Below are 72,089 nucleotides of genomic sequence, written 5' to 3' on the forward strand. Positions count from 1 at the left end.
GGGGCTACCCACATTTAATGCTTGCATTTTGCTTCACTTTGTTTTTGAAAATATGTATTATATCTCGCACACTTGTATGACCGCACACTTGTCAATGGACCGCACACTCCTGTGTGGGTCGCACACTAGACAAGTGGGCTGCACACTAGAAAAGCCCAAACCTCTTATAGGCCAAACACAGCTCACTGTTCCATGTCATTTCGTGTTAATTGTTTTATAAAAGGATTATTTATAGTTATACGATAACGGTTACTTGTACACTACTTGATGAATACGTGTTAGATATGTGTAGCTTATACGTGATTACTTGTTTACCGTCCTAATGAGTTGTAACCATAATAGGGTGTGGTTGACCAACTTAGGAAAGACGCTTTATTTACCGAGCAAACCAAGGTGAGTTCACACAAGCCAAGGCATGGGGTTCCCAGGGTGGGAATGGGGTTGGATGATTTATTCGTACATACTCAGATGATAGAATTTTATGATATGGTCCTCAGGGTGAGGAAGGGTAATGATGAGATACGACTAGACTGGTATACTAAATGAACTGATCTTCGCACACACGCCAGGTGTGACAACTGTGCTCTGTATTCTCTGTACGATGTAAAACAATATTGATTATTAATAAAACAATGTGTTTTGGTGTTATTATATGTGTTTTGATGTATTATGTGTATATTTGTGTTTGGTGATTTGTGCAATTCGATTCGATTCCAATTTCAAGCTCTAACTCGCTTTCTGGAAGGTTATATGCGCGATAATGCGTAAATATGACCAGTTTAATGCAACAAACACTCCGGAATAGTGAAATAGGCTTAACATACCTTAAATAACCTCCACATAACTTAGAAATAAGTTTTGGATGGTTCGGTGTGTTAAAATCAACCTTGTTCGATCGCAAGGATTGTGTCAAATTGCGAAACTATACCGAATTATATAGTAACGAACACTCCGGAACTTGATCATAAGTTAAACATACCCCAAATAACCTTTACATAGCTTAGAAACAGGCTTTGAGGGGTTCGGTATGCTAAAATAAACTTTATTGATCAATAGGGACTAAAAGCGTCAAAAAGTGCACAAGTTTGCATTTTCGCGCATATCTTACGTTCTGAATATATCCGGACATCCAAAAATTCATGTAATTATGTTTTAGTGTGTGACATGATAAAATCCCATTCGTCGCTTAATTTGGATCGTTTTTGTGTTCGTTACGACTTCCGTCGTAATTAAGCGAATAACGAAACCGTACGACCAAACGAACCGACATCCGAGATATTTTTGAGCATGTTTTGTCACACCCCCAAAATCCACGTGCGGAGTATCACCGCTAGGAGGCGTGACATGACCAGGACCAAGCCACCAATTATATCAAACATAGTATATAATAATAACCATAGACATAATTGATGTTCAAAACCAAACATTGTATATGTAGCGGAAGCATTAATGTAAAACCCATCATAAGTATTAATGTTTGTAATATCATAAGTGTTTAAAAGTAGTCACGATCCATCTGCCCACAACGACCTGCTCCTCCTTGTGCAAGCTCCATTAGTACCTAAGGTCCCGCAAGGCATGCAGCAGAGAGTCAACAACTAGTTGAGCGAGTTCACAGTATGTAAATGCGTAACAGTAAGTTCATGAGTATCAGGTGGCTCAACTGGGCCAGTATAGGTTTCTATTGGTGGGGGCTTCCCATGTTAGTAATCCACTAGACTATGCGTTACCATAAGTGTTCTACATTCCCGAGAACAGTAATACGTACAAGTTTACGCAGGATTTACGTAAGTATCCTTCACAACCGAGGATAGGGTACGTGGGGGTTTACGTAGGTTTTACGTAAGTGCCTGACACAACCGAGGCAGTAGTGAGTATCCGTTCACGCAGGTTTTACGTGAGTATCCTTCACAACCGAGGATAGCGAGTAGCATAAGTGTACGTAGGTTTTACGTACGTGTCCTGCACAACCGAGGACGATGGTGTGGTAGTCTAGTAATGGTATCCGTATGAATCTATTCAATCTTATCCTTATCAATCCCATTCCCAACACCCCGGGAATCCCATGCCTTGGTAAGTGTGACAACTCGAGTTTCTGACTTTCACTTTCGCATTAAATGCGCGTTGACTTTGACTGTTTAGTTGTCTGGATTGTGGACTTGAAATTGTACGCGTTGTGTTTTAATGAAATGTATTGTCGTGTTGCATATATGTGATTACTTGCTGTGGTAGAATATAATATTAAAAATACTATTAAAACACTTAGTCTAGATCGAAACATGATATGCAGATCGAAGGATCTCGAAACATATCCTTCGATTCGAAGGATCAACTTTCGGTTCGAAGGATCTCGAAACATATCCTTCGACCAAGGACTTTATCCTTCGACATCCTTCAGCCACGAAACATATCCTTCGACTGGAATTCAGATCTTTCGGCCCAGCCTTTCTAATGGGCTTGGCCCATTCCTGTGAAACGATTTATATACGTGATACATGTAAATCGACAGTTAGTTTCCAAAAACCCTAGTTTCCATTGTGTGTGTGTGACGGCATATAGCAGACCTACTCTCTGTTCGAAGGAATTCATTCCGTAATCCAGATTTCCGGTTAGTGTGTGATGTTGTTATGATGCTATGATTTCATGATTAACAAATTGTTTGGCAATATATTGTTAGTATGTTAATCGTTTCTGTTTTCGTGATGTTCAATGATAATGTTTTGTGATCGGCTATGATAACCGGATATGTATGATAGTATTGCTATATGTTGTATGTTAACCAGGCACGTATGTTAATTGAATATGAATGTTAATCGGATATAGGTGCTAATCGGAGGTGTGTGCTAATCGGATATATATTGTGATGATGTTGATTATGGAATCGTGCTCGTATGATACTCGTTATGTAGATGTACTGTTAAGATTTGGTACTTGTTGTTATTTGTTTGGGCATGCATGATTGATGTTGACGGCTGTAGATGATTAGGGTTTCTGTTTCTGTAACTGGCTGCGTGATAAACGTAACTGATATTCCGTAACTGATATGTATCGAAAGATACTTGCTACTCGAAACATAGTTGTTGTCGAAAGATGCTTGTTGACCGAACCATAGTAACTTTGACCGAAAGATAGTTTGGACCGAACCATAACTTTGACCGAAAGATAGCTTTGACCGAAAGATGACAGTGGTCCGAAACATAACATTCGGTCCGAAGGATAATTGTGTTAACTGATGTCGAAAGATAACAGAGGACCGAAAGATATTAGGGGTTATAAACATCCTTCGAAGGATGGGGGTGTATGTTTGACTTATTTGGCATGCCATGCTTGGTGATGAATGTTTTTGTGTACACTAGCTGATGAGTTAATGTGAAACAATACGTGTTGTGCCGTTATGCAAACTGACTGTTATGTGAACATTAAATTGCATGCGTATCAATGTGAACATGAACTGATTTGTTATACGTGCATACGATAGGACGTGATTAATTACTAGTGAGCGCATAACCTAGCATACCGAGCAAACCAAGGTGAGTTCACACAGCCAAGGCATGGGTTCCCAGGGTGGGAATGGGTTGGATGATTACTTGTGCATACTTGATATTACAACGAACGATTAAACTGTTGATGCTTACGAACTGCCTTCGCACACACCCTGGTCGGTAAAGACTATGGTCGCGAACGAACTACTCAACTGCCTTCGCACACACCCTGGTCGGTAAAGACTATGGTCGCGAACGAACTGATTAACCTGATTAACCGTCTTCGCACACACCCTGGTCGGTAAAGACTATGGTCGCGAACTATTCGAAACTAATCTTCGCACACCTGCCTGGGAGGCCGCGATGGAACTAATCATATGGAACGTAACGATTAAACCATTACTCACACTATACGATTTTGAACTTTAAACTGTGAACTCGCTCAACTAGTTTGTTGATTATCTGCTGCATGCCTTGCAGGACCTTAGGTACTTATGGAGCTTGCACTGGAGGAGCGGGACGTTGTGGGCAGTGGATTATGAACGCTATGTTTAAACATTTCGAATAATTGAACTTATGGTTTACTTGGGTTATTTACTTATGCTTCCGCTACTGATACTATGTTTGTTTTGAAACATCAATTGTATTGAATGAGGTTTTACGAACTACTTTATTTATGTTATGCTATGTTCAATATGATTGATGGCTTGATCCTGGTCAGTCACGCTCCCAAGCGGTGATACTCCGCAGGTGGATTTTGGGGGTGTGACAGATTGGTATCAGAGCCATTGGTTATAGAGAACTTGGTTTTAATATGGAAAAACGTTTTTATTAAAACCAGACTATAACCAGAACAGTGCTCTCAACGATCCACAACGACGCTTCGCTCCACGTGCAAGACTCGACATCCTAGGTAATAAGGTTTATGTTTATTACCTGCTTGCTAGAATTTGCATAGAACTTTGCTCGTAGTATGCTTACATTACCTTGCTCACAACTTGTCATTGCATGAGAATACTTATGTGCTTACACTCTTCTGTCATCGCACTATTCGCGAACCTTTCTCACTTATGTTGCCTTTGATGTGAAGATCAATGGCCGCACGAATTACCATGACTCAAGCCCAGCTAGAGGCTCTCGTTGCTGCGGCAGTTGCAGCCGCCCAAGCAGGTCAACCCGCTCAGCAACAACCTGGGTGCACCTTCAAGAATTTCATGGATTGTCGTCCTAGTTCGTTCAGTGGCACGGAGGGAGCAGTTGGACTCCTCCACTGGTTTGAAAAGCTCGAGTCGGTTTTCGAAATGTGTGAATGCCCTGAAGCTCGCAGGGTGAAGTTCGCCACTGGCACACTTGAAGGGATTGCGCTCACTTGGTGGAACGCACAAGTGCAGATCTTAGGGTTGGCAGCTGCTAACGCCACCCCATGGAACGACTTTAAGGAACTCATCAAGCGTGAGTACTGCACGCGTGAAGATATTCATAAGTTGGAGGATGAGCTCTATAATCTGAAGATGGTCGGATCGGAAATTGAAGCGTATACTAAACGGTCGAATGAGTTGGCTGTGTTATGTCCAACTATGGTGGACCCTCCTTACAAGCGTATTGAGTTGTATCTCAAAGGTTTGGTGCCAGAAATACAGAGCCACGTTACCTCGGCTAACCTCAACAATATCCAGGAAATACAGCGTCTCGCTCACCGCATCACCGATCAGGCAGTGGATCAGAATAAACTGCCGAAGCGTGTCGGCGCTACTGCTACAGCTGTTACTTCAGTCACCCCCACTGCTGCTACTTCTGCCACACCCAGCGAGAATAAAAGAAAGTGGGACGGGGATTCCAGCAGGGGATCAGCGTCTGTTCAGTCCCAAACTCAGCAACGTCGCACCAACGATTACCAGAGTCCGAGTCAGCAATCATCGGGCAGTCAGGGACATAGTGGTTATAAGGGAAATCACCCGTGGTGTAACAGGTGCAACAAACACCACAGTGGAAGATGTCGCAGGAGTCAATGTCAAAGATGTCACAAGCCGGGTCATGAGGCTAAAGATTGTAGAAGCTCGCGTCCAGCAAACCAGCACCAGCAACTTCCACCGCCAGCTCCACAGAATCAGCAGCAGCAGCCACAGCGTGGAAACCGGGGGTGTTTCCAGTGTGGGGCTGAAGGTCACTACAAACGCGATTGTCCTCAGTTGAACCAGAATCGCAATAACAACAACAACCAGGGCAACGGGAATAACAACAATCAGGGTAATGGTAACAACAACAACGGGGGAAACAACAACAACAACGGCAATGAAGCTCGAGGTCGTGCTTTTGTGTTGGGTCGAGGAGATGCAGTGAATGATCCCAATGTGGTTATGGGTAAGTTTCTTCTCGACGATATTTATGTTACTGTCTTATTTGATACGGGTGCTGATACAAGTTATATGTCACTGAAAATGGGTAAATTATTAAAACGTACACCAACACCCCTAGACACCAAACACATCGTAGAACTAGCAAATGGTAAAAGTGTAGAAGCCACACAGGTAGTCAAGGGTTGTAGTATTGTTCTAGCGGGTCAGACTTTCTCGATTGATCTCATACCCATAGTTTTGGGTAGTTTCGACGTCGTCATTGGTATGGATTGGTTATCCCAACATCACGCGGAGATCTTATGCAAAGAAAAAGTTATACGTATTCCTTGCTCCAGTCAAGAACCTCTCGAAGTACAAGGTGACAAGAGTGGTGCTGTGGTTGGCATCATCTCTTACTTAAAGGCGCAGAAATGTTTACGAAAGGGACATACTGCCATTCTGGCACTTGTCACTGACGCATCAGCAAAGGAAAAGAAGCTGGAGGATATACCAGTTGTGCGTAATTTTCCTCAAGTGTTTCCTGAAGATTTACCTGGTTTACCTCCTCATCGTCAAGTTGAGTTTCAGATTGAGTTAGCTCCTGGAGCAGCACCAATAGCCCGCGCACCGTATCGTTTAGCTCCAACCGAACTGGAAGAACTGTCGAAGCAGCTACAAGAGCTCTTGGAAAAGGGCTTTATTCGTCCAAGCTCTTCGCCTTGGGGAGCACCAGTGTTATTTGTGAAGAAGAAAGACGGTACGTTCAGAATGTGTATAGACTACCGTGAACTCAACAAGGTGACGGTGAAGAACCGTTATCCTCTTCCGCGCATCGACGACTTATTCGACCAGTTGCAAGGGTCGTGTTACTATTCCAAGATTGATTTAAGGTCAGGGTATCATCAGCTGAGAGTCCGGGATGAGGACGTCTCCAAAACCGCTTTCAGAACTCGCTACGGTCATTACGAGTTTCTTGTCATGCCATTCGGGCTTACAAACGCGCCTGCAGTCTTCATGGATCTTATGAACAGAGTGTGCAAACCCTATCTCGACAAGTTTGTTATCGTTTTCATCGACGACATTTTGATTTACTCCAAGAGTCAGGAGGAGCACGAGCAGCACTTACGCCTTATCTTGGAACTTCTTCGAAAGGAGCAACTGTACGCAAAGTTTTCAAAATGCGACTTCTGGCTTCGTGAAGTCCACTTCTTAGGCCATGTGGTGAACAAGGATGGGATTCATGTTGATCCATCCAAGGTTGATTCGATCAGAAACTGGCCAGCACCGAGTACACCGACAGAAATACGCCAATTCTTGGGTTTGGCGGGTTACTACAGGCGATTTATTAAAGACTTCTCAAAGATCGCGCAACCACTTACTATGCTAACACAGAAAGGTGTCGTTTACAGATGGGGTAATACGCAAGAGACCGCTTTTCAGTACTTAAAGGATAGGCTTTGCAGCGCACCTATTCTTTCATTGCCCGAGGGCACGGATGACTTCGTGGTTTATTGTGACGCATCAATACAGGGTCTGGGTTGCGTATTGATGCAGCGGGATAAAGTGATAGCCTACGCTTCTCGGCAACTCAAGGTTCATGAACGGAACTACACGACGCACGATTTAGAGCTGGGAGCTGTTGTTTTCGCGCTTAAGATATGGCGACACTACCTGTACGGTACCAGGTGCACGATTTACACCGATCACAGGAGTCTCGAGCATATCCTTAAGCAAAAGGATTTGAATATGCGTCAACGGAGATGGGTTGAACTTCTAAACGATTATGAATGCGCCATCAAGTATCATCCAGGCAAGGCCAATGTTGTGGCTGATGCCCTCAGTCGGAAAGACACTCTACCTAAGCGCGTACGAGCGCTACAGCTTACTATTCAGTCTAGTCTTCCTGCACAGATACGAGCTGCTCAGATAGAAGCACTAAAACACGAAAACGTCAAGGCTGAAGCCTTGCGCGGTTCAAGGCAACAAATGGAACAAAAGGAAGACGGCGCTTACTATGTAACGGGGCGTATTTGGGTCCCACTTTATGGCGGCTTACGCGAACTTGTGATGGATGAAGCGCACAAGTCTCGCTACTCGGTACATCCAGGGTCGGATAAGATGTACCACGATATCAGAACAACTTATTGGTGGCCAAACATGAAAGCTCTTATCGCAACTTACGTCGGCAAGTGTTTAACTTGTGCAAGGGTTAAAATCGAGTACCAGAAACCATCAGGCCTACTTCAGCAGCCTAAGATACCGCAATGGAAATGGGAAGAAATTTCCATGGATTTTGTTACGGGCTTACCTAGATCCCAGCGTGGGAATGACACTATTTGGGTGATCGTTGATCGACTCACAAAGTCTGCTCACTTCTTGGCTATCAAAGAAACGGATAAGTTTTCTACCCTAGCAGACATCTACTTAAAAGAAGTTGTTTCGAGGCACGGAGTGCCCACCTCTATTATTTCGGATCGCGATGCACGATTCACGTCAGAGCTTTGGCAAGCGATGCACAAATCTTTCGGCTCACGATTAGACATGAGCACAGCATATCATCCTCAGACGGATGGGCAGTCTGAGCGAACTATCCAAACTCTAGAAGACATGCTTCGAGCGTGCGTTATCGATTTCGGCAACGGCTGGGAAAAGCACCTCCCCTTAGTGGAGTTTTCGTACAATAACAGTTACCATACCAGCATTCAAGCCGCTCCATTCGAGGCATTGTACGGACGTAAATGCCGGTCACCTCTCTGTTGGGCAGAGGTGGGGGATAGTCAGATTACGGGTCCAGACATTGTAGTGGACGCCACAGAAAAGATTGCACAGATACGACAACGCATGGCGGCAGCACGCGACCGTCAGAAAGCCTACGCGGACAAGCGTAGAAAGCCATTGGAATTTGAGGTCGGGGACCGGGTTTTATTGAAAGTTTCACCCTGGAAGGGTGTGGTTCGATTTGGTAAACGAGGCAAACTGAATCCGCGGTACGTCGGACCATTCGAAATCTTAGAAAAGATTGGCAAAGTAGCCTACAGATTAAACCTACCAGCTGAACTCGGTGCAGTTCACAATGTGTTTCACGTGTCGAATCTGAAGAAATGTCTATCAGATGAAACCCTTATAGTTCCTTTTAAGGAACTCACTATCGACGAGCGGTTGCAGTTCGTCGAGGAACCAGTTGAAATCACGGACCGGGATGTTAAGGTCCTCAAACACAAGAGAATCCCTCTTGTTCGAGTTCGTTGGAACTCCCAGCGTGGCCCAGAGTATACCTGGGAACGCGAAGACCAGATGAAAGAAAAGTACCCCCAGCTATTCGAAACCAATGCATCCACTTCTGAGGCTGAAGCTACTACTACTGAATTTCGGGACGAAATTCCAAATCAACGGGGGGATGATGTGACACCCCAGGAAAACCGGTGAACGATGTAACTTACCTAGCTTCCTCAGTGAGTGCGTACCAAATTTCGGGACGAAATTTCTTTCAAGTTGGGGATAATGTGACAACTCGAGTTTCTGACTTTCACTTTCGCATTAAATGCGCGTTGACTTTGACTGTTTAGTTGTCTGGATTGTGGACTTGAAATTGTACGCGTTGTGTTTTAATGAAATGTATTGTCGTGTTGCATATATGTGATTACTTGCTGTGGTAGAATATAATATTAAAAATACTATTAAAACACTTAGTCTAGATCGAAACATGATATGCAGATCGAAGGATCTCGAAACATATCCTTCGATTCGAAGGATCAACTTTCGGTTCGAAGGATCTCGAAACATATCCTTCGACCAAGGACTTTATCCTTCGACATCCTTCAGCCACGAAACATATCCTTCGACTGGAATTCAGATCTTTCGGCCCAGCCTTTCTAATGGGCTTGGCCCATTCCTGTGAAACGATTTATATACGTGATACATGTAAATCGACAGTTAGTTTCCAAAAACCCTAGTTTCCATTGTGTGTGTGTGACGGCATATAGCAGACCTACTCTCTGTTCGAAGGAATTCATTCCGTAATCCAGATTTCCGGTTAGTGTGTGATGTTGTTATGATGCTATGATTTCATGATTAACAAATTGTTTGGCAATATATTGTTAGTATGTTAATCGTTTCTGTTTTCGTGATGTTCAATGATAATGTTTTGTGATCGGCTATGATAACCGGATATGTATGATAGTATTGCTATATGTTGTATGTTAACCAGGCACGTATGTTAATTGAATATGAATGTTAATCGGATATAGGTGCTAATCGGAGGTGTGTGCTAATCGGATATATATTGTGATGATGTTGATTATGGAATCGTGCTCGTATGATACTCGTTATGTAGATGTACTGTTAAGATTTGGTACTTGTTGTTATTTGTTTGGGCATGCATGATTGATGTTGACGGCTGTAGATGATTAGGGTTTCTGTTTCTGTAACTGGCTGCGTGATAAACGTAACTGATATTCCGTAACTGATATGTATCGAAAGATACTTGCTACTCGAAACATAGTTGTTGTCGAAAGATGCTTGTTGACCGAACCATAGTAACTTTGACCGAAAGATAGTTTGGACCGAACCATAACTTTGACCGAAAGATAGCTTTGACCGAAAGATGACAGTGGTCCGAAACATAACATTCGGTCCGAAGGATAATTGTGTTAACTGATGTCGAAAGATAACAGAGGACCGAAAGATATTAGGGGTTATAAACATCCTTCGAAGGATGGGGGTGTATGTTTGACTTATTTGGCATGCCATGCTTGGTGATGAATGTTTTTGTGTACACTAGCTGATGAGTTAATGTGAAACAATACGTGTTGTGCCGTTATGCAAACTGACTGTTATGTGAACATTAAATTGCATGCGTATCAATGTGAACATGAACTGATTTGTTATACGTGCATACGATAGGACGTGATTAATTACTAGTGAGCGCATAACCTAGCATACCGAGCAAACCAAGGTGAGTTCACACAGCCAAGGCATGGGTTCCCAGGGTGGGAATGGGTTGGATGATTACTTGTGCATACTTGATATTACAACGAACGATTAAACTGTTGATGCTTACGAACTGCCTTCGCACACACCCTGGTCGGTAAAGACTATGGTCGCGAACGAACTACTCAACTGCCTTCGCACACACCCTGGTCGGTAAAGACTATGGTCGCGAACGAACTGATTAACCTGATTAACCGTCTTCGCACACACCCTGGTCGGTAAAGACTATGGTCGCGAACTATTCGAAACTAATCTTCGCACACCTGCCTGGGAGGCCGCGATGGAACTAATCATATGGAACGTAACGATTAAACCATTACTCACACTATACGATTTTGAACTTTAAACTGTGAACTCGCTCAACTAGTTTGTTGATTATCTGCTGCATGCCTTGCAGGACCTTAGGTACTTATGGAGCTTGCACTGGAGGAGCGGGACGTTGTGGGCAGTGGATTATGAACGCTATGTTTAAACATTTCGAATAATTGAACTTATGGTTTACTTGGGTTATTTACTTATGCTTCCGCTACTGATACTATGTTTGTTTTGAAACATCAATTGTATTGAATGAGGTTTTACGAACTACTTTATTTATGTTATGCTATGTTCAATATGATTGATGGCTTGATCCTGGTCAGTCACGCTCCCAAGCGGTGATACTCCGCAGGTGGATTTTGGGGGTGTGACAGTAAGAGTGTGAACTCACCTTGGATTGCTCGGCAGATACACAAAGAGGGTTCTTGAACTAAAGTGGTCAACCACGTCCTAATAAGGTTACCACACAAGTCAGGTTTTGACTTCACGTAATGCACGTATAAAACATACAAGTTAACACGTAGCATGTAAACAGTTAAGAGTATAATGGAATCATACATGTGCGATTAAATCATTAGCCCAATGTAATCGGCCCAACATATAAGCAAACAGTTCAACATATATGGCCCAAATAAAAAGTCAAACATAAAGGTCTCGGCCCAAACTAAAACCTTGTGCGATCCGAATTGAACTTGTGCGATCAAGTCCAGCCCAAAAACCTTCCGGCCCAGACAACATAACCCGGCCTTGTGCGACTCGTATTGGGCTTAGAGGCCCAATCGTTAAACATGTGCGATCCAGCCAGTGTTGTGCGACTGGACAGGTTTTGTGCGATCAGCCAGACTTGTGCGATGGATGGTTTTGAGTCATTCGGCCCATCAGCTTAATAACCCAACCCTTGTGCGGTCCAGCTAGCTTGTGCGACCAGGTCAGTTGTGCGACTGGTCTGCTTGTTCGTGTGGGCATCTTGTGCGAACAAGATGCCTTGTGCGATTGGTAACCAAATTCCGTGATTTAAACAATCAGTTACAAAGATCAATAGTTTCCAAACTTAACATTCTATCAATTAACACAATTCCAATACTCTAACTAGCAAACTATCGATCAAACAGGAAAACAAACATCGAATCTTATGAACCCTAATCTAATCAAAAAAATCACAAGAATAACATTATAACTTTCATACGGATCAACCTTATCATCAAGCATATCATTCAAGTTCACACCAGCCGATTACATGCACACATATATCATCAATTAGCAACATCCAATCTATCATTATCATACCATAATCCGAATCATATCACAGCCGAACATATACTCATACCTCCGGTTCTAGTTAAGATTTATAACATCTTCACATACAATCAAAATAATCCGAACAACATGAAATCGCGCATAAATAAAATATCATCAATCAATACAACAATCATACTAACCGGATTGTGAGTAGAACAAGGTGATTCGAGTATGGAATGATCTTGCCGTCGGGTTCCAAGCAAACGAGAGAGAGATAGAGAGGAAGTCGCCTAGGGTTTGTGTGATAGTGTTTTGTATAACCAACTAACAATACCAATCCCCAACTATGGGATTTACACGGTTAAGGGAAGTGGGCCGAACCCTCAATGGGCTGCCCTAATGGTCCGTGTACAAGAATGAGGCCCAAACGGCCTTGTGCGGGTGATGTGAGCTTGTGCGGTTCAAGTGGTCTAGTATTGTGCGGTTCAGTACATACATGTACACATAATACACATAAACACAACATTCATTCAATTGTATAATCAAGTTCACATAAGCACGTAACATCATAACATTTATTAACTCAAAGTGTCATATAGGTACGTAACGTTACATCAAAGTAAGTCTAAAGTTCGAGTTGTCACATTATCCCCAACTAATTGGAAATTTCGTCCCGAAATTTGGTATGCACTCACTGAGGAAGCTAGGTAAGTTCAATCGTTCACTGATTTTCCTGGGGTGTCACATGTTTTAAGTTCCCTATACCTTAACTTCATTTTGGAGCCTTGAAATGGGGTTAACGGGGCTTAAACGTGCCAAAAATGAGCCAAAATGCAAGTTTCTAAGCTGCAGGGACTAAAACTGACAATCTGTCAAACATCCTCAGGCGGGGCGCGTGAGACTAAGCAAAATCTCACGCGGGCCGCGTGGCCTTGCCAGACAGAAAGTTCAGAATTAGCAATCTGGGCTGAATTCAGGGGTTTTAATGTAATATTTGCAATACCTGGAGCTGGTTTTTGACTCCCATTGTATTCTAATACCATTAACCCACATGTATGGCCAAGATTAATCCCTCAAAACACTTGGAATCATCCTATTGATCTCCATTTCCTATAAATAGCAAGCTTCCTCATTTCGGTTTCTCACACTTGATCTAAGTTCAGCTCTAAGTTGGGGTGTTTACACTTCATACCTGAGCTATTTTAGATCAAACACCCTTCTTGGACCCTTGGTAAGTCCTCTTCTTGCTTGTTCTTGTATTTCTAGCATGAAGGTCAAACAAGTTTGACTTTCAGCTTTGACCAAGTCAATGGTCAAAAGTTCCGTTTAACTTTGTAACGTGAGCGTAATCACGATGGTTATAGTCCCTAGTGACTATACCTACTGATTACCACGTTATCTAGGCTCAGTGACGAGTCGTAGTTTCGGCCAAAATGCGTTTTCTCACGTATTTTGTAACCAAACTACTCTAGGATATCAAAACCGTTTGTTTTGATATCCAAACCTGTTTTCTAACTTAACTAAACATGTTTCGACATGTTTAGCTCATCACTTGTTAGTTTAGTGCTTGTGTGGAGTCGTAAGTCAAGCGGACTAAACACCCGCTTAGACTTTCGAACACGACCCGTTTGGTCGGTCGTTAGGATCCGACCAAACATGTTTAGTGACCATAGTAGCATAGGGAATAACCTTTCGAGGTTATACCTTATGGTCACTTAGGTTTAATTAGTCGCATGATATGTAGTTATATGCCTTTAGTAAATTACCAAAATACCCTTTTCATACATAATTGGTAATTAAGCATGTGTAACCTAAACCTTTTACACATAACTAATTATGTAACATAATTAAACATGTGTGGGCATATAATACTTGTCATAGGACTAGTTAGACGTCTCGAATGCGCTGTTGCGTGCACGACACGTTAAAGTAGCGTAAGCTACCTTAATGGGTTGCGTTGGGTCGAAAGCACTTAGGTTAGGTTCCGATCTAGGATGTAGGCTTTATTAAACCATATCACATGAGTTCCAATACTCATTTGGTTTACAAGACCTCATTCCGTCCAATCTTCCGATTTAGGCGTCTATTGTTTAACTAGTGGTTCGATTACTAGGTGCCACTTGATTCCTTTGGTTTGCTTGAGCTTGCTTGAGTTCTATTGATCAAGGATACTTTGCACTACATGTGAGTACATAGTCCCCTCTTTTATTGTTTTCAATTGTTTTGGGGTGATTCATATGTACAAAATGAATTTCAAGGTTTAAACGGTGATTTCAAAAACGATTAAGGTGGTTTATACAAAACTAATAACGATTTCGATAAGGTGTACACGACTTGTTGGTTGTAATTACATAACGAATGACATTTATTAGCATTGATCAAGCCGACCAGTATTAGGTTATGGTACCATATGTGACAACTGGCACCAAACCGGTAATTTCCGTACACTTTAATTATTATTTAATAACTACAATTATGTGCTTAATTGTCAGCAATGTCTGAACACATGTTAAACAAGTGAATTCATGCACGTTGTATACTACAAAATATTGCTTTATGCATAAACGAGAGCGTTGCGTCAAAAATACTAAGTAAACTCACCGGTAAGACACAATGTGTCAACAGAACTGCAGAAAGCAGTCAGACATTAGAATGGAGGCCTAGGTGTAGGTCCTACGACAAGAATACATTAAAACCCAAGAATACATATAAGGGTTTAATTTATAGACATTGCGAAAGCAAAAATAAGCACTAAAAGCACCCGAAACACACTTTAATTGGAAATTTCGTCCCGAAATTTGGTATGCACTCACTGAGGAAGCTAGGTAAGTTCAATCGTTCACTGATTTTCCTGGGGTGTCACATCCTCCCCCCGTTGATCTGATTCCGAAGTAGTAGCTTCAGCCTCAGTAGTGGTTGCATTGGTTTCGAATAACTGGGGGTACTTTTCTGTCATCCTGTCTTCGCGTTCCCAGGTGTACTCTGGGCCACGTTTGGAGTTCCAACGTACTCGAACAAGAGGGATTCTCTTGTTTTTGAGGACCTTCACATCCCGGTCTGTGATTTCAACTGGTTCCTCGACGAACTGCAACCGCTCGTCGATAGTGAGTTCCTTAAAAGGAATGATAAGGGTCTCATCTGACAGGCACTTCTTCATATTCGACACATGAAAGATATTGTGAACTGTACCGAGTTCAGCTGGTAGGCTCAACTTGTAGGCTACCTTGCCAATCTTTTCTATGATTTCGAATGGTCCGACGTATCGCGGATTCAGTTTGCCCCGTTTGCCAAAACGTACCACACCCTTCCAGGGTGAGACTTTTAATAAAACCCGGTCCCCGACCTGAAATTCCAATGGCTTTCTACGCTTGTCCGCGTAGGCTTTCTGACGGTCGCGTGCTGCCGCCATGCGTTGTCGTATCTGTGCAATCTTTTCTGTGGCGTCCACTACAATCTCTGGACCCGTGATCTGACTATCCCCCACCTCTGCCCAACAGAGAGGTGACCGGCATTTACGCCCGTACAATGCCTCGAATGGAGCGGCTTGAATGCTGGTGTGATAACTATTATTATACGAGAACTCCACCAAAGGGAGATGCTTTTCCCAGCCGTTGCCGAAATCGATGACGCATGCCCGAAGCATGTCTTCTAGAGTTTGGATCGTTCGCTCAGACTGCCCATCCGTCTGAGGATGATATGCTGTGCTCATGTCTAATCGTGAGCCGAAAGATTTGTGCATCGCTTGCCATAGCTCTGACGTGAATCGTGCATCGCGAACCGAAATGATGGATGTGGGCACCCCGTGCCTCGAAACAACTTCTTTAAGATAGACGTCTGCGAGAGTGGAGAACTTATCCGTTTCCTTTATAGGTAGGAAGTGTGCAGACTTGGTGAGTCGATCCACGATCACCCATATGGTATCATTCCCACGCTGGGATCTGGGTAAGCCTGTGACGAAGTCCATGGAAATTTCTTCCCATTTCCATTGCGGTATCTTGGGCTGCTGAAGTAGGCCCGCTGGTTTCTGGTATTCCACCTTGACTCTCGCACAGGTCAAACATTTTCCAACGTATGTAGCGATGTGGGCCTTCATACTAGGCCACCAGTATGTAGTACTGATGTCGTGGTACATTTTATCCGACCCTGGATGTACCGAGTAGCGAGACTTGTGAGCTTCATCCATTACAAGTTCGCGTAGACCGCCATAAAGTGGGACCCAAATACGCCCCGTTACATAGTAGGCGCCGTCTGCCTTCTGTTCTAATCGTTGTCATGAGCCGCGTAAGGCTTCAGCCTTGACGTTTTCGGGCTTCAATGCTTCTGCCTGAGCATCTCGTATCTGTGCAGGAAGGCTAGACTGAATCGTAAGTTGTAGCGCTCGCACGCGCCGAGGTAAGGTGTCTTTCCGACTCAGGGCGTCAGCCACAACATTGGCTTTGCCTGGATGGTACTTGATGGCGCATTCGTAATCGTTCAGTAGTTCAACCCATCTTCGTTGACGCATGTTCAAATCCTTCTGCTTAAGGATATGCTCGAGACTCCTGTGATCGGTGTAAATCGTGCACCTGGTACCGTACAGGTAGTGTCGCCATATCTTAAGCGCGAAAACAACAGCTCCCAGCTCTAAATCGTGCATCGTGTAGTTCCGTTCGTGAACCTTGAGTTGGCGTGAAGCGTAAGCAATAACCTTGTCGCGCTGCATTAACACACATCCAAGTCCCCGAATGGATGCATCACAATAAACCACGAAGTCGTCTGTGCCCTCTGGCAAGGAGAGGATAGGTGCACTGCAAAGCCTATCCTTTAGGTGCTGAAAAGCAGTCTCCTGGGGATCTCCCCAGCGATAGGTGACACCCTTCTATGTCAGTAGTGTAAGCGGCTAAGCAATCTTTGAAAAGTCTTTAATAAACCGTCTGTAGTAACCCGCCAAACCCAAGAATTGGCGTATTCCCGTTGGCGTACGTGGTGCAGGCCAGTTTCTGATCGAGTCTACCTTGGATGGATCGACATGGATCCCATCCTTGTTCACTAAGTGGCCTAAGAAGTGGACTTCACGAAGCCATAAGTCGCATTTGAAAACTTAGCGTACAGCTGTTCCTTCCGCAGGAGTTCCAAAATAATGCGTAGATGCTGCTCGTGCTCCTCCTGACTCTTGGAGTAGATTAGGATGTCGTCGATGAAGACAATGACGAACTTGTCAAGATAGGGTTTGCACACCCTGTTCATAAGGTCCATAAATACGGCAGGTGCGTTCGTTAACCCGAACGGCATGACAAGAAACTCGTAGTGACCGTAACGAGTTCTGAATGCGGTTTTGGAGACGTCCTCCTCTCGGACCCTCAGCTGATGGTAACCAGACCTCAAGTCTATCTTGGAGTAATAACACGACTCTTGCAACTGGTCGAATAAGTCGTCTATGCGTGGTAGAGGATAACGGTTCTTCACCGTTACCTTGTTCAGTTCACGGTAGTCGATGCACATTCTGAACGTACCGTCTTTCTTTCACACGAATAACACTGGAGCTCCCCAAGGCGAAGAGCTTGGACGAATGAAGCCCTTTTCCAAGAGCTCTTGTAGCTGCTTTGACAGTTCCTCCAATTCTGATGGAGCTAGACGATATGGTGCGCGAGCTATGGGTGCTGCTCCTAGAGCGAGCTCGATTTGAAATTCGACCTGACGATGAGGCGGTAAGCCAGGTAAGTCTTCAGGAAACACCTTAGGGTAATCGCGTACAATTGGAATATCCTCCAATTTCTTTTCTTTTGCCGATGCGTCTGTAACGAGTGCCAAGATTGCGGTGTGACCCTTCCGCAGGCACTTCTGAGCCTTCAAGAAAGAGATGATGCCAACCACAGCACCACTCTTGTCGCCTTGGACTTCGAGAGGTTCTTGACCAGAACGTGGAATGCGAATAATCTTCTCGCTGCATAAGATTTCTACCTGGTGCTGGGATAACCAATCCATCCCAATCACGACGTCGAAGCTACCCAAAACTATGGGAATGAGATCGATAGAGAAAGCTTGACCAGCTAGGATAAGATTACAACCCTGAACTACGTGCGTGGCTTCTAGACTTTTACCGTTAGCTAACTCTACTACATGCTTGGTGGGTAAAAGTGTTGGTGCACGTTTTAGCAGTTGACACATTTTCACAGACATATAGCTTGTATCCGCACCCGAATCAAACAAAACAGTAACGTAAATATTGTCGAGGAGAAACTTACCCATAACTACGTTGGGATCGTTCACTGCGTCGCCTCGACCTAGTACGAATGCACGTCCCCTTGCCTCGTTGCCGTTGTTGTTTCCCCCGTTGTTGTTGCCATTGCCCTGATTGTTGTTATTGTTGTTGTTATTGCTCTGGTTCCTGTTTAATTGAGGACAGTGCCTTTTGAAGTGCCCCTCTGCCCCACACTGGAAACATACTTTGTTGCCCTGTTGCTGATTCTGGTTCGCAGGACGAGGGCTTCTACAATCCTTAGCCTCATGACCCATCTTGAGGCATCTTTGACAGCGACCCTTGGTACACTGGCCACCGTGGTGTCTACCGCAGTTGTTGCACTTTGGAAGGTTCCCCCGATATCCGCCCTGCCTGTGACTACCTGAAGAGTGCTGGCTGGGACTCTGATGACTGTCAGTCTTTCGCTGCTGGGCCTGAGACTGAACTGAAGCTGATCCCCTGCTGGAATCCCCATCCCATTTTCTCTTACTGTCACTGGAAGTAGCAGGAGTAGCTGAAGTAGTAGCGGTAGCAGTAGCGCTGATGCGTTTAGGCAGTTTGTTCGGATCTACTGCCTGGTCTGCGATGCGGTGAGCGAGGCGTTGAATCTCCTGGATGTTATCAAGATTAGCCGAAGTAACGTGGCTCTGGATCTCTGGCGCCAACCCCTTGAGATACATCTCGATGCGCTTGTATGGAGGGTCTACCATAGTTGGGCACAGCACGGCTAGCTCATTAGACCGTTTAGTATACGCTTCAATCTCTGACCCAACCATTTTCAGGTTATACAGCTCGTCTTCCAGCTTGTGAATATCTTCACGAGTACAATATTCCCTCTTGATAAGTTCCTTAAAATCGTTCCAGGGTGTGGCGTTAGCAGCTGCCAACCCTAAGATCTGAACTTGGGCGTTCCACCAAGTTAATGCTATCCCTTCCAAGGTGCCAGTTGCATACTTGACCTTGCGAGCCTCAGGGCACTCGCACATTTCGAATACTGACTCTAGCTTCTCAAACCAGTGGAGGAGTCCAACTACTCCTTCAGTGCCACGAAAGGTACTTGGACGGCAGTCCATGAAGTTCTTAAAGGTGCAAACTTGCTGCGCTGGTTGACCTATTGTGTACGAATAGGGCAAAGTTTAAATACAAGGGCTAGTTTAGGAGTGTAGGATCTAAAGATCCTAGCGTAAGTTATGACTATAGGATACACTACCTGCTTGTGCAGCTGCAAGTGCCGCAGCAACTTGAGCTTGAATGAGAGCCTCTAGCTGGGCTTGAGTCATGTTGATTCATCCAGACATGATTCTTCATAATAAAAGTAACGTGAGTGAGAGTGGTTCGCGAGTAGGGCGATGACAGAAAAGCGTAAGCACGTAGGGATTCTCATGCTATAGTATCATGTGTATCTAAACGTAATGCGAGCAAAGTTCTAAGCAGTTCTAGCAAACAGGCAATAAACATAAACCTTATTACCTAGGATGTCGAGTCTTGCACGTGGAGCGAAGCGTCGTTGTGGATCGTTGAGAGCACTGTTCTGGTTATAGTCTGGTTTTAATAAAAACGTTTTCCCATATTAAAACCAAGTTCTCTATAACCAATGGCTCTGATACCAATCTGTCACACCCCCAAAATCCACGTGCGGAGTATCACCGCTAGGAGGCGTGACATGACGAGGACCAAGCCACCAATTATATCAAACATAGTATATAATAATAACCATAGACATAATTGATGTTCAAAACCAAACATTGTATATGTAGCGGAAGCATTAATGTAAAACCCATCATAAGTATTAATGTTTGTAATATCATAAGTGTTTAAAAGTAGTCACGATCCATCTGCCCACAACGACCTGCTCCTCCTTGTGCAAGCTCCATTAGTACCTAAGGTCCTGCAAGGCATGCAGCAGAGAGTCAACAACTAGTTGAGCGAGTTCACAGTATGTAAATGCGTAACAGTAAGTTCATGAGTATCAGGTGGCTCTACTGGGCCAGTATAGGTTTCTATTGGTGGGGGCTTCCCATGTAAGTAATCCACTAGACTATGCGTTACCATAAGTGTTCTACATTCCCGAGAACAGTAATACGTACAAGTTTACGCAGGATTTACGTAAGTATCCTTCACAACCGAGGATAGGGTACGTGGGGGTTTACGTAGGTTTTACGTAAGTGCCTGACACAACCGAGGCAGTAGTGAGTATCCGTTCACGCAGGTTTTACGTGAGTATCCTTCACAACCGAGGATAGCGAGTAGCATAAGTGTACGTAGGTTTTACGTACGTGTCCTGCACAACCGAGGACGATGGTGTGGTAGTCTAGTAATGGTATCCGTATGAATCTATTCAATCTTATCCTTATCAATCCCATTCCCAACACCCCGGGAATCCCATGCCTTGGTAAGAGTGTGAACTCACCTTGGATTGCTCGGCAGATACACAAAGAGGGTTCTTGAACTAAAGTGGTCAACCACGTCCTAATAAGGTTACCACACAAGTCAGGTTTTGACTTCACGTAATGCACGTATAAAACATACAAGTTAACACGTAGCATGTAAACAGTTAAGAGTATAATGGAATCATACATGTGCGATTAAATCATTAGCCCAATGTAATCGGCCCAACATATAAGCAAACAGTTCAACATATATGGCCCAAATAAAAAGTCAAACATAAAGGTCTCGGCCCAAACTAAAACCTTGTGCGATCCGAATTGAACTTGTGCGATCAAGTCCAGCCCAAAAACCTTCCGGCCCAGACAACATAAGGCTGGCCTTGTGCGACTCGTATTGGGCTTAGAGGCCCAATCGTTAAACATGTGCGGTCCAGCCAGTGTTGTGCGACTGGACAGGTTTTATGCGATCAGCCAGACTTGTGCGATGGATGGTTTTGAGTCATTCGGCCCATCAGCTTAATAACCCAACCCTTGTGCGGTCCAGCTAGCTTGTGCGACCAGGTCAGTTGTGCGACTGGTCTGCTTGTTCGTGTGGGCATCTTGTGCGAACAAGATGCCTTGTGCGATTGGTAACCAAATTCCGTGATTTAAACAATCAGTTACAAAGATCAATAGTTTCCAAACTTAACATTCTATCAATTAACACAATTCCAATACTCTAACTAGCAAACTATCGATCAAACAGGAAAACAAACATCGAATCTTATGAACCCTAATCTAATCAAAAAAATCACAAGAATAACATTATAACTTTCATACGGATCAACCTTATCATCTAGCATATCATTCAAGTTCACATCAGCCGATTACATGCACACATATATCATCAATTAGCAACATCCAATCTATCATTATCATACTATAATCCGAATCATATCACAGCCGAACATATACTCATACCTCCGGTTCTAGTTAAGATTTATAACATCTTCACATACAATCAAAATAATCCGAGCAACATGAAATCGCGCATAAATAAAATATCATCAATCAATACAACAATCATACTAACCGGATTGTGAGTAGAACAAGGTGATCCGAGTATGGAATAATCTTGCCGTCGGGTTCCAAGCAAACGAGAGAGAGATAGAGAGGAAGTCGCCTAGGGTTTGTGTGATAGTGTTTTGTATAACCAACTAACAATACCAATCCCCAACTATGGGATTTACACGGTTAAGGGAAGTGGGCCGAACCCTCAATGGGCTGCCCTAATGGTCCGTGTACAAGAATGAGTCCCAAACGGCCTTGTGCGGGTGATGTGAGCTTGTGCGGTTCAAGTGGTCTAGTATTGTGCGGTTCAGTACATACATGTACACATAATACACATAAACACAACATTCATTCAATTGTATAATCAAGTTCACATAAGCACGTAACATCATAACATTTATTAACTCAAAGTGTCATATAGGTACGTAACGTTACATCAAAGTAAGTCTAAAGTTCGAGTTGTCACATTATCCCCAACTAATTGGAAATTTCGTCCCGAAATTTGGTATGCACTCACTGAGGAAGCTAGGTAAGTTCAATCGTTCACTGATTTTCCTGGGGTGTCACATGTTTTAAGTTCCCTATACCTTAACTTCATTTTGGAGCCTTGAAATGGGGTTAACGGGGCTTAAACGTGCCAAAAATGAGCCAAAATGCAAGTTTCTAAGCTGCAGGGACTAAAACTGACAATCTGTCAAACATCCTCAGGCGGGGCGCGTGAGACTAAGCAAAATCTCACGCGGGCCGCGTGGCCTTGCCAGACAGAAAGTTCAGAATTAGCAATCTGGGCTGAATTCAGGGGTTTTAATGTAATATTTGCAATACCTGGAGCTGGTTTTTGACTCCCATTGTATTCTAATACCATTAACCCACATGTATGGCCAAGATTAATCCCTCAAAACACTTGGAATCATCCTATTGATCTCCATTTCCTATAAATAGCAAGCTTCCTCATTTCGGTTTCTCACACTTGATCTAAGTTCAGCTCTAAGTTGGGGTGTTTACACTTCATACCTGAGCTATTTTAGATCAAACACCCTTCTTGGACCCTTGGTAAGTCCTCTTCTTGCTTGTTCTTGTATTTCTAGCATGAAGGTCAAACAAGTTTGACTTTCAGCTTTGACCAAGTCAATGGTCAACACAAAGTTCCGTTTAACTTTGTAACGTGAGCGTAATCACGATGGTTATAGTCCCTAGTGACTATACCTACTGATTACCACGTTATCTAGGCTCAGTGACGAGTCGTAGTTTCGGCCAAAATGCGTTTTCTCACGTATTTTGTAACCAAACTACTCTAGGATATCAAAACCGTTTGTTTTGATATCCAAACCTGTTTTCTAACTTAACTAAACATGTTTCGACATGTTTAGCTCATCACTTGTTAGTTTAGTGCTTGTGTGGAGTCGTAAGTCAAGCGGACTAAACACCCGCTTAGACTTTCGAACACGACCCGTTTGGTCGGTCGTTAGGATCCGACCAAACATGTTTAGTGACCATAGTAGCATAGGGAATAACCTTTCGAGGTTATACCTTATGGTCACTTAGGTTTAATTAGTCGCATGATATGTAGTTATATGCCTTTAGTAAATTACCAAAATACCCTTTTCATACATAATTGGTAATTAAGCATGTGTAACCTAAACTTTTTACACATAACTGATTATGTAACATAATTAAACATGTGTGGGCATATAATACTTGTCATAGGACTAGTTAGACGTCTCGAACGCGCTGTTGCGTGCACGACACGTTAACGTAGCGTAAGCTACCTTAATGGGTTGCGTTGGGTCGAAAGCACTTAGGTTAGGTTCCGATCTAGGATGTAGGCTTTATTAAACCATATCACATGAGTTCCAATACTCATTTGGTTTACAAGACCTCATTCCGTCCAATCTTCCGATTTAGGCGTCTATTGTTTAACTAGTGGTTCGATTACTAGGTGCCACTTGATTCCTTTGGTTTGCTTGAGCTTGCTTGAGTTCTATTGATCAAGGATACTTTGCACTACATGTGAGTACATAGTCCCCTCTTTTATTGTTTTCAATTGTTTTGGGGTGATTCATATGTACAAAATGAATTTCAAGGTTTAAACGGTGATTTCAAAAACGATTAAGGTGGTTTATACAAAACTAATAACGATTTCGATAAGGTGTACACGACTTGTTGGTTGTAATTACATAACGAATGACATTTATTAGCATTGATCAAGCCGACCAGTATTAGGTTATGGTACCATATGTGACAACTGGCACCAAACCGGTAATTTCCGTACACTTTAATTATTATTTAATAACTACAATTATGTGCTTAATTGTCAGCAATGTCTGAACACATGTTAAACAAGTGAATTCATGCACGTTGTATACTACAAAATATTGCTTTATGCATAAACGAGAGCGTTGCGTCAAAAATACTAAGTAAACTCACCGGTAAGACACAATGTGTCAACAGAACTGCAGAAAGCAGTCAGACATTAGAATGGAGGCCTAGGTGTAGGTCCTACGACAAGAATACATTAAAACCCAAGAATACATATAAGGGTTTAATTTATAGACATTGCGAAAGCAAAAATAAGCACTAAAAGCACCCGAAACACACTTTAAGAGCAGAACTAATTACGACAAAACTGCGAAAAGAACGTTGATGGCCGCCCGGATAATATTTAATCCCACAAATATTCTGTTATGATTAAAATTTAATTTTAATCAGGTTCGTGTTGAAAAAAAAAATAAGTTAAAACGCTTAAAAACGTTATTTTTTTTTCATGTTTAAGCGCGTACCGTGTGTTCCTACGCGACACAGTGCTTACACTGCAAAACGCAGACAACGCAGAAAACCTAGGAATATTCCAGGAATATGCAAGGAATATGCTAGGAATATTCCAGGAATATGCCAGGAATATGCTAGGAATATTACAGGAATATGCCAGGAATATGCTAGGAATATGCTAGGAATATTCCAGGAATATGCCAGGAATATGCTAGGAATATTCCAGGAATATGCCAGGAATATGCTAGGAATATTCCAGGAATATGCCAGGAATATGCTAGGAATATGCCATATGGAATGTCTATAAATACCTTGAGATGGCACATTAGACAATTCACCACCCAACACCACAAAACTACTCTCTCCTCTCCCTCAAAAACTTTCGGCCGAACACCCCTTGATCATCCATCATATTTTTCGATTTTGTTCTTCACATTCCAACATCATACAAGTGTCAAGTGTCACGCATAAGAAGGCTTGGTACACTCGGAGATCGAAGGACCTCATCCTCTAGCTTTTATCCACTTCATTTGCGCTTAGATTCCTCCCTAGCCTCGAGCTAGTGGTATGTTACTTAATACACCTTCTTGAACTATTTTGAAGTGGTTAATATGATATGTAACGGTTAAAACTCGGAATCTTGCAATTTAATGCATTAAAGTCTACTAAAAACATAAATAATGATGGTTAAAAGCTCATATGATGTGTAAATGTTGTAGTAATTGATTTGTGTGATTATTTGGACCCGATCTATGTAGTGGTAGCTCGGATCATCATCTAACCTGGGTTGGTCATGATCATGAATCATGACATAAGGCTGTTTTGAATGAAACAAGGGTTAAAGGGTGAAACTCTACCACACACGAATCATGAACTTGTGTAAAAGTATTTTTACTTGTGAAATAATGTTTAAAACTAGCCGATCTATGTATCTACAAGTGGTATTTTCAAAAGACCAAGCGTCAAAAGAAATCACATGTTCTAAACCGGATCTTACACAAACAAAAGTGATTTTTGTGAACAAACAAGTGTGTGGACACTTGTGTAACAAAAGTTTTAACAAAGAAATAATTTTCGTAAAAACCGACTAGAAGTTGTGGAACTTCATATTCTTTAAAAATAACGTTTTTAAGAAATTAAACTTATTTTTAAAGATAACAAGACTTACTAAATGTGCTAGTAAATTACTACACATTTTTGTAAATATTCGAGTTCATGAAATGGGGAAAATTAGGGATTGTTGTTGATGGTTATTGTTGATAATTGTTGTTGGTGATTATTGACGATTTAAAAGAAAATAAACACATGTTTTGAAAACATGGGAAACCTTCATTTTTAGGGGAAACTCTGTCAAAATTTTTATAAATTTTGACACTTAGAAAAATATAAGTTTTTGAGAAACTTATTCCCTAAAAATGTAATTAAGATTATTACCAAGGTTTCCCTAATTTTTGGTGATAAGAAATGAGGATTTCTTCAAGAATAAAAATGGATATAAGTATGTATATTTTTGAGAGAAAAATATATATTATTTTATCACCAACTTCTGTGCTAAGTGTATATAGTATGTGTTATACGAGCTAGCGTATTAAGACGTAAAAATACACTAAATACTCATGAGGAGTATAAACATGAAAATACACATTCAATATACAAGACACATAATTCGGGTGCAAAGTGCAAAACACAAAAGACTTATATTTATTCGTGAGAAAATAATATAAGTAAGACATTTAGTTAAAAATATAAAATATTTTTAACACAAGAAAATATACACAAAAGTGAGTGACTGAACTTGTGCGACGTAAGTCTAGTGACTAACGTTAAGAAAACGCGTATAGGTTACGACGTTAATTAAGCAAACCCGGTGAAGTTTAAGACGCACAGGAACACAAAGTTGTGAGTTCATGCTTCCCCTTTTCTTTAACTGTTTTTGTTTTACACTTCGTGGGTGAAATACATGTCACAAATTGAATATTGTTTGCATATGTTATGATGGGTACAAAAACATTCAAGTGAAACATTCCAGACCATGTCTCGAATAGGGTACCATAAGCACCATTAATCAACGTATACATTCAGACCGCGGAACAAAAGGTTAGATCTAATGGGTTTCAGGCAACCCCACTCTTGGCCTACTTCTACCAATGAGTGCTTCTGTGTCTCAGTCAAGTCGACAAAAATGCCTAGGTTTGGTGGCTTCCTATGTCGTGACATATGTTAGTGGCCTTGCAAACCACTAGCAAAACTCACACATTCAAACAGTCATAGTACCCAGTTATACATACGTTTTACGAGTTACATTCAAACATTCATTCATTCTACCAGTTTTATACTATGTTTTCATTCAAGGATATTAAACATTCAAAAACAATCACTGCATGAATTCACACCAACATTATGTTGATGTTTTTTCCAAAACTCACATGTATTTCAGGTAACTAAAGGTGGATGTGCGCGTGGTCCTACGCATGCTCGTGGATGTCGCTTTGTTTATCGTTAAATAAAGTTGTAACTTTTAAGACAATATGCTATCATGTGTTGTAAACACTTGACTTATGTTTTCGGTAATGTAATCTTTAAAGTTATTTTCGAGCATATAGTATGTTTACCTTTCGTATGCAATGAGAACCTTTCATGATCACACCTCGTGCTTCCGCCGCAGAAAGGGGTGTGACAGATTGGTATCAGAGCTGCGATTGTAGTGAACCAGGATTCCTTCTCGAGTCTAGTCTACAATCTCTAGGATCCTACCACGAAAACAATTTTTCAAAGAGTTTTCATTGCATAAAACATCCCGCGACATCCACTGCCTGAAACTGTATACATGAGTCTAGAAAAGACGCTACGTGACTTAGGGTGCACTGGGGTAGCACTTGTCTACGATTAAGGATTACTTGCAATTATTTGTGATAATTAGCATATACATGTACTAGATGTAGAATACCACTAGTATACATGACTTTGCCTGAAAACAATGACTTAACTGAAGGAGGAAACACGAGGATGAAACGAACGGTGCAGACTGTGCAAGGAGTTACGTAATTATGGATGCATACATAATTATGGAATTCAGTGCACAGAAATCACAGCAAGTCTTGTCACGTATAGATTCCCTCAGTGCAAGCCTACTATGTACTCTGTTGGAGTAATAATTGTTTGATGTCACTTATGTGGTATATATACCTGTGAATATATATGCTACTAATGTCTAGGGTGGACAATATCAAGCAAATGTTTAACCCTGTTGTGTTATGTTCTGCCAGAACATGGCATCCAGGAGAGCTGTGAATGCTCGCAATGATAATCAACCTCCTCCTCCCCCACTGCCAAGAACTGCTGAAGAGTTGAACGCTCTACTGGAAGAGAGAATCTCTGCTGCCATCGTCCAGTACGAGGCGAACCGTACCCAAGACAGTGGAGGACCAAGCAATACTAGACGTGACGGACATGGAGATTCGTCAGGAGGAAACGTAGCCAGGAGGAAACGTAGCCCAAGGCTGCACCTTCAAGCAGTTCCTCGACTGCAAACCAATGAACTACGATGGCACTGGAGGAGCAGTAGCATTTGTGCGTTGGACGGAGAAGACTGAGGCCACTATCCGCATGAGCATGTGTACCGCGGATCAACAAGTCACCTTTGCTACTGGGCTATTTGTCGATGAAGCTTTGACTTGGTGGAACCTACAAGTCCAAACCCTAGACGATGATGCTGCGTATGGCATGACTTGGAATGAACTGAAAGAGAAAATGCAAGAGAAGTATTGCTCCCGTGCTGAACTCCAAAGGTTGGAGACAGAGTTCTGGCACTTGACTATGGTGGGTGCTGACATCACTGGGTATACTCGAAGGTTCCATGATTTATCCAGAGTGATTCCCTACATGGTGACTCCGGAATTTAAGCGCGTTGAATGCTACATTTGGGGACTGGCCCCAGAGTTTCACGGCATGGTAACGTCGGCCAAACCTCAAACAATCACCGAGGCTGTAACTCTGGCTGTCAGTCTTACTGAAGATTGTGTTCGTATGGAGAAGTTATCATTGAACCCAACAGAGAAGACCGAGACACATGCTGAGTCGTCCGGTGACAAGAAGAGGAAGCATTCGACTCTGACTCAAGCAACTCGCAACAACAAGGGTTCGAACAACAAGAAGCATGACACTAACCCACCTAGGGAGGCAAAAGCCTTCGCAGCTGCAAATGAGTCTGGAACTAGGAAGTATCAGGGCACTCTGCCCAAGTGTAACCGCTGTGATTTCCATCATGTGGGAAATTGTCGTGTTGGGAAGTGCGGAAACTGCGGAAAGTCAGGCCATCGTACTGAAGATTGTTGGGGTAAAGGTATTGGAGGCCGTAATGGCAATGGTAATAGGAACGGGAATGGAAACTGTAACGATGGCGGAAATGGGGATGGCAACAATAACCGAATTGGAAATGAAGCCGGGCGAAACCAAGGATGCTTCAAGTGTGGAAGCAACGATCATTTCATGAGGGACTGTCCAAAGAAAGACAATGCTCAGGCTTGGGCATTTGTGATTGGAGCAAAGAACGCACGCGAGGACCCTAACGTGGTCACCGGTACGTTTCTCATTAACAATCACTTTGCATCCATATTATTTGACACTGGCGCCGATTATAGCTTCATGTCTGTGGAATTTAAACGCATACTCGGAATAGAATCTAGTAGATTAGAAGTTCCATATTCCATAGAATTAGCCAATGGAAAACTTGTTGAATCAGGCGAAGTTGTTAGAAACTGCACACTCGAACTTGGTGAGCGAAGGTTTAGCATCGATCTCTTACCTATTCAATTGGGTAGCTTCGATGTGGTAGTCGGAATGGACTGGTTGTCCAAGAACAAAGCTGAAGTTATTTGTCATGAGAAAATCATTCGCATCCCTTTGGCGAATGATGAAACTCTCATCGTGCATGGAGAAAAACAAGACGCGCCTCTAAGAATCATCAGTTGTATGAAGGCACAAAAGTGCTTAAGGAAAGGATGTGTTGCCTTCCTAGCACACGTGATAGACAAGAAGGCTGTGGAGCCGAAACTCGAAGACATTCCTGTGGTGAAGGAATTTCCTGATGTGTTCCATGAGGATCTGCTAGGACTACCTCCGCAACGACAAGTCGAATTCCGTATAGACTTGGTTCCAGGAGCCGCACCTGTAGCCAAGGCACCCTATCGACTTGCACCATCCGAGATGTAAGAATTGTCTACACAACTCCGGGAGTTGTTGGATAAAGGATTCATAAGGCCAAGCTTCTCGCCCTGGGGAGCCCCAGTATTGTTCGTGAAGAAGAAGGATGGAACTCTGCGAATGTGCGTCGATTACAGAGAACTGAACAAACTCACTATCAAGAATCGGTACCCACTACCGAGGATTGATGACTTATTTGATTAGTTGCAAGGATCAAGCTACTATTCCAAGATCGACCTTCGATCTGGATGTCATCAGTTAAGGATACAAGAAGAAAGCGTACCAAAGACTGTATTCAGAACACGCTATGAACATTACGAGTTTCTTGTGATGCCATTCGGGCTGACGAATGCACCAGCGGTCTTTATGGATCTGATGAACCGCGTATGCAAACCATATCTTGATAAATTCGTGATTGTATTTATCGACGATATCCTGATCTACTCTCGGACGAAAGAAGCGCATGAGCAACACCTCAGGACCATTCTAGAGCTACTGAAGAAAGAGAAACTGTACGCAAAGTTCTCAAAGTGCGAATTCTGGATTCGCGAAGTACAATTTCTTGGTCACGTGGTGAATGAGAAGGGCATTCACGTAGACCCGTCCAAGATTGAAGCCATAAAGAATTGGGAAGCTCCCAAAACCCCGACTGAGGTTCGCCAATTTTTGGGCTTAGCGGGCTACTATAGGAGATTCATCGAGAATTTCTCGAAAATAGCTCAGCCGCTAACTGCCCTTACGCAGAAAGACAAGAAGTATGACTGGTGTGTTAAGCAAGAAGAAGCTTTTCAGCTACTCAAAAACAAGCTATGCGATGCACCGATATTGTCACTACCCGAAGGCTCAGAAGACTTCGTGGTATACTGTGACGCCTCGCGACAAGGACTAGGTTGCGTGCTCATGCAACACCACAAGGTCATCGCTTACGCTTCAAGGCAATTGAAGGTTCACGAAAGAAACTATACAACTCACGACCTGGAGCTGGGCGCAGTGGTATTCGCCTTGAAAATCTGGCGACACTATCTATATGGTACTCGATGTACAATCTTCACAGATCACAAAAGCCTGCAACACATATTTGATCAGAAGGAATTGAATATGCGCCAGCGGCGATGGGTTGAGCTGCTAAATGATTACGACTGTGAGATTAAGTACCACCCAGGAAAGGCAAACGTTGTAGCGGACGCGTTGAGCCGAAAGGAAAGAGTTAAGACCCTACGGGTTCGAGCATTGGAAATGACGATTCGAACGAACCTCACTTCACGTATTCGTGACGCACAACAAGAAGCCCTTAAGGTGGAAAACCGCAAAGCTGAATACCTCCGAGGTGCATTGAAGTACATGGCGCCAAATGAAGAGGGAGTCTTATACTTTAAAAAGCGTATTTGGGTTCCGCTCTATGGTGGCCTACGAGAAGTCATCCTTAATGAAGCCCACAAATCGAGATATTCGATCCACCCAGGATCGGACAAGATGTATCAAGACTTGAAAGAGTACCATTGGTGGCCGAGACTCAAGAGCGACGTTGCTGTTTATGTTGGTAAATGCCTAACCTGTGCTAAGGTGAAGGCTGAATATCAGAAACCGTCTGGCCTACTACAACAACCAGAGATTCCCGTGTGGAAGTGGGAACAAATCTCGATGGACTTCATAACGAAATTACCTAGGACCCCGAGAGGGCACGATATGATATGGGTAATAGTTGATCGATTGACGAAGTCTGCGCATTTCCTACCAATCCGAGAGAAGGATAGCACTGGAAAGCTTGCTGAGATATACTTAAAAGAAATTGTCACGCGCCATGGAGTGCCAATCTCCATTATTTCAGACAGAGATGGACGCTTTGTCTCAAGAATCTGGCAATCATTTCAGGAAGCCTTTGGATCTCAGCTAGATCTAAGCACGACATTCCATCCTCAGACAGACGGCCAGAGCGAGCGGACTATACAAACATTGGAAGATATGCTTCGCGCATGTGTCATGGATCTAGGCGGCAGCTGGGATACTCACCTACCCTTAGTTGAGTTTTCCTATAATAACAGTTATCATACAAGCATAAAGGCCGCGCCGTTCGAAGCTCTGTATGGCCGCAAGTGTCGATCGCCCCTATGTTGGGCAGACGCCAGTGACAAGCGCATGGTTGGTCCTGAACTAGTACAAGAGACAACCAACAAGATTGCGCAGATCCGAGAGCGCATTAAGGCGGCTCGAGATCGACAAAAGAGCTACGCTGATCCGAAAAGAAAATCAGTAGAATTCGAGGTGGGAGACAAAGTGTTGTTAAAAGTCTCACCTTGGAAGGGCGTAGTCAGATTTGGAAAGCGTGGAAAGCTGAATCCACGTTACATCGGACCATTCAGAATATTGAAAAGAATTGGTGCCGTGGCATACAAGCTGGAGTTACCGGAAGAACTTAGTGGAGTACATGATACGTTTCATGTATCCAACCTGAAGAAGAGTCCAACACAAGAAAACGTGATCATCCCGATGGATGAAGTGCATATTGATGAAGCCCTCCGATTTACGGAACAACCCGTTGAGGTTACCGACTGGAAGGTCAACAAGACCAGGAGGAGCAGTGTGAAGCTTGTCAAAGTACGTTGGAACTCTAAGCACGGACCCGAATACACATGGGAACGCGAAGACCAGTTCAAGGAAAAGTATCCCCACCTGTTCAAAGAGACTCCTGCAAGGGTTAGTCCATCCTGAATTTCGGGACGAAATTCTTTTAACGGGGGGAGACTGTGACAACTGGCACCAAACCGGTAATTTCCGTACACTTTAATTATTATTTAATAACTACAATTATGTGCTTAATTGTCAGCAATGTCTGAACACATGTTAAACAAGTGAATTCATGCACGTTGTATACTACAAAATATTGCTTTATGCATAAACGAGAGCGTTGCGTCAAAAATACTAAGTAAACTCACCGGTAAGACACAATGTGTCAACAGAACTGCAGAAAGCAGTCAGACATTAGAATGGAGGCCTAGGTGTAGGTCCTACGACAAGAATACATTAAAACCCAAGAATACATATAAGGGTTTAATTTATAGACATTGCGAAAGCAAAAATAAGCACTAAAAGCACCTGAAACACACTTTAAGAGCAGAACTAATTACGACAAAACTGCGAAACGAACGTTGATAGCCACCCGGATAATATTTAATCCCACAAATATTCTGTTATGATTAAAATTTAATTTTAATCAGGTTCGTGTTGAAAAAAAAATAAGTTAAAACGCTTAAAAACGTTATTTTTTTTCATGTTTAAGCGCGTACCGTGTGTTCCTACGCGACACAGTGCTTACACTGCAAAACGCAGACAACGCAGAAAACCTAGGAATATTCCAGGAATATGCTAGGAATATGCTAGGAATATTCCAGGAATATGCCAGGAATATGCTAGGAATATCCAGGAATATGCCAGGAATATGCTAGGAATATGCTAGGAATATTCCAGGAATATGCCAGGAATATGCTAGGAATATTCCAGGAATATGCCAGGAATATGCTAGGAATATTCCAGGAATATGCCAGGAATATGCTAGGAATATGCCATATGGAATGTCAATAAATACCTTGAGATGGCACATTAGACAATTCACCACCCAACACCACAAAACTACTCTCTCCTCTCCCTCAAAAACTTTCGGCCGAACACCCCTTGATCATCCATCATATTTTTCGATTTTGTTCTTCACATTCCAACATCATACAAGTGTCAAGTGTCACGCATAAGAAGGCTTGGTACACTCGGAGATCGAAGGACCTCATCCTCTAGCTTTTATCCACTTCATTTGCGCTTAGATTCCTCCCTAGCCTCGAGCTAGTGGTATGTTACTTAATACACCTTCTTGAACTATTTTGAAGTGGTTAATATGATATGTAACGGTTAAAACTCGGAATCTTGCAATTTAATGCATTAAAGTCTACTAAAAACATAAATAATGATGGTTAAAAGCTCATATGATGTGTAAATGTTGTAGTAATTGATTTGTGTGATTATTTGGACCCGATCTATGTAGTGGTAGCTCGGATCATCATTTAACCTGGGTTGGTCATGATCATGAATCATGACATAAGGCTGTTTTGAATGAAACAAGGGTTAAAGGGTGAAACTCTACCACACACGAATCATGAACTTGTGTAAAAGTATTTTTACTTGTGAAATAATGTTTAAAACTAGCCGATCTATGTATCTACAAGTGGTATTTTCAAAAGACCAAGCGTCAAAAGAAATCACATGTTCTAAACCGGATCTTACACAAACAAAAGTGATTTTTTGTGAACAAACAAGTGTGTGGACACTTGTGTAACAAAAGTTTTAACAAAGAAATAATTTTCGTAAAAACCGACTAGAAGTTGTGGAACTTCATATTCTTTAAAAATAAAGTTTTTAAGAAATTAAACTTATTTTTAAAGATAACAAGACTTACTAAATGTGCTAGTAAATTACTACACATTTTTGTAAATATTCGAGTTCATGAAATGGGGAAAATTAGTGATTGTTGTTGATGGTTATTGTTGATAATTGTTGTTGGTGATTATTGACGATTTAAAAGAAAATAAACACATGTTTTGAAAACATGGGAAACCTTCATTTTTAGGGGAAACTCTGTCAAAATTTTTATAAATTTTGACACTTAGAAAAATATAAGTTTTTGAGAAACTTATTCCCTAAAAATGTAATTAAGATTATTACCAAGGTTTCCCTAATTTTTGGTGATAAGAAATGAGGATTTCTTCAAGAATAAAAATGGATATAAGTATGTATATTTTTGAGAGAAAAATATATATTATTTTATCACCAACTTCTGTGCTAAGTGTATATAGTATGTGTTATACGAGCTAGCGTATTAAGACGTAAAAATACACTAAATACTCATGAGGAGTATAAACATGAAAATACACATTCAATATACAAGACACATAATTCGGGTGCAAAGTGCAAAACACAAAAGACTTATATTTATTCGTGAGAAAATAATATAAGTAAGACATTTAGTTAAAAATATAAAATATTTTTAACACAAGAAAATATACACAAAAGTGAGTGACTGAACTTGTGCGACGTAAGTCTAGTGACTAACGTTAAGAAAACGCGTATAGGTTACGACGTTAATTAAGCAAATCCGGTGAAGTTTACGACGCACAGGAACACAAAGTTGTGAGTTCATGCTTCCCCTTTTCTTTAACTGTTTTTGTTTTACACTTCGTGGGTGAAATACATGTCACAAATTGAATATTGTTTGCATATGTTATGATGGGTACAAAAACATTCAAGTGAAACATTCCAGACCATGTCTCGAATAGGGTACCATAAGCACCATTAATCAACGTATACATTCAGACCGCGGAACAAAAGGTTAGATCTAATGGGTTTCAGGCAACCCCACTCTTGGCCTACTTCTACCAATGAGTGCTTCTGTGTCTCAGTCAAGTCGACAAAAATGCCTAGGTTTGGTGGCTTCCTATGTCGTGACATATGTTAGTGGCCTTGCAAACCACTAGCAAAACTCACACATTCAAACAGTCATAGTACCCAGTTATACATACGTTTTACGAGTTACATTCAAACATTCATTCATTCTACCAGTTTTATACTATGTTTTCATTCAAGGATATTAAACATTCAAAAACAATCACTGCATGAATTCACACCAACATTATGTTGATGTTTTTCCAAAACTCACATGTATTTCAGGTAACTAAAGGTGGATGTGCGCGTGGTCCTACGCATGCTCGTGGATGTCGCTTTGTTTATCGTTAAATAAAGTTGTAACTTTTAAGACAATATGCTATCATGTGTTGTAAACACTTGACTTATGTTTTCGGTAATGTAATGTTTAAAGTTATTTTCGAGCATATAGTATGTTTACCTTTCGTATGCAATGAGAACCTTTCATGATCACACCTCGTGCTTCCACCGCAGAAAGGGGTGTGACACCATAGGATCTGACAAATCCCGTTATTGCACTACACCCATGGTTATGTGTGGGGGTTGTGGGTAACGACTGAATTTGATGATTGTTAACTTACCCTTTGGAGGTTTGTTAATGCGAAAACGAGTTGAACAATAAACGAGTCACATAGGTTTGAATGTTATTAAAGAGACGACCAAAAGTAGTTTCACTATTAAAACGAATATGATTTTGAGACGAGTTAAACGATTTGAAACGGGATACATGAGGTGAAACGAGTAAACGAATTAAATGATTGGTTTTGGGCAATAATTAGCTAATGGGGCGGGTGTAGTATGATAGTATCATGGTAGATGCGCCGCTGGTACATCTTATATATAAGTGCTTCTATCATATTACATTGCGTGTCGTTATCTAGCTCACCGAGGAAACGATTTTGAAACAATATCACAAAACGATGTTTTTCTAAGAGATATAAACTATACGAGTTTTTATGAGATGTTTTACAAGTTGATTTTCAAAAGCAAATGTTTTTGGGTTACGAATCGTGGCTACGAGGTTTTTATAAACTATAACCCGCTTGATTCGAGTTGGTTAATTAAGTTGCAATATTATACTGTTTTCAAAACAAAGTTTTTAATAAGGTATTGCAACACTTAAACTAGCCATGAATTCGACACTCCTATAAAACCTATGTACTCGCCAGCATTTCTTTGCTGACTAAGTTTTGACATATGTTTCAGGTGTTGATGCTTGAATGACTGCTAGGATGCATGTGTAACATAGGATCTGGACGAGGCCTTAGTGACATAATAACTATGATAGACGATATAAAACTTCTTTGTTCTATGTGTTAAGACAATGCAATGTTTAATATTATCAATAAAACGAAACACTTTTGTATCCATGGTTGTGAAACAATAGCTTCTGTTGCAACACTCCCCGATGTTTCCGTCACGGTTTGTTGTCCTACGTGGTCGGGGTGTGACAGAAGAAGTTGGTATCAGAGCCAATGGTTATAGGGAATTAGGTTATTAGTAATGCTTTGACCTAGACTATAACTTTAGGACCCTAACACAAGTTTACTTGTGTTTAGATTTTAAAACAATACCGTCACCTAACCTTAGGTGATAACCACAACGAGAACACAAATCTGAATCTGCTTCGAAAATTAATCATCCGTTCTCGGATGATTGATTACTAGGTTTTGAACCCTCTGTTTTATGGTTTTGAACCCTCCCAATTTGATTCATATTTGGCTTAGTGCCTTTTGAATTTTCAAAATCTCATCAAAGTTTGGGTTAAAATAATGGGAACACGTGCAAACTGGAAGAGTGAATGCCTGTACCCTGAGTTTTCTGTCTAAGGCTAGAGTGTTCGTACAAATCCACATAATCGGACCAGTCACTCTTACCTGGGAACTCTTGGGGTGAGTATTCACTTAGAGGCGAGCATGTCTTTGCGTTGCATTATTTTGATTCATTTACTTTGATTAGTCACTGCGTGTCATTTGTTTGTTCGAGGTAACGAACAAATGATCGCCCTCCTTGTGCTTTGTCGATACATCTTTTGCTTTTCCTAATTATCAACCTCACTCGATTCTCATATTTCCTTGTTAGACAATGCCTCCACGACGTGAAGCACAGTCTTTCACCATTGAAGAAATCGCAGCCCTGGTCTCTCAGCAAGTGGCTGCTGTGCTTCCCGGTGTTGTAACTCAAGTTCACGAGATATACAACAATAACAATAATAACCACAACAATGCGCAGTGTAATTTCAAGAACTTCAATTCTGCTAAACCTCTAAAGTTTTCTGGGTCGCAAGGAGCAACTGCGCTCCTACAGTGGTTCGAGAGTATTGAGAATACATTCAGGCATGTGCAGTGTCCAAATGAACGAAAGGTTGAATTTGCTTCAAGCCTGTTTGAGAAGCGAGCGCTTACCTGGTGGAATCGTATTATGCGCGATAGGGGTGCCGAAGTGGCATTGGCACAAACATGGGATGAGCTTCGGGCTCTCATGATGAGAGAATTCTGTCCCCGTCACGAGATTCGAGCTTTGGAGCGAGAGTTTGACGATTTAAAACAAGATGGGGCTGAGCACCGTGCGTACACGGATCGCTTTGAGGAACTCAGTCTATTGTGTCCCACCATGGTTACCCCACCAGACAAAGCAATCGAAAGATATATCGATGGTCAACCCGTTTCTATGCTGGATATTGTGACCGCTGTTAAACCCACTACCCTTCGTCAAGCGATCGAGTTATCTGCTACCCTGACTGAATCCCAAGTCAGAAAGGGTAAACTCACTCGCAAGGGTGACAAGAAGAAATCATCTGATTCTGCGAAAAACAAGAAGAAGGGTAAAGGTAAAGAAGGTGAGCCATCGAAGAAATCAAGGAAGCGAAAGGGTGCACATAACTTTGCTGTTACGACTCAGGCTGAACAGAACACACCAGCTCAACCTCCTGTGAAAAAGGCGTATGCCGGTACCGCACCTCACTGTGCTCGATGCAACGGTCATCATGTTGCACAACAAGCTTGTAAGCAATGCACGACGTGTGGCAGATTTGGGCATTTAGCCAATGTTTGTCGTTCAGGACAAAATCAGGTTGCCCAGGTTCAAGCTCCGGCACAAGGGAATGCTGCTAGATTCCCACCAGGTTCATGTTTTAATTGTGGAGAGTTTGGCCACTTCCGTAACAACTGTCCGAGGCTGGCAAATGCTAATGCGAATCCGAATGCGAACGTCAACGCCAATGTGAATCCTGCTCGAGGGCGAGCATACAATTTGAATGCAAACGAAGCGAGGGCCGACAACGAGGTTGTCAATGGTACGTTTCTTGTTAATTATCAACCCGCATCTATTCTTTTTGATTCTGGTGCCGATCGAAGTTTTGTTTCGTTATCTTTTGAACCTTTGCTTGCGATACCTAGAACTAAATTAAGGAAACCCTTATCTGCCAAAGTTGCTACTGGTAAACCTCTTGTTCTCGATTCCGTTATTCGTGATTGTCAGTTGAACCTTGATAACCATCTTTTTCCTATTGACCTCACGCCAATGCAACTTGGGAGCTTCGACGTCATCGTTGGAATGGATTGGTTAACCAAACACCACGCTGAGGTGGTTTGTTTCGATAAGATTGTTCGTATTCCTCTTCCGTCTGGCGATGTTTTGGAAGTTCGTGGCGAGAAGCCATCTGGTGGATTGAAGCTTATGTCGTGTACAAAGGCCCAAATATATTTAAGAAAGGGATATGTTGCTTTTCTAGCACATGTCACCGAGGAGAGAAGCAAAAGTAAGAGTATCCAGGATATTCCGATTGTTCGGGATTATCCAGAGGTGTTTCCCGATGAACTGCCTGGTTTGCCTCCAGTTCGTCAAGTTGAGTTTCATATCGACCTTGTACCTAATGCCAACCCGATTGCGAAAGCACCTTATCGTCTTGCACCGTTAGAGATGCAAGAGTTATCGAAACAGCTTCAAGAGTTATCTGATAAAGGATTCATCCGTCAGAGTTATTCACCTTGGGGAGCTCCTGTCCTCTTCGCGAAAAAGAAAGATGGGTCTTTTCGAATGTGTATCGATTATCGTGAGCTTAATAAGCTTACCATCAAGAATCGATATCCCCTACCTCGAATTGATGATCTCTTTGACCAGCTGCAAGGTGCTTCATGTTTTTCTAAGATCGATCTGCGTTCTGGGTATCATCAACTTCGTGTTCTCGAAGAAGATATTCCCAAAACTGCTTTCCGCACGAGATATGGGCATTACGAGTTCACAGTCATGCCTTTTGGCTTGATGAATGCTCCAGCTATCTTTATGGACTTAATGAATAGGGTCTGTAAACCTTATTTAGATAAGTTCATTATTGTGTTCATCGACGATATCCTCATTTATTCGAAGACTCGAGCGGATCACGAGCAACACCTTCGCTTAACGTTGGAACTCCTTAAGAAGGAACAACTTTTCGCTAAATTCTCCAAGTGTGAATTATGGCTTAAAGAAGTTCAGTTTCTAGGTCATATAGTCAACGAGCAAGGTATTCATGTGGATCCATCCAAGATTGCTGCTATTAAGGAGTGGAATACACCGACAACGCCGACAGAGATTCGATCTTTTCTTGGTCTTGCTGGTTATTATCGTCGATTCATTTCTAATTTCTCGAAGATTGCGGTTCCACTCACTGCTTTGACTCAGAAGAATAAGCCTTTTGAGTGGGGACCCAAGCAAGAAGAAGCGTTCCAAACGCTGAAGCAGAAGTTATGCAATGCTCCTATTCTATCTCTGCCCGAGGGAAACGATGATTTCGTTGTCTATTGCGATGCATCCAACTTAGGCCTTGGTTGCGTCCTCATGCAACGAGGTAAAGTTATTGCATATGCATCTCGACAGCTGAAAATCCACGAGAAGAACTATACGACTCATGATCTCGAGTTAGGAGCTGTGGTTTTCGCGCTTAAGATCTGGAGACACTACCTCTATGGAACGAAGTGTGTGGTTTTCACAGACCACAAAAGTCTCCAGCATATTCTTAATCAGAAAGAGCTGAACATGAGGCAACGACGTTGGGTTAAACTCTTGAACGATTACGATTGCGAAATTCGCTACCATCCTGGTAAGGCGAATGTCGTGGCCGATGCGCTTAGTCGAAGAGAGCGAGTCAAGCTTCATTCCGTTCAAACTCTATCTGATCTTCAATCTCGTGTTCTTCAAGCTCAGCAATTTTGTGTTTCACAAAGTTTGATGGGTACGGAATTACCACATCAGCTTGAGCTTAAACTCAAAGCAAAAAGAGATGGTTTGCTTTATTTCAAGGATCTTTTGTGGGTCCCGAAACAAGACGATCTCCGCACCCTAGTGATGGACGAATCTCACAAGTCCCGATATTCTATCCATCCCGGTGCTGATAAAATGTACAAGGATCTTCGTACTAAGTTCTGGTGGCCTGGTATGAAGAAAGATGTGGCCTTGTATATATCAAAATGCCTAACTTATCTTAAAGTCAAGGCTGAACATCAACGACCTTCTTGTTTGCTTGTACAACCAGAGATACCGGTTTGGAAGTGGGAGAGCATTGCGATGGATCTCATCACTAAGCTACCGCGTACTTCTAAAGGTCATGATGCTATCTGGGTTGTTATCGATCGATTAACGAAGTCAGTTCATTTTCTCCCGATTCGCGAGGACCTATCTGCTGATAAACTTGCAAAGATTTATGTTGATGAGATTGTTTCACGACATGGTGTTCCTTTGGATATCATTTCTGATCGTGATGCTCGATTTTCATCTCATTTCTGGAAAACCATGCAATCTGCTATGGGAACCCAACTAAATCTAAGCACTGCTTATCATCCCCAAACAGATGGTCAATCCGAGAGGACAATTCAAACTTTGGAGGATATGCTTAGAGCATGCGTGATAGACTTTGGTGGTAATTGGGATTCTCATCTGCCAATGATCGAGTTCTCTTACAACAATAGTTATCATGCTAGCATTAAAATGGCACAATTCGAAGCTCTCTACGGTCGAAAATGTCGTTCACCTGTCTGTTGGAACGAGACCGGTGAAGCTCAGCTTACTGGACCTGAGCTCGTTCTGGAAATAACGGACAAAATCAAGAAAATTCGCGATAATCTTGTGACAGCTAGAAGCCGTCAAAAGAGTTATGCGGATTTAGGACGCAAGCCCTTAGAGTTTCAAGTCGGAGACCGTGTCCTGCTCAAGGTTTCACCTTGGAAAGGAGTCGTGAGATTTGGAAAGAAAGGAAAACTTGCACCTCGATATGTGGGACCATTCAAGATTGTGGAAAGAATTAGGAAAGTTGCCTATCGACTAGAGCTACCTCCAGAGCTTGGTAATATTCACCCAACTTTTCACGTGTCCAATCTGAGAAAGTGTTTAGCTGACGCTGATTTTCACATACCTCTCGACGAGATCCAAATCGATGAAACAATGCACTTTGTCGAGAAACCCGTGGAGATAGTGGACCGTGCATTCAAGCAGTTGAAGAACAAACGGATTCATTTGGTTAAAGTTTGTTGGGAATCCAAACGTGGCCCAGAATTTACTTGGGAATGTAAGGATCAGATGTTAACCAAATATCCACATTTGTTTTCACAAGCTTCCTCTAGTTAAAATTTCGGGACGAAATTTCCTGAAGTAGGGGAGACTGTGACAACTGTGCTCTGTAATCTCTGTACGATGTAAAAAAATGTTGATTATTAATAAAACAATGTTTTTTGCTGTTATTATATGTGTTTTGATGTATTATGTGTATATTTGTGTTTGGTGATTTGTGCAATTCGATTCGATTCGATTCCAATTTCAAGCTCTAACTCGCTTTCTGGAAGGTTATATGCGCGCTAATGCGTAAATATGACCAGTTTAATGCAACAAACACTCCGGAATAGTGAAATAGGCTTAACATACCTTAAATAACCTCCACATAACTTAGAAATAAGTTTTGGATGGTTCGGTGTGTTAAAATCAACCTTGTTCGATCGCAGGGACTAATTGTGTCAAATTGCGAAACTATACCGAATTATATAGTAACGAACACTCCGGAACTTGATCATAAGTTAAACATACCCCAAATAACCTTTACATAGCTTAGAAACAGGCTTTGAGGGGTTCGGTATGCTAAAATAAACTTTATTGATCAATAGGGACTAAAAGCGTCAAAAAGTGCACAAGTTTTCATTTTCGCGCATATCTTACGTTCTGAATATATCCGGACATCCAAAAATTCATGTAATCATTAAAATATTATGTTTTAGTGTGTGACATGATAAAATTCCATTTGTCGCTTAATTTGGATCGTTTTGCGTTCGTTACGACTTCCGTCGTAATTAAGCGAATAACGCAACCGTACGACCAAACGAACCGACATCCGAGATATTTTTGAGCATGTTTTAAGTTCCCTATACCTTAACTTCATTTTGGAGCCTTGAAATGGGGTTAACGGGGCTTAAACATGCCAAAAATGAGCCAAAATGCAAGTTTCTAAGCTGCAGGGACTAAAACTGACAATCTGTCAAACATCCTCAGGCGGGGCGCGTGAGACTAAGAAAAATCTCACGCGGGCCGTGTGGCCTTGCCAGACGGAAAGTTAAGAATTAGCAATCTGGGCTGAATGCAGGGGTTTTAATGTAATATTTGCAATACCTGGAGCTGGTTTTTTACTCCCATTGTATTCTAATACCATTAACCCACATGTATGGCCAAGATTAATCCCTCAAAACACTTGGAATCATCCTATTGATCTCCATTTCCCATAAATAGCAAGCTTCCTCATTTGGGTTTCTCACACTTGATCTAAGTTCAGCTCTAAGTTGGGGTGTTTACACTTCATACCTGAGCTATTTTAGATCAAACACCCTTCTTGGACCCTTGGTAAGTCCTCTTCTTGCTTGTTCTTGTATTTCTAGCATGAAGGTCAAACAAGTTTGACTTTCAGCTTAGACCAAGTCAATGGTCAACACAAAGTTCCGTTGAACTTTGTAACGTGAGCGTAATCACGATGGTTATAGTCCCTAGTGACTATACCTACTGATTACCACGTTATCTAGGCTCAGTGACGAGTCGTAGTTTCGGCCAAAATGCGTTTTCTCACGTATTTTGTAACCAAACTACTCTAGGATATCAAAACCATTTGTTTTGATATCCAAACCTGTTTTCTAACTTAACTAAACATGTTTCGACATATTTAGCTCGTCACTTGTTAGTTAGTGCTTGTGTGGAGTCGTAAGTCAAGCGGACTAAACACCCGCTTAGACTTTCGAACACGACCCGTTTGGTCGATCGTTACGATCCGACCAAACATGTTTAGTGACCATAGTAGCAGAGGGAATAACCTTTCGAGGTTATACCTTATGGTCACTTAGGTTTAATTAGTCGCATGATAGGTAGTTATATGCCTTTAGTAAATTACCAAAATACCCTTTTCATACATAATTCGTAATTAAGCATGTGTAACCTAAACTTTTTACACATAACTGATTATGTAACATAATTAAACATGTGTGGGCATATAATACTTGTCATAGGACTAGTTAGACGTCTCGAACGCGCTGTTGCGTGCACGATACGTTAAAGTAGCGTAAGCTACCTTAATGGGCCGCGATGGGTCGAAAGCACTTAGGTTAGGTTCCGATCTAGGATGTTGGCTTTATTAAACCATATCACATGAGTTCCAACACTCATTTGGTTTACAAGACCTCATTCCGTCCAATCTTCCGATTTAGGCGTCTATTGTTTAACTAGTGGTTCGATTACTAGGTGCCACTTGATTCCTTTGGTTTGCTTGAGCTTGCTTGAGTTCTATTGATCAAGGATACTTTGCACTACATGTGAGTACATAGTCCCCTCTTTTATTGTTTTCAATTGTTTTGGGGTGATTCATATGTACAAAACGAATTTCAAGGGTTAAACGATGATTTCAAAAACGATTAAGGTGGTTTATACAAAACTAATAACGATTTCGATAAGGTGTACACGACTTGTTGGTTGTAATTACATAACGAATGACATTCATTAGCATTGATCAAGCCGACCAGTATTAGGTTATGGTACCATAGAATCTGACAAATCCCGTTATTGCACTACACCCATGGTTATGTGTGGGGGTTGTGGGTAACGACTGAATCTGATGATTGTTAACTTACCCTTTGGAGGTTTGTTAATGCGAAAACGAGTTGAACAATAAACGAGTCACACATGTTTGAATGTTATTAACGAGACGACCAAAAGTAGTTTCACTATTAAAACGAATACGATTTTGAGACGAGTTAAACGATTTGAAACGGGATACACGAGGTGAAACGAGTAAACGAATTAAACGATTGGTTTTGGGCAATAATTAGCTAATGGGGCGGGTGTAGTATGATAGTATCATGGTAGATGCGCCGCTGGTACATCTTATATATAAGTGCTTCTATCATATTACATTGCGTGTTGTTATCTAGCTCACCGAGGAAACGATTTTGAAACAATATCACACAACGATGTTTTTCTAAGAGATATAAACTATACGAGTTTTTACGAGATGTTTTACAAGTTGATTTTCAAAAGCAAATGTTTTTGGGTTAAGAATCGTGGCTACGAGGTTTTTATAAACTATAACCCGCTTGATTCGAGTTGGTTAATTAAGTCGCAATATTATACTCTTTTCAAAACAAAGTTTTTAATAAAGTATTGCAACACTTAAACTAGCCATCAATTCGACACTCCTATAAAACCTATGTACTCGCCAGCATTTCTTTGTTGACTAAGTTTTTACATATGTTTCAGGTGTTGATGCTTGAATGACTGCTAGGATGCATGCGTCACATAGGATCTGGACGAGGCCTTAGTGACATAATAACTATGATAGACGATATAAAACTTCTTTGTTCTATGTGTTAAGACAATGCAATGTTTAATATTATCAATAAAACGAAACACTTTTGTATCCATGGTTGTGAAACAATAGCTTCTGTTGCAACACTCCCCGATGTTTCCGCCACGGTTTGTTGTCCTACGTGGTCGGGGTGTGACACCAGGGGTTGGCCGCTATATTATGACTATCATTCGCACACATGCCTTGGAAAGGCCGCGAACTATATACTAAAACTTCGCACACGTGCCAGGGTTGTGACAACTCGAGTTTCTGACTTTCACTTTCGCATTAAATGCGCGTTGACTTTGACTGTTTAGTTGTCTGGATTGTGGACTTGAAATTGTACGCGTTGTGTTTTAATGAAACGTATTGTCGTGTTGCATATATGTGATTACTTGCTGTGGTAGAATATAATATTAGAAATATTATTAAAACACTTAGTCTAGATCGAAACATGATATGCAGATCGAAGGATCTCGAAACATATCCTTCGATTCGAAGGATCAACTTTCGGTTCGAAGGATCTCGAAACATATCCTTCGACCAAGGACTTTATCCTTCGACATCCTTCGGCCACGAAACATATCCTTCGACTGGAATTCAGATCCTTCGGCCCAGTCTTTCTAATGGGCTTGGCCCATTCCTGTGAAACGATTTATATACGTGATGCATGTAGTCGGCAGATTACTTCCCAACCCTAGTTCCATTGTGTGTGAGTGTGACGGCATATAGCAGACCTACTCTCTGTTCGAAGGATTTCCTTCCATAATCCAGATTTCCGGTTAGTATGTGATGTTGTTTATGATGCCTTGATTTCGTGATTAATAAATTGTTTGACAATATATTGTTAGTAGTGTCAATCGTATCTGTTTTCATGATGTTTTGTGGATCGGCTATGATAACCGGATATGTATGATAGTATTGCTATATGTTTGTATGTTAACCAGACACGTATGTTAATTGATTATGAATGTTAATCGGATATAGGTGCTAATCGGAGGTGTATGCTAATCGGATATATATTGTGATGATGTTGATTATGGAATCGTGCTCGTATGATACTCGTTATGTAGATGTACTGTTAAGATTTGGTACTTGTTGTTATTTGTTTGGGCATGCATGATTGATGATGACGGCTGTAGATGATTAGGGTTTCTGTTTCTGTAACTGGCTGCGTGATAAACGTAACTGATATTCCGTAACTGATATGTATCGAAAGATACTTGCTACTCGAAACATAGTTGTTGTCGAAAGATGCTTGTTGACCGAACCATAGTAGTGTTGACCGAAGGATGACTCTGACCGAACCATAGTAACTTTGACCGAAAGATAGTTTGGACCGAACCATAACTTTGACCGAAAGATAGCTTTGACCGAAAGATGACAGTGGTCCGAAACATAACATTCGGTCCGAAGGATAATTGTGTTAACTGTTGTCGAAAGATAACAGAGGACCGAAAGATATTAGGGGTTATAAACATCCTTCGAAGGATGGGGATGTATGTTTGACTTATTTGGCATGCCATGCTTGGTGATGAATGTTTTTGTGTGCACTAGCTGATGAGTTAATGTGAAACAATACGTGCCGTGCCGTTATGCAAACTGACTGTTATGTGAACATTAAATTGCATGCGTATCATTGTGAACATGAACTGATTTGTTATACGTGCATACGATAGGACGTGATTAATTACTAGTGAGCGCATAACCTAGCATACCGAGCAAACCAAGGTGAGTTCACACAGCCAAGGCATGGGTTCCCAGGGTGGGAATGGGTTGGATGATTACTTGTGCATACTTTGATATTATAACGAACGATTAAACTGTTGATACTTACGAACCGCCTTCGCACACACCCTGGTCGGTAAAGACTATGGTCGCGAACGAACTACTCAACTGCCTTCGCACACACCCTGGTCGGTAAAGACTATGGTCGCGAACGAACTGATTAACCGCCTTCGCACACACCCTGGTCGGTAAAGACTATGGTCGCGAACTATTCGAACATAATCTTCGCACACCTGCCTGGGAGGCCGCGATGGAACTAATCATATGGAACGTAACGATTAAACCATTACTCACACTATACGATATTGAACTTTAAACTGTGAACTCGCTCAACTAGTTTGTTGATTATCTGCTGCATGCCTTGCAGGACCTTAGGTACTTATGGAGCTTGCACTGGAGGAGCGGGACGTTGTGGGCAGTGGATTATGAACGCTATGTTTAACATTTCGAATAATTGAACTTATGGTTTACTTGGGTTATTTACTTATGCTTCCGCTACTGATACTATGTTTGTTTTGAAACATCAATTGTATTGAATGAGGTTTTACGAACTACTTTATTTATGTTATGCTATGTTCAATATGATTGATGGCTTGATCCTGGTCAGTCACGCTCCCAAGCGGTGATACTCCGCAGGTGGATTTTGGGGGTGTGACAGATTGGTATCAGAGCCATTGGTTATAGAGAACTTGGTTTTAATATGGAAAAAAAAAAAAACGTTTTTATTAAAACCAGACTATAACCAGAACAGTGCTCTCAACGATCCACAACGACGCTTCGCTCCACGTGCAAGACTCGACATCCTAGGTAATAAGGTTTATGTTTATTACCTGCTTGCTAGAATTTGCATAGAACTTTGCTCGTAGTATGCTTACATTACCTTGCTCACAACTTGTCATTGCATGAGAATACTTATGTGCTTACACTCTTCTGTCATCGCACTATTCGCGAACCTTTCTCACTTATGTTGCCTTTGATGTGAAGATCAATGGCCGCACGAATTACCATGACTCAAGCCCAGCTAGAGGCTCTCGTTGCTGCGGCAGTTGCAGCCGCCCAAGCAGGTAGTATACCCTGCAGTATAGACACTAGGATCTTTAGATCCTACATTAATTCTCGTACTTAACTTTGCCCTATTCGTACACAATAGGTCAACCCGCTCAGCAACAACCTGGGTGCACCTTCAAGAATTTTATGGAATGTCGCCCTAGCTCGTTCAGTGGCACGGAGGGAGCAGTTGGACTCCTCCACTGGTTTGAAAAGCTCGAGTCGGTTTTCGAAATGTGTGAATGCCCTGAAGCTCGCAGGGTGAAGTTCGCCACTGGCACACTTGAAGGGATTGCGCTCACTTGGTGGAACGCACAAGTGCAGATCTTAGGGTTGGCAGCTGCTAACGCCACACCCTGGAATGACTTCAAAGAACTGATCAAGAGGGAATACTGCACTAGAGAAGACATTCACAAGTTGGAGGACGAGTTGTATAACTTGAAAATGGTTGGTTCGGAAATCGAAGCTTACACCAAGAGATCGAATGAGTTGGCTGTGTTATGTCCAACTATGGTGGACCCTCCTTACAAGCGTATTGAGTTGTATCTCAAAGGTTTGGTGCCAGAAATACAGAGCCACGTTACCTCGGCTAACCTCAACAATATCCAGGAAATACAGCGTCTCGCTCATCGCATCACCGATCAGGCAGTGGATCAGAATAAATTGCCAAAGCGTGTCGGCGCTACTGCTACAGCTGCTACTTCAGTCACTCCAACTGCTGCTACTTCTGCCACACCCAGCGAGAATAAAAGAAAGTGGGACGGGGATTCCAGCAGGGGATCAGCGTCTGTTCAGTCCCAAACTCAGCAACGTCGCACCAACGATTACCAGAGTCCGAGTCAGCAATCATCGGGCAGTCAGGGACATAGTGGCTATAAGGGAAATCACCCGTGGTGTAACAGGTGCAACAAACATCACAGTGGAAGATGTCGCAGGAGTCAATGTCAAAGATGTCACAAGCCGGGTCATGAGGCTAAAGATTGTAGAAGCTCGCGTCCAGCAAACCAGCACCAGCAACTTCCACCGCCAGCTCCACAGAATCAGCAGCAGCAGCCACAGCGTGGAAACCGGGGGTGTTTCCAGTGTGGGGCTGAAGGTCACTACAAACGCGATTGCCCACAGTTGAACCAGAATCGCAATAACAACAACAACCAGGGCAACGGGAATAACAACAATAATCAGAACAACGGGGGAAACAACAACAACAACGGCAATGAAGCTCGTGGTCGTGCTTTTGTGTTGGGTCGAGGAGATGCAGTGAATGATCCCAATGTGGTTATGGGTAAGTTTCTTCTCGACGATATTTATGTTACTGTCTTATTTGATTCGGGTGCTGATACAAGCTATATGTCATTGAAAATGAGTAAATTATTAAAACGTACACCAACACCTCTAGACACCAAACACGTCGTAGAACTAGCCAATGGTAAAAGTGTAGAAGCCGCACAGGTAGTCAAGGGTTGTAGTATTGTTCTAGCGGGTCAGACTTTCTCGATTGATCTCATACCCATAGTTTTGGGTAGTTTCGACGTCGTCATCGGTATGGATTGGTTATCCCAACATCATGCGGAGATCTTATGCAAAGAAAAAGTTATTCGTATTCCTCGCTCCAGTCAGGAACCTCTCGAAGTACAAGGTGACAAGAGTGGTGCTGTGGTTGGCATCATCTCTTACTTAAAGGCGCAGAAATGTTTACGAAAGGGACATACTGCCATTCTGGCACTTGTCACTGACGCATCAGCAAAGGAAAAGAAGCTGGAGGATATACCAGTTGTGCGTGATTTTCCTCAAGTGTTTCCTGAAGATTTACCTGGTTTACCTCCTCATCGTCAAGTCGAGTTTCAGATTGAGTTAGCTCCTGGAGCAGCACCAATAGCCCGCGCACCGTATCGTTTAGCTCCAACCGAACTGGAAGAACTGTCGAAGCAGCTGCAAGAGCTCTTGGAAAAGGGCTTTATTCGTCCAAGCTCTTCGCCTTGGGGAGCTCCAGTGTTATTTGTGAAGAAGAAAGACGGTACGTTCAGGATGTGCATCGACTACCGTGAACTCAACAAGGTGACGGTGAAGAACCGTTATCCTCTTCCGCGCATCGACGACTTATTCGACCAGTTGCAAGGGTCGTGTTACTATTCCAAGATTGATTTAAGGTCAGGGTATCATCAGCTGAGAGTCCGGGATGAGGACGTCTCCAAAACCGCTTTCAGAACTCGCTACGGTCATTACGAGTTTCTTGTCATGCCATTCGGGCTTACGAACGCGCCTGCAGTCTTCATGGATCTTATGAACAGGGTGTGCAAACCCTATCTCGACAAGTTTGTTATCGTTTTCATCGACGACATTTTGATTTACTCCAAGAGTCAGGAGGAGCACGAGCAGCACTTACGCCTTATCTTGGAACTTCTTCGAAAGGAGCAACTGTACGCAAAGTTTTCAAAATGCGACTTCTGGCTTCGTGAAGTCCACTTCTTAGGCCATGTGGTAAACAAGGATGGGATTCATGTTGATCCATCCAAGGTTGATTCGATCAGAAACTGGCCAGCACCACGTACACCGACAGAAATACGCCAATTCTTGGGTTTGGCGGGTTACTACAGGCGATTTATTAAAGACTTCTCAAAGATCGCGCAACCACTTACTATGCTAACACAGAAAGGTGTCGTTTACAGATGGGGTAATACGCAAGAGACCGCTTTTCAGTACTTAAAAGATAGGCTTTGCAGCGCACCTATTCTCTCATTGCCAGAGGGCACGGATGACTTCGTGGTTTATTGTGACGCATCGATACAGGGGCTTGGATGTGTATTGATGCAACGTGATAAAGTGATAGCCTACGCTTCTCGGCAACTCAAGGTTCATGAACGGAACTACACGACGCACGATTTAGAGCTGGGAGCTGTTGTTTTCGCGCTTAAGATATGGCGACACTACCTGTACGGTACCAGATGCACGATTTACACCGATCACAGGAGTCTCGAGCATATCCTTAAGCAAAAGGATTTGAATATGCGTCAACGGAGATGGGTTGAACTTCTAAACGATTATGAATGCGCCATCAAGTATCATCCAGGCAAGGCCAATGTTGTGGCCGATGCCCTCAGTCGGAAAGACACTCTACCTAAGCGCGTGCGAGCGCTACAACTTACTATTCAGTCCAGTCTTCCTGCACAGATACGAGCTGCTCAGTTAGAAGCACTGAAACCCGAAAACGTCAAGGCTGAAGCCTTGCGCGGTTCAAGGCAACAAATGGAACAAAAGGAAGACGGCGCCTACTATGTAACGGGGCGTATTTGGGTCCCACTTTATGGCGGCTTACGCGAACTTGTGATGGATGAAGCGCACAAGTCTCGCTACTCGGTACATCCAGGGTCGGATAAGATGTACCACGATATCAGAACAACTTATTGGTGGCCAAACATGAAAGCTCTTATCGCAACTTACGTCGGCAAGTGTTTAACTTGTGCAAGGGTTAAAATTGAGTACCAGAAACCATCAGGCCTGCTTCAGCAGCCTAAGATACCGCAATGGAAATGGGAAGAAATTTCCATGGATTTTGTTACGGGCTTACCTAGATCCCAGCGTGGGAATGACACTATCTGGGTGATCGTTGATCGGCTCACAAAGTCTGCTCACTTCTTGGCTATCAAAGAAACGGATAAGTTTTCTACCCTAGCAGACATCTACATGAAAGAAGTTGTTTCGAGGCACGGAGTGCCCACTTCTATTATTTCGGATCGCGATGCACGATTCACGTCAGAGCTTTGGCAAGCGATGCACAAATCTTTCGGCTCACGATTAGACATGAGCACAGCATATCATCCTCAGACGGATGGGCAGTCTGAGCGAACTATCCAAACCCTTGAAGACATGCTTCGGGCATGTGTTATTGATTTCGGCAACGGCTGGGAAAAGCATCTCCCTTTGGTGGAGTTCTCGTACAATAACAGTTACCATACCAGCATCCAAGCCGCTCCATTTGAGGCATTGTACGGACGTAAATGCCGGCCACCTCTCTGTTGGGCAGAGGTGGGGGATAGTCAAATTACGGGTCCAGAGATTGTAGTGGACGCCACAGAAAAGATAGCACAGATACGACAACGCATGGCGGCAGCACGCGACCGTCAGAAAGCCTACGCGGACAAGCGTAGAAAACCATTGGAATTTGAGGTCGGGGACCGGGTTTTATTGAAAGTTTCACCCTGGAAGGGTGTGGTACGTTTTGGCAAACGGGGCAAACTAAATCCGCGGTACGTCGGACCATTCGAAATTACAGAAAAGATTGGCAAGGTAGCTTACAAGTTGAACCTACCAGCTGAACTCGGAGCAGTTCACAATGTCTTTCACATATCGAACTTAAAGAAGTGCCTATCAGATGAAAACCTCATCATTCCTTTTAAGGAACTCACTATCGACGAGCGGTTGCAGTTCGTCGAGGAACCTGTTGAAATCACGGACCGGGATGTTAAGGTCCTCAAACACAAGAGAATCCCTCTTGTTCGAGTTCGTTGGAACTCTCAGCGTGGTCCAGAGTATACCTGGGAACGCGAAGACCAGATAAAAGAAAAGTATCCCCAGTTATTCGAAACCAATGCATCCACTTCTGAGGCTGAAGCTACTACTACTGAATTTCGGGACGAAATTCCAAATCAACGGGGGGATGATGTGACACCCCAGGAAAACCAGTGAACAATGTAACTTACCTAGCTTCCTCAGTGAGTGCGTACCAAATTTCGGGACGAAATTTCTTTTAAGTTGGGGATAATGTGACAACTCGAGTTTCTGACTTTCACTTTCGCATTAAATGCGCGTTGACTTTGACTGTTTAGTTGTCTGGATTGTGGACTTGAAATTGTACGCGTTGTGTTTTAATGAAACGTATTGTCGTGTTGCATATATGTGATTACTTGCTGTGGTAGAATATAATATTAGAAATATTATTAAAACACTTAGTCTAGATCGAAACATGATATGCAGATCGAAGGATCTCGAAACATATCCTTCGATTCGAAGGATCAACTTTCGGTTCGAAGGATCTCGAAACATATCCTTCGACCAAGGACTTTATCCTTCGACATCCTTCGGCCACGAAACATATCCTTCGACTGGAATTCAGATCCTTCGGCCCAGTCTTTCTAATGGGCTTGGCCCATTCCTGTGAAACGATTTATATACGTGATGCATGTAGTCGGCAGATTACTTCCCAACCCTAGTTCCATTGTGTGTGAGTGTGACGGCATATAGCAGACCTACTCTCTGTTCGAAGGATTTCCTTCCATAATCCAGATTTCCGGTTAGTATGTGATGTTGTTTATGATGCCTTGATTTCGTGATTAATAAATTGTTTGACAATATATTGTTAGTAGTGTCAATCGTATCTGTTTTCATGATGTTTTGTGGATCGGCTATGATAACCGGATATGTATGATAGTATTGCTATATGTTTGTATGTTAACCAGACACGTATGTTAATTGATTATGAATGTTAATCGGATATAGGTGCTAATCGGAGGTGTATGCTAATCGGATATATATTGTGATGATGTTGATTATGGAATCGTGCTCGTATGATACTCGTTATGTAGATGTACTGTTAAGATTTGGTACTTGTTGTTATTTGTTTGGGCATGCATGATTGATGATGACGGCTGTAGATGATTAGGGTTTCTGTTTCTGTAACTGGCTGCGTGATAAACGTAACTGATATTCCGTAACTGATATGTATCGAAAGTGTCACACCCCCAAAATCCACACGCGGAGTATCACCGCTTGGGAGCGTGACTGACCAGGACCAAGCCACCAATCATATAGAACATTGTATAAAGTAAAAGTAATTGCAGTATAATTCAGAACAAATCCATATGAAAGGTGTTTCCAAAACATAAGCCAGTTATCAATGTTTAGCGGAAGCGTATATATAAAAATATCCAATGTAAAAGTGTATCAAGTATCATATGGGTTCCATATGATGTTCACGATCCAAGTCCACAACGACCGCGCCTCCAGTGCAAGCTCCCAGTACCTAACGATCTGCAAGGCATGTAAAGGAAAGGATCAACAAAATAGTTGAGCGAGTTCACAGTACGTAAATGCGTAATAGTAAGTAACGGGTGGCTCTACCGGGCCAATAGTAAGTTATACAGGTGGGGGCTTCCCATGTTAAGTGACCACTAGACTATTCGTATTATGACCACGTAGGTGTTATCCCAACCTACGGAAGAAGTAAGTAATGCGTACACGTATGTCTTACGTGCGTATCCGTTGTATCGAGGATAGTAATTTGCATATGACCACGTAGGTGTTATCCCAACCTACGGAAGAAGTAAGTAATGCGTACACGTATGTCTTACGTGCGTATCCTTTGTATCGAGGATAGTAATTGGCATCTGACCACGTAGGTGTTATCCCAACCTACGGAACCACGTAGGTGTTTTCCAACCTACGGAACCGTCCTGACATCCGAGGACTATGATAGGTGATAGTCTAGGAAAAGCGTAGTGTATGTACGTTATTAGTTTATCATCAAGCCTTTAACCCATTCCCACAACCCGGGAATCCCATGCCTTAGTAAGAGTGTGAACTCACCTTGGTTTGCTCGGTATGCTAGGTTATGTACTCACAAGTAATTAATCACGTCCTATTGTATGCATGTATAACAAATCAGTTCATGTTCGCAATGATACGTATGCAAATCGAGTGTCACACAATTGCAAATGTAAACATTCATCATCAAGCATGGCATGTCAAGTAAATCAAACATACATTCCACTATCTTTCGAAAGATGTTTATAACCTACCATCCTTCGAATCCAACCTTATCTTTCGACACATTAGTGATCCTTCGACACATACTAAATATCACAGTTACCTTTCGGACTGGTTGTTATGTTTCGAACCACCAGTCATCTTTCGACCAAATGGCATCTTTCGGTCAACCTAATTATGTTTCGGTCAATTCTATCCTTCGGTCAACAGATATCTTTCGGTCACAACTATGCTTCGACAACTATGTTTCGACTACAAGTATCTTTCGACACATATCAGTTACGTCAACAACAGTTACAATTTCAGAAACCCTAAACATGCTAACAGCCGTCAACAACATTATCGATCAAACAACAATCATGCAGCAATCATAGGATCATCATCAAATCATCATGCAATCATCATAATACTAATACCCATCGTGATCCCTAATTTATGCGTACACCAAGCCGATTAACATAGTATGTCACATTATCGAACCTTATTAACATAACATATGAACACATACCGAAATCTTGAATGAACATACTAACAATCAAACATCATATAACGAATCCGAACATATATCAATTCGTATCGGCCGATTAACAACTATTCGATTATCATATAAGCAATACCCGGTTAACAACATCCGATCGGTTAATGATTACAAGTCCGGCCAGTTATCAACCATATCCGGCCGATCAACAGCCACGTCCGGCCGGTTAGCACACTAATTAACATCAATCATTCAAGCAATCAATTAAAAGTAATACGATATCAGATACTAACCGAGATTAAGGATGATCAACAAAAGGGATTTGGCTTCGGATGTGAGGGTCTGCCGTCACACACACAAGGAGCTAGGGTTGAAGAATGACAGCCGGTTACGTGCTTTTACGTATAAATACGTATTACAGAAATGGGCCAAGCCCATCTGAAAGACTGGGCCGAAGGATAAAGTCCCTGGGTCGAAGGATATGTTTCGGGATCCTTCGAACCGACAGTTGATCCTTCGAATCGAAGGATATCCTTCGTGATCCTTCGATCTGCATGTCAAGTTTCGAGTTCTATACTAAGTGTTTTTAATAATAATAATTCTAATATTATATTCTACCAAGTAATCACATATAGGCAACATGACAATACGTTTCATTAAAAACACCACGCGTACAATTCAAGTTCACAATCCAAACAACTAAGCAGTCTAAGTCAACGCGCATTTAATGCGAAAGTGAAAGTCAGAAACTCGAGTTGTCACATTATCCCCAACTAATTGGAAATTTCGTCCCGAAATTTGGTATGCACTCACTGAGGAAGCTAGGTAAGCTGTATCGTTTACTGGTTTTCCTGGGGTGTCACATCATCCCCCCGTTGATTTGGAATTTCGTCCCGAAATTCAGTAGTAGTAGCTTCAGCCTCAGTAGTGGTTGTATTGGTTTCGAATAACTGGGGTACTTTTCTGTCATCTAATCCTCGCGTTCCCAGGTGTACTCTGGGCCACGTCGGGAGTTCCAACGAACTCGAACAAGAGGGATTCTCTTGTGTTTGAGGACCTTCACATCCCGGTCCGTGATTTCAAGTGGTTCCTCGACGAACTGCAACCGCTCGTCGATAGTGAGTTCCTTAAAAGGAACTATAAGGGTCTCATCTGATAGGCATTTCCTCAGATTCGACACGTGGAATACGTTGTGAACTGCACCGAGTTCAGCTGGTAGGTTCAACTTGTAGGCTACCTTGCCAATCTTTTCTAAGATTTCGAATGGTCCGACGTACCGCGGATTCAGTTTGCCTCTTTTACCAAAACGAACCACACCCTTCCAGGGTGAAACTTTCAATAAAAACCCGGTCCCCGACCTCAAATTCCAATGGCTTTCTACGCTTGTCCGCGTAGGCTTTCTGACGGTCGCGTGCTGCCGCCATGCGTTGCCGTATCTGTGCTATCTTTTCCGTGGCGTCCACAACAATATCTGGACCCGTAATTTGACTATCCCCCACCTCTGCCCAACAGAGAGGTGACCGGCATTTACGTCCGTACAATGCCTCAAATGGAGCGGCTTGAATGCTGGTATGGTAACTGTTATTGTACGAGAACTCCACCAAAGGGAGATGTTTTTCCCAGCCGTTGCCGAAATCAATGACACATGCCCGAAGCATGTCTTCAAGTGTTTGGATCGTGCGCTCAGACTGCCCATCCGTCTGAGGATGATATGCTGTGCTCATGTCTAATCGTGAGCCGAAAGATTTGTGCATCGCTTGCCAAAGCTCTGACGTGAATCGTGCATCGCGATCCGAAATAATAGAGGTGGGCACTCCGTGCCTCGAAACAACTTCCTTCAAGTAAATGTCTGCTATAGTAGAAAACTTATCCGTTTCTTTGATAGCCAAAAAGTGAGCAGACTTTGTGAGTCGATCAACGATTACCCAAATAGTGTCATTCCCACGCTGAGATCTAGGTAAGCCCGTAACGAAATCCATGGAAATTTCTTCCCATTTCCACTGCGGTATCTTGGGCTGCTGAAGTAGGCCTGCTGGTTTCTGATATTCAACCTTGACTCTCCCACAGGTTAAACATTTTCCAACGTAGGTGGCGATGTGAGCCTTCATACTAGGCCACCAATAAGTAGTGCTGATGTCGTGGTACATTTTATCCGACCCTGGATGTACCGAATAGCGAGACTTGTGAGCTTCATCCATTACAAGTTCGCGTAAACCGCCATAAAGTGGGACCCAAATACGCCCCGTTACATAGTAAGCACCGTCTTCCTTTTGTTCCATGCGTTGCCTTGAACCGCGTAAGGCTTCAGCTTTGACGTTGTCAGGTTTCAGTGCTTCTAACTGAGCAGCTCGTATCTGTGCAGGAAGACTGGACTGAATGGTAAGCTGTAGCGCTCGCACGCGCTTAGGTAGAGTGTCTTTCCGACTGAGGGCGTCTGCCACAACATTGACTTTGTCTGGATGGTACATGATGGCGTATTCGTAGTCGCTAAGTAGTTCAACCCATCTTCGTTGACGCATGTTCAAATCCTTCTGCTTAAGGATATGCTCGAGACTCCTGTGATCGGTGTAAATCGTGCACTTGGTACCGTACAGGTAGTGTCGCCATATCTTAAACGCGAAAACAACAGCTCCCAGCTCTAAATCGTGCGTCGTATAGTTCCGTTCATGAACCTTGAGTTGCCGAGAAGCGTAGGCTATCACTTTATCACGTTGCATCAACACACATCCAAGACCCTGGATGGATGCATCACAGTATACCACGAAGTCATCTGTGCCCTCTGGCAATGAGAGAATAGGTGCGCTGCAGAGCCTATCCTTTAAGTACTGAAAAGCGGTTTCCTGAGAATCTCCCCAACGGTAGGTGACACCTTCCTGTGTCAGCATTGTAAGCGGCTGCGCGATCTTGAAGAAGTCTTTGATAAATCACCTGTAGTAACCCGCCAAACCCAAGAATTGGCGTACCTCTGTTGGTGTACGCGGTGCTGGTCTGTTCCTGATCGAATCTATCTTGGATGGATCGACATGGATCGCATCCCTGTTCACTACATGGCCTAAGGAGTGGACTTCACGTATCCAGAAGTCGCATTTAGAAAACTTGGCGTGCGTTTGCTCCTTCCGAAAAGTTCCAAGATAAGACGTAAGTGTTGCTCATGTTCTTCCTGACTCTTGGAGTAGATCAGAATGTCGTCGAGGAAGACAAGGACAATTTGTCCAGGTAGGGTTTGCACACCCTGTTCATAAGGTCCATAAATACGGCAGGTGCGCTCAATAATATCAAACCATTCATCATATCAAACATGAAGTATAGCAGTTAAAATAATTCATAAAACCCAACATGATTAATGTTCAAACCAAACTTTGTTTGAGTAGCGTAAACATAATAATAAAAATCCAAGACAAGTTATGAGTTCAATTAGCGTTCATTGCGTCTCCTCCTCCTAACATGAAAACTCGACCTCTTGCCTCGTTGCCATTGTTATTGTTGTTTCCCCCGTTGTTGTTGTTATTGTTCCCGTTGCCCTGATTGTTGTTGTTGTTGTTCTGGTTCCTGTTTAGCTGCGGGCAGTGTCTCTTGATGTGACCTTCAGCACCACAATTATAGCACCCCTTGTTGCCCTGTTGCTGATTCTGCTGAGCGTGTGGCTGCTGCTGACCCTGGGTCTGGTTCGCAGGACGAGGGCTCCTGCAGTCTTTGGCCTCATGACCCATCTTGAGGCATCTTTGACAACGACCTCTGTTACACTGGCCGCTGTGGTGCCTGTTGCAGTTGTTACATTTCGGAAGATTTCCCCGATATCCTCCCTGTTTGTGACTACCCGAAGAGTGCTGACTGGGGCTTTGATAACCTTCAGTCTTTCGTTGCTGAGCCTGGGACTGGACTGACGCTGATGCTTTACTTGAATCCCCCTCCCATTTTCGCTTATTGTCACTGGGAGTAGCAGTAGTAGCAGACGTAGTAGCAGTAGCAGTAGCGCTGATGCGCTTAGGCAGGCGATTCTGATCCACGGCCTGATCTGTGATGCGATGAGCGAGACGCTGGATCTCCTGGATGTTGTCGAGGTTAGCTGAGGTAACATGGCTCTGAATTTCTGGAGCCAAACCTTTGAGATACAACTCGATACGCTTGTATGGAGGGTCCACCATAGTTGGACACAGCACGGCCAGCTCATTTGACCGTTTAGTATACGCTTCAATCTCTGATCCAACCATTTTCAGATTATACAGCTCGTCTTCCAACTTGTGAATATCTTCACGTGTACAATACTCTCTCTTGATAAGTTCTTTGAATTCGTTCCAGGGTGTGGCGTTAGCAGCTGCCAACCCGAATATCTGCACTTGCGCGTTCCACCAAGTTAACGCGATTCCCTCTAGGGTACCGGTAGCGTATTTCACCCTGCGTTCCTCAGGGCATTCACACATTTCGAATACTGATTCTAGCTTCTCGAACCAGTGAAGGAGTCCAACTGCTCCTTCTGTGCCGCTAAACGTGCTGGGACGGCATTCCATAAAGTTCTTGAATGTGCAGGCAGGTTGTTGCTGAGCGGGTTGACCTATTGTGTACGAATAGGGCAAAGTTAAATACAAGAATTAATGTAGGATCTAAAGATCCTAGTGCCTATACTGCAGGGTATACTACCTGCTTGGGCGGCTGCAACTGCCGCAGCAACGAGAGCCTCTAGCTGGGCTTGAGTCATGGTAATTCGTGCGGCCATTGATCTTCAAATCAAAGGCAACGTAAGTAAGAAAAAGGGTTCGCGAGTAGTGCGATGACAGAAGAGTGTAGGCACGTAAGTGTTCTCAAGCAATAACAAGTTGTGAGCAAGGTAATGTAAGCATACTACGAGCAAAGTTCTATGCAAATTCTAGCATGTAGGCAATAAACATAAACCTTATTACCTAGGAAGTTGAGTCTTGCACGTGGAGCGAAGCGTCGTTGTGGATCGTTGAGAGCACTGTTCTGGTTATAGTCTGGTTTTAATAAAAACGTTTTTCCATATTAAAACCAAGTTCTCTATAACCAATGGCTCTGATACCAATCTGTCACACCCCCAAAATCCACACGCGGAGTATCACCGCTTGGGAGCGTGACTGACCAGGACCAAGCCACCAATCATATAGAACATTGTATAAAGTAAAAGTAATTGCAGTATAATTCAGAACAAATCCATATGAAAGGTGTTTCCAAAACATAAGCCAGTTATCAATGTTTAGCGGAAGCGTATATATAAAAATATCCAATGTAAAAGTGTATCAAGTATCATATGGGTTCCATATGATGTTCACGATCCAAGTCCACAACGACCGCGCCTCCAGTGCAAGCTCCCAGTACCTAACGATCTGCAAGGCATGTAAAGGAAAGGATCAACAAAATAGTTGAGCGAGTTCACAGTACGTAAATGCGTAATAGTAAGTAACGGGTGGCTCTACCGGGCCAATAGTAAGTTATACAGGTGGGGGCTTCCCATGTTAAGTGACCACTAGACTATTCGTATTATGACCACGTAGGTGTTATCCCAACCTACGGAAGAAGTAAGTAATGCGTACACGTATGTCTTACGTGCGTATCCGTTGTATCGAGGATAGTAATTTGCATATGACCACGTAGGTGTTATCCCAACCTACGGAAGAAGTAAGTAATGCGTACACGTATGTCTTACGTGCGTATCCTTTGTATCGAGGATAGTAATTGGCATCTGACCACGTAGGTGTTATCCCAACCTACGGAACCACGTAGGTGTTTTCCAACCTACGGAACCGTCCTGACATCCGAGGACTATGATAGGTGATAGTCTAGGAAAAGCGTAGTGTATGTACGTTATTAGTTTATCATCAAGCCTTTAACCCATTCCCACAACCCGGGAATCCCATGCCTTAGTAAGAGTGTGAACTCACCTTGGTTTGCTCGGTATGCTAGGTTATGTACTCACAAGTAATTAATCACGTCCTATTGTATGCATGTATAACAAATCAGTTCATGTTCGCAATGATACGTATGCAAATCGAGTGTCACACAATTGCAAATGTAAACATTCATCATCAAGCATGGCATGTCAAGTAAATCAAACATACATTCCACTATCTTTCGAAAGATGTTTATAACCTACCATCCTTCGAATCCAACCTTATCTTTCGACACATTAGTGATCCTTCGACACATACTAAATATCACAGTTACCTTTCGGACTGGTTGTTATGTTTCGAACCACCAGTCATCTTTCGACCAAATGGCATCTTTCGGTCAACCTAATTATGTTTCGGTCAATTCTATCCTTCGGTCAACAGATATCTTTCGGTCACAACTATGCTTCGACAACTATGTTTCGACTACAAGTATCTTTCGACACATATCAGTTACGTCAACAACAGTTACAATTTCAGAAACCCTAAACATGCTAACAGCCGTCAACAACATTATCGATCAAACAACAATCATGCAGCAATCATAGGATCATCATCAAATCATCATGCAATCATCATAATACTAATACCCATCGTGATCCCTAATTTATGCGTACACCAAGCCGATTAACATAGTATGTCACATTATCGAACCTTATTAACATAACATATGAACACATACCGAAATCTTGAATGAACATACTAACAATCAAACATCATATAACGAATCCGAACATATATCAATTCGTATCGGCCGATTAACAACTATTCGATTATCATATAAGCAATACCCGGTTAACAACATCCGATCGGTTAATGATTACAAGTCCGGCCAGTTATCAACCATATCCGGCCGATCAACAGCCACGTCCGGCCGGTTAGCACACTAATTAACATCAATCATTCAAGCAATCAATTAAAAGTAATACGATATCAGATACTAACCGAGATTAAGGATGATCAACAAAAGGGATTTGGCTTCGGATGTGAGGGTCTGCCGTCACACACACAAGGAGCTAGGGTTGAAGAATGACAGCCGGTTACGTGCTTTTACGTATAAATACGTATTACAGAAATGGGCCAAGCCCATCTGAAAGACTGGGCCGAAGGATAAAGTCCCTGGGTCGAAGGATATGTTTCGGGATCCTTCGAACCGACAGTTGATCCTTCGAATCGAAGGATATCCTTCGTGATCCTTCGATCTGCATGTCAAGTTTCGAGTTCTATACTAAGTGTTTTTAATAATAATAATTCTAATATTATATTCTACCAAGTAATCACATATAGGCAACATGACAATACGTTTCATTAAAAACACCACGCGTACAATTCAAGTTCACAATCCAAACAACTAAGCAGTCTAAGTCAACGCGCATTTAATGCGAAAGTGAAAGTCAGAAACTCGAGTTGTCACAGAAAGATACTTGCTACTCGAAACATAGTTGTTGTCGAAAGATGCTTGTTGACCGAACCATAGTAGTGTTGACCGAAGGATGACTCTGACCGAACCATAGTAACTTTGACCGAAAGATAGTTTGGACCGAACCATAACTTTGACCGAAAGATAGCTTTGACCGAAAGATGACAGTGGTCCGAAACGTAACATTCGGTCCGAAGGATAATTGTGTTAACTGTTGTCGAAAGATAACAGAGGACCGAAAGATATTAGGGGTTATAAACATCCTTCGAAGGATGGGGATGTATGTTTGACTTATTTGGCATGCCATGCTTGGTGATGAATGTTTTTGTGTACACTAGCTGATGAGTTAATGTGAAACAATACGTGCCGTGCCGTTATGCAAACTGACTGTTATGTGAACATTAAATTGCATGCGTATCATTGTGAACATGAACTGATTTGTTATACGTGCATACGATAGGACGTGATTAATTACTAGTGAGCGCATAACCTAGCATACCGAGCAAACCAAGGTGAGTTCACACAGCCAAGGCATGGGTTCCCAGGGTGGGAATGGGTTGGATGATTACTTGTGCATACTTTGATATTATAACGAACGATTAAACTGTTGATACTTACGAACCGCCTTCGCACACACCCTGGTCGGTAAAGACTATGGTCGCGAACGAACTACTCAACTGCCTTCGCACACACCCTGGTCGGTAAAGACTATGGTCGCGAACGAACTGATTAACCGCCTTCGCACACACCCTGGTCGGTAAAGACTATGGTCGCGAACTATTCGAACATAATCTTCGCACACCTGCCTGGGAGGCCGCGATGGAACTAATCATATGGAACGTAACGATTAAACCATTACTCACACTATACGATATTGAACTTTAAACTGTGAACTCGCTCAACTAGTTTGTTGATTATCTGCTGCATGCCTTGCAGGACCTTAGGTACTTATGGAGCTTGCACTGGAGGAGCGGGACGTTGTGGGCAGTGGATTATGAACGCTATGTTTAACATTTCGAATAATTGAACTTATGGTTTACTTGGGTTATTTACTTATGCTTCCGCTACTGATACTATGTTTGTTTTGAAACATCAATTGTATTGAATGAGGTTTTACGAACTACTTTATTTATGTTATGCTATGTTCAATATGATTGATGGCTTGATCCTGGTCAGTCACGCTCCCAAGCGGTGATACTCCGCAGGTGGATTTTGGGGGTGTGACAAGGGTGGTCGCGATACAAATATACATAGTCTAGAATACTTGGGAATTTTCCCTAGTCATCGCACACATGCCTAGAAGGCCGCGATATGAACTAATACGATACATGACTTAACGAACGAACAAAAGGCTTACTTTCCTATTACAATTACTGAACTATACAATGTGAACTCGCTCAACTAGTTGTTGACTCTCTGCTGCATGCCTTGCAGGACCTTAGGTACATATGGAGCTTGCACGGGAGGCACAGTCGTTGTGGGATAAGGATCGTGGATGTTATTCTAAACACTTGAACTTTATTTTGGGTTTTCATATTATGCTTCCGCTACTTAAACAAAGTTTGGTTTGAACATCAATTGTATTGAATTGGGTTTTGCGAACTGCTTAAATTATTATTCACTATGTTCAATATGATTGATGGCTTGATCCTGGTCATGTCACGCCTCCAAGCGGTGGTACTCCGCGTGTGGACTTTGGGGGTGTGATAATGGTAATCGTGGGAATGCCCTGAATCAAGCTGGTAACCAGGGAACGAACGGAAATCAAGGCGGGAATGGTAATGTGAATGGCCGAGGGCCAGGATGCTTCAACTGTGGGGACGTTGGGCACTTCAAAAGGGAATGCCCAAAACTGAATCAGGCGCAAGGCAGAGTCTTTAATATTGGCGTTAGGGAAGCATGCCAGGATCTCAATGTTGTCACTGGTACGTTCCCTATAAACCAACGCTTTGCCTCTGTTCTTTTTGATACTGGTGCCGACTATAGTTTCGTATTGTTAGAATTTAAGAATATGCAAATGGGAAACTAATTGAAACGGGTGAAGTCATCAGGGGATGCCTGATAGAACTGGGTGGGCACGGATTTACTCTAGACCTGCTGCCAGTCGAGTTGGGAAGCTTCGACGTGGTAGTGGGAATGGATTGGTTATCAAGCAACAAGGCGGAGATTGTTTGCCACGAAAAGACCATTGGCATCCCAATGACAGATGAAGAGATGATCGTAGTACACGGAGAGAAGCGCAATATGCCATTGAGAATCATTAGCTGTCTGAAAGCTAGAAAGTGCTTACAGAAGGGATGTGTTGCCTTTTTGGCACACATCGTGGATAAAGAAGCTGCTGAGCGAAGGATCGAAGACATTCCAGTCGTGAGAGAATATCCTGAAATCTTTCAAGAAGACTTGCCAGGATTGCCGCCACAACGACAAGTCGAGTTTCATATTGACCTGGTTCCAGGCGCCGCGCCTGTAGCCAAGGCACCCTATCCACTTGCACCGTCACAGATGCAGGAGTTGTCAACGAAACTCCAGGAGCTTTTGGACAAAGGATTCATCAGATCAAGCTTCTCACCTTGGGGAGCTCCATTTTTATTTGTTAAGAAGAGGATGGTAGTTTTCGTATGTGTATAGACTACCGCGAGCTTAACAAGTTGACTATCAAGAACAGATATCCTTTGCCAAGGATTGACGACCTATTTGAGCAGCTGCAAGGTTCAAGTTACTATTCAAAGATCGACCTTCGCTCAGGATACCAACAACTAAGAATACAAGAGGAAAGTATCCCAAAGACGGCCTTTAGGACTCGTTATGGGCATTACGAGTTCCTGGTTATGCCGTTTGGATTGACAAATGTTAGTGCACCACATCTGTCGACTACGTCTTGTATCGAGTCTTACGTTTTTTAGGATAGTACAGGGCACGAAATCCAAGAAACATGTGTTAGAAGTTGATTTCGCCCCAAATGTCATGAGGTCATTTGGAGCGAAATCTCATTTATCCTTGATTTCGCCAGACATGTGTAAACACCTAATTTTGCCGGAGTTGTAAGGTCATGATTTCGCTTCTGGTGATATGGCATGTAGGAGCGAAATCAAGAACACTATATATAGTGTTGTCTAGAGCGAAATCAGTGATATAGTTCTAGGTCATTGTCATTCTAGTAGTCACGAAGTGCTGCCGAAGTGTTGTCAGAGCTTGTAATCGATTGATTGAGCAATAAAACATAAGTTAAAAGTGAATACAACTGAAATTGCACCAAGACATTAGTTTCCGCCTCTTGTTTTGGACACGAATTCTTCTGATCGACTCGTTCAGGCTCGAAAACGATCCTACAAGTGGTATCAGAGCTCAGGAGGAAGAGTTCTTGCCATTTCAGTTGTGTTTCTTCTGAATTTCTACATCTTCTTCAAATTTTAAAAAAAAATCATGGTAAAATCGGATTAAATCTTCGCAGATTGTTCGCAAACATGTATTGATAAACCCTTAGAAGTTTCAAAGTTAAATTCAGACTAAAAACTGAGTTTTTAAGTGATTTCGCTCGAATCTGATCGTGCAAACAATGACGTCAACAGTATTTTGTTCTTGATTTCGCTCGAAATCACTGTTAGTTCTAATCTCGCTCCAAAGAAAAAGTTAATTCCACTCCAAAGTGCTCATCTAATTCCGCTCCAATAGCAGAACAGTGATTTCGCTCCAAAGTCTAAGTTTTGATCTCGCTTGAACATTACTTGGCTAATTTCGCTCCAAGCACAAAAGGTTGATTTCGCTCCAAAAGTTGAACATTGGGATTTCGCTCTAAATTTGATTTTGCCTGAAATTTGGAAATTTGTGAACTTTTGGACATTTGAACTGTTTGACAATTTGAACAATGGACAACGAATTTTACAACGCTTTTGCTAGTCCAATGAACATAACTCAGAGTGCCTTGCTTGAAAATGAAACCGGGACGTCTCAGAAACTGCCTAAGTTTATGGATATTGATGATTACAATGCTTGGTCTGAACGGTTTGGAAACTGGGTTGAGGCATATCCTTTGGATGCTTGGGAACACACTGAAGAGCCGTATGAAAGGCCCACAAGGAATAATACTCAGTTAACAATTAGAGAAATAAGTACTGAAGATAAAAAGAAATATAGAGATGAGAATTTGATGGTGAGTCTGCTTCAGGAAGCGATAAAAGAAGATCTTTTGATACTGCTTCAACATGATGGAACTGCTTATTCAATTTGGACAGAATTGGAAGCAAAATTTTTTGGAAGTGATGATATGCTCAAAAACAAAATATCTCTCATGAAGAAAGAATTTGATCTGTTTCGTGGTTTGAAATCTGAGAACACTAAGCAAATTATCGAAAGATATTGTAACTTGGTGAGAAATATGTCGAAACTTGGTATTAAAAAAGATACTGATGAATTGATTGAAAAACTTACAGATGTGTTACCTCATGAAATATGAAATCTGGGGAACGTTTCTGATGATCCTGAGATCCAACTGATAGGATTATAAAAGTATGACACTGGGAGATTTCATCAAACACCTGGAAGCTCAAGAGATGGAGCAGAGGAAGATCGCCAGGATGAAGAACTGTTGGTGCACTGAATGTCTGCTGACTTCGTCTTATCAAGTCTTATGTCTAGATAGGCTAAACGGGTGCATAAACGCGATTAAGATAGGGTTGTGTAGGTTAAAAAATGGTCCTGGCCGTTTGAAAGCAAGCCTGGCCGTTTGAATGTTACTTGTCCGTTTGAATGGTGTTAGTCGTTTGAAGCATGTCCGTTTGAACATGTTCAAACGGACAGCATAGGTCTATATATAGTTGTTCAGTTCAAACGGTCAAGAGAGAGATGTTTGTGTGTACGCGAAGGTGCTGTCGAATTTTCATCAGAATCATTGTAAAAGCTCACAATCAGTAATAGAAAGAAGAATTGAAAGGAATAGCTGTGTTTGACTTGGTTTACTTTGATTCCGCCTCTGTAAACTGAGATGAATTGCTTATACTGACGTTTTAGGACATCAGAACGGTCCAACAAGTGGTATTAGAGCTCAGGACGAGGAGTTCATATCGAATACAGCTTGAAATCGCCGGATTATCTCATTTCTACCTTTCTTTTCTGATTTGAACTAATTGTCACGGTTAAAATGGCTTGAAACGTTCACACATCAAATGAAACACACTGATAATCAATCCTTGAAAGTTTGGAACTAAAATTCGACCTAAAACTAATCGAAATCACCGTGTCCGTTTGAAACTATTCGGTGAAAAATGACGTCATTCGTTTGAAAAGGCATCCGTTTGAACGGATCGTTTGAAATCAAGTACTATCGTTTGAAATAGAATCCTATCGTTTGAAACGTGACCGTTTGAGTCAGTTCGGTTTGAAAGAGATCGTTTGAAAGTCTATCGTTTGAAACTAGTGATTTTTCAAACGGACAAGTCCTGCTCGTTTGAATTACCTGCTCGTTTGAAAGCACACCATTTGAACCATTCTGTTTGAACAGTTCCGTTTGAGTCTGATAAAAACCAAAATTTTTCTAACTGATTGTTTGATTGTTGGTTTGCAGGTGATTCGAGGTGTTTTTATGTCACACCCCGACCACGTAAAACATCAAATCGTGGCGGAAACATCGGGGAGTGTTGTAACAGAATTATTGTTCCACAACCAAGGTAATTAAAATATTATTTTATTCATCACCCAGTGGTGGAATACATTGTTTCAAACAAGAACCAACAAGTTACATTGTCTTAAAACTACAGAAATAAAGAGTACATAACGTATTTAAACTAAGTCTAGCTCTGTTTTATGTCACTAAGGCCCAAGTCCACCCTAGCGTGTCATGATCATCCTATGCATTAGCTCCTGAAACACATGTGAAAATAGGTACGTCAGCATAAAAATGCCTGTGAGTAACATAGGTTTTGTGAAAATAGGATTCATGACTTATATGTTTAAGAAAAGTGTTTAATAAAAGTTAGTCATGAACCTTGTAAAATGTTTTGTTTTGTAAATCATTTGAAAAGCGATAAGATTTGATGATATGTATAAATAAAAGAATTATGTATGGTTAAAGAATAACCAAGTAAAATAAGTTGTATAAAGCAAGTTGTTTTTGTAAAACGAAGTCTTGTGAAAAATATATTATTTGTGTAAAAATGTATAAGTTCAAACTAAATGATTTAAATAACGCTATGAGATGTAATACAACACAAGCACTTATATATAGGAAGTACCAACGGCGTATCCACCATGCTTGTAGCATACTACACACATATCGTTACTTAAGTCACTTAAACAAACCACCAAAGCATATAGTTCATGTTCAAACCAATCATCAAATGTTCTTGTCTAAACCATTGTCAATGTTTAAAACCCAAAATGTAGTCATGTAGTTATGTGTAAACAAAAGTTATGTATGGTAAGTAACAAAATGAGAATACATAACCATAAGTAAAAAGGAACAAAACAAAGTATTTTGAATAAATCAAAAAGTTATGTTTTGCCAAGTAAAAACTTGTTTTATTGATACAAACATTTATGTGGTAAAATAACGCATTACATTCAAGCCTTGAGACAGCAGGATAACCTTAGAGTAAAGGTTATCAAAGTAAAATGTTTTCGGATTCAGTCATTCCTTTCACCCAAACAAACGTAGGGTGTCAGGAACGGGACTTGTCAAGTCCTATGGTACCATTACTTACTACCGAGCGGCGTAGCTAATGGTAATGAATGTAGTAAAGAACCGTTTATACAAACCAAATGTCATACCAAATGTAAACAAATTATGTGAAAACAATGTACTAAGTATGCTAAGTAAACAAACAAAGCAGAAAAGTCATGTAAATCAATGTGCTAATATGCCATGTAAACATATATAGCAAAACAATGTAATGTAAATCAATGAGCTAGCATGCTAAGTTAACATACATAGCAAAACAATGTAATGAAATCATGTACTATAAGTGTACTAAAGAACATAGCAAGCATATGATGTGAAAACGAGAAAGCACGAAAGTAATAAGTAGGCACATGTGTTTCCCCCCAAAATGTTTGGAAAACAGTAAAAGAGGGGACTATGTACTCACTTGAGATTGCTTAGAAGTCGTAGGATAACCACCAAGTAATGCTAGAAGATCACGGAATCAAACGGCACCTATATAGGCATCTACATTAATAACGGACCTATCGGAGGATCGGGTAGTACGAGCGTTCGTAAACCAAATAAGTGTGGGAACTTATGTAATATGGTTTGACAAAGCCTACGAACTAAAACGAAACCTATCCTAAGTGCTTTTGACACGTTACGACTCGTTTAGGTAGCTTATGCTACTTTAACGCGTCGTTTGCGTAAAACGCGTTTAGAATGCCTAACTAGCCCTATGACAAGCAAGATGTGCCTTAACATGTTTAACATTGTTGCTAAATCAGTTTAGATACTAAAAATTATATCGCATAGGCTTAAAATGAATTTTTAGCGTAAAAAGGGCATTTTGGTAATTTACCTAAGGCACATACATTACCTATCATACAACTACTTAAACGTCGTGACCATAAGGTATAACCTCGTAAGGTTATTCCCTATAAAACTATGGTCACCTAAAGTGTTTGGTCGGATCCTAATGATCGACCAAATGGGTCGGGTTCGAAAGCATAAGCGATTGATTAGATCGCTTACCTTTACGACCCTAAACAAGCACAAATCTAAAAGCGACGAGCTAAACATGCTAGAACATGTTTAGTAATGTTAGAAAACAGGTTTGGTATTAAAACAAATGGTTTTAATACCCTAGAGTAGTTTGGTTACAAAATACGCGAGAAAACGCATTTTGGCCGAAACTACGACTCGTCACTGAGCCTAGATAACGTGGTAATCAGTAGGTATAGTCACTAGCGACTATAACCATCGTGATTACGCTCACGTTATGAAGTTCAAACGAACTTCGCATTGAACATAAACTGGTCAATGCAGAAAGTCAAACGCAGTTTGACTTTAACGCTAAAACGAACGAAAAACACGAAAGAATACTTACAGAGGGTCCCTGCAAGATTGATTTCCGAGTATTTCTCAGGTATGAAGTGTTTATAACTCCAACTTAGAGAAAAACTCAGAATCAAGTGGGTTTGAATGAAGTTGGGGTTGGGTATTTATAGGAAACATGGAACCGTTAGGATCGTTTCTTGTTCCCCAAGCGTTTAATCTCGGCCCTACACCTCATACCCACTGAATTACAAACCATGGGAGCCCATAGGATTGATAAAAACCAGATTCAAAGGGGTTTTGAGGTGTTAAACAGCTGTAAACAGCTGTTTGCACAATTCTGCTGATCTGGGACCTGCTTATGGACCATAAGCAAGTTCATACGGTCCGTAAGGACTGTTAGTACATTTATGTCTATCGCCTCCGTCATCTCAGTTCGTAGCAGAAACAGAAGATCTTTAGTGATTATATTGTTATATCTTGTTATTAAAAGGCAAGGTGGCATGATTGTAAATAAGGAGAACTCTCCTTATACCTTGGCCTATAAATAGAAGCCTTAGGCTTTTAATTAGGGACTTTTGCCATTTTTACATCTTGGAGCTTAGAGGTTAGAGAGAGAAAGTAGAGAGAGAAAGGCAAAAGGTGATTCGTGTTGCTTGTATACTTTCATACATTTCTATAGAATCACAGATTGAGTACGTCTCGTGTGTTTCGGTCGTTCACGTTCACGGATTCCGCACGTCGAACGTGTCATACGCAATCGTTTCGGAGTCAAACCGGTCCTAACAAGTGGTATCAGAGCAGGTGCTCGGTTGCGAAGATCAAACTCACAGATTCGTACAAGTTTTCAGCAAATTCAGAGCCAAAAACATCCAGATTTGTCAAATTCTTCTTAACTTTCTTGTTCTTCACGTTTTTCTATGAATTTTACAAATTTGAACGGGTTTTTACGGTTCAAATTGGCTGAAATTTTGATATGTTGTGCGCATATATCTGATCTATAATCCTACAAATTTTCAGGACAAAATTCCAAGCCGTTTGAGAGAAATCTGCAATTTTGTGTTCGTTTTTGCTGAAAAAGTTCGTCAAAATTGTTCATCAGTTCTCACTCGTTCGAGTAGGCCAACCGTTCGGTTAGGCTACTCGAACGGCTAGCAAAGTGCTAACCGTTCGAACAGGAAATTATCACTCGAACAGCATTCTTTTCTACTCGATCGGACAGCTCTTGTATTTTTGGATCGAACAGCCTATTGTGCCAACCGATCGGCTAGCAAAAGTGCTAACCGATCGGCTAGCAACTCTTGGATTGGCTGGTTAAGTTGTTCGAGCAGCAAGTAGTGTGATATTCCCAACCGATCGGCTAGCAAAGTGCTAACCGATCGGCCAGCAAATCTCAAACGAACAGCAACTACACTCAGCCGAACGAACAGAA

The sequence above is a fragment of the Helianthus annuus genome, chromosome 12 (assembly GCF_002127325.2).
Source record: "Helianthus annuus cultivar XRQ/B chromosome 12, HanXRQr2.0-SUNRISE, whole genome shotgun sequence".
NCBI classification, from domain to species: domain Eukaryota; kingdom Viridiplantae; phylum Streptophyta; class Magnoliopsida; order Asterales; family Asteraceae; genus Helianthus; species Helianthus annuus.